At 48.8% G+C, this 60,536-nt stretch overlaps 1 protein-coding gene across 1 annotated transcript; it reads right to left on the bottom strand.

Annotated features, from left to right (window-relative positions):
- Positions 1–22,109: 22,109 nt before the first annotated feature.
- Positions 22,110–42,702, bottom strand: Smtnl2 (smoothelin like 2). The gene is made up of 8 exons (XM_038328147.1): positions 42,267–42,702; positions 34,958–35,045; positions 34,065–34,304; positions 33,828–33,903; positions 32,756–32,935; positions 31,743–31,860; positions 31,311–31,462; positions 22,110–23,144 (listed from the first exon to the last, which is right to left on the bottom strand). The coding sequence occupies exons 1-8, from the start codon at positions 42,654–42,656 to the stop codon at positions 23,018–23,020; spliced, it is 1,371 nt and encodes a 456-aa protein (XP_038184075.1). The 5' UTR covers positions 42,657–42,702; the 3' UTR covers positions 22,110–23,017.
- Positions 42,703–60,536: the final 17,834 nt, after the last annotated feature.

The following is a 60,536-nucleotide window of genomic DNA, read 5'->3' as shown; positions in this document are numbered from 1 at the left end:
CACAAGGCAATGGACAGTACTGAGGGCATTTCGGGAAGGCTGGACCAAGAGGACAGGCTGCCCAGTGGGTATTCTTCACCGGCCTGAGCCAGGGATGTTGTTTTTCTATTGGAAGAAAGTCCTTTCAGCCCTAGGAGTAGCCATATTGAATTCCGTTCAGAAATCAAAATGAGGAAAGACTAATAAGGCTTGAAGACCACACTGTTTAACTCTGCCAATTTATGGAGTAAAGTAAGGGCTGATGTACTACTGTGTTCACAGTCTCACAAGCAAGGTGGTCCTAAGACAGAAGACCTCACGTCTCCTGACGTTCAAGAAAGACTTCAAAGCAGTTGATTGCATGAATCTAGTGAGAAATACTGGGACAGCTATTGAGCAACATTTCAATGCTCTAAGTCCATGGAATGGCTGGGTCCCTCCCACTGAAGCCTATTGCTCTTACATTGCAGAGCATGTCTTCATCTTGTCTTCAGAAGATTAAGAAACATTCCCGGGCTGAGGAGATAGTTCCGTGGATAAAGTGCTTACCACACAAGCATGAAAACCGGAGTTCAGATCCCTAGAACCCACATAAAGACAAGGTGGGCAATTGAAGGGAACCTGTAATTCCAGCCCTCCAAAGGGGAAGATGGGATCGCCAGAGCAAACTGACTGGATAGACTAGCCCAGTCAGCAAGTTCTGGATTCAGCTGGGACTTTGCCTCCACAAAGAAAGAGACCAGATCTCAGCCCCAGGCCTCCACATGGACACATGTGCACTCTAGCGCGCGCGCAAACGCACACACACACACACACACACACACACACTCGTGTGTGTGGGGGGGGGTAATTCCGATTTTTCTTTCCTTCCACTCTAAGTTTGGTACACTTGAATTCCTAAGTGATCTTCTCAGTCAAAAGGAAAAATAAGAAATTGGGATGGTTTTCTTTGTAACTACTAGGAGAACTGAAGCAATCGCAAGTGTTCACTGGAATCTATGACAATATGCAACGCTTGCTTCCCATTCGCTCAGTTAAGTATTTCTCAACTGTTGGTTTTTGTACATTTTATAACTTGAGTCGGAAGTGTGGCAAGTGAAGGGGGCCTTTTCAAGTTTTCCCAGGAGACCCGTATTGGGCCTGCCCGTCAGCCCTTCAGAGAGCGGCATCTACCTTTGAGCTGAAGAGTAATCGTGGTTGTTTCGCATTCTTTCTTGAGCTTGGTTTCTGGGAAATCTTGTGCAAAAGACTTCAAGGTACCATGAGACTGAAGAAGCAGCAGACAGATCCAGGACGTGCACAGTCAAGCTCACGAGGGACTTGCTGACAGAGGGAGGGGGAAGGGTGGTGGCAAGATTGGTGGAAGTTAGAGTGAGGAGCAGGGTCAGAACAAAGTGACTTTCATCCGAGCTGCAATGTATGTGGTTTATCTTAAACTAAATCAAAACTGCTAAGCAGGTTCTTGGTGCCAGGGCCAGCCATAAAGTGCTACACACCATGCTGGTAGTTTTTGCTTGTGTTAGTCTCCTGAAAAAGCATACAGGAAAATGGGCCAGGAACACTCAGTGACAATGACCCAAGATGATTATTCACGCTCAGGCTGCAACCCTAAACTTAAAAGCAGTAAGAAAGAAAATTTTTCCAGGTGTGGTAGTGCATACCTTTAACAGAGGCAGGAGAATCTCTCTGTAAGTTTGAGGCTAGCCTGGTCTACATAGCAAGTTCCAGAACAGCCAGTACTGTTAAACAGAGAAATCCTGTCTTGAAAAACCAAGAAAAGGAAAAAAAAAAAAAAAAAAAAGCAAACGCTAGTGCTATTTCTTTGCTTGGTTTACTTTTTAATCAGTTTCTGCCTTTCAGTTCAAGTATTTGCAGTGTGCAAACGGGGTTTGAGTGTGGCAGAGTTGGGTAGGTAGCTCAGAAAGCAGTTCCTCCACTTGAAATCTCGGGAAGCCCGTCGTAAACTCTACACTTGCTCCCAGGTAGGGTATTAGCTATGAGAGCACTACGAATGTCATACTGGCCAGGAAACAACTTCAGCCCCTTCCATAACTGCTGGAGATAAACAAACAAGAATGCTATGGTTTATGTTCAGATTCTAATTAAGAAGGTTAGGAGTGGAAGGAAGAAACATGAAGGATCAGATCAACTTTGAAAAGCAAATAATTGGGGTGATAATGTAGCTGGGAGGGAAAGTTGGGGTACGGTTAGGGATCGCAGATTTGAGAGATTATTAAAACACAGAATTTATAATTAAGAAGTAAAAATAGGGGCTGGAGAGATGGCTCAGCAGTTAAGAGCACTGGCTGCTCTTCCAGAGGTCCTGAGTTCAATTCCCAGCAACCACATGGTGGCTCACAATCATCTGTAATGAGATTTGGCTCCTTCTTCCGGCCTGCAGGCATTCATGTAGACAGAACACTATATATGTAATAAACAAATAAATCTTTTTTTAAAAAGAAGTAAAAATAGAAGAGAATGAGAGAAAGAAAAGACACAGTAATAAGAAATACAGCTAGAAAAGTAGCTCAGCAATTAAGAGCACTGGCTATTCTTCCAGAGGACCCAGGTTCGATTGCCAGCACCCACGTGGTGGCTCACAACTGTCTGTAACTACAGTGGTAGGAGATCTGATGCTCTCCCTTGCCTCCACATGCACAAGTGGTGCACAGACATACATACATAAAGGCCAAACACCTATACACATAAAAGTTTTAAAAAGTTAAATAAGATGGGGGATATATGAGATGTGGTCCAGCACAGTGAAGATGCTCACAGTTAACTGTGTTAAAACGTATCAGTCCTAACACATGAGAAGTAAAAGCAAAACCATCATGATGCACACATACAAGTGTGGAAAATAATTACACAGAATCCTTACTGAACTGCTGCAATCTCACTGTGCTGAGAGGAAAGGCTGAGCTCCCTCTACCTCTAGCTAGCTCCGTGTGGTGCTGTCGAGAACCCCATCTTACTGAGACAGGGTCTCTCTCTGAGCCTGGAGCTCACTGACTCAGTAGACTGCCAACCAGTTACTGCCTCCCCAGCCCTACGACGCCCAGGTTTTTTTTGGTAGATACTGGGAAGACAAACTCAGATAGTTCCTCATGCTTATACCGCAGACACTTTACTCACTGAACCACATCCCCCATCCATTCCCCCACCCCCAACCCACACACTTTTCTTTCTTTCTTTTTTGGTGTTTCAAGATAGATTTCTCTGTGTAGCCTTGTCTGTACTGGAACTCAGTCTGTAGACCAGGCTGGCCTTAAACTCAGAGATCTTCCTGCCTCTGCCTCCTGAGTGCTGGAATTAAAGGTATGAGCCACCACCGCCTGCCCCTCCATTTTTAACAAATGTTTTTCTCTATGTCCTTCAAAATGAATAATTTCTATCGATCTATGTTTAGGCTCACTGTTTTGTTGTTGCTGTTATTTCCATTGTATTATGTCTACAAATGATTTGATATCAAATTTAGTTTGAAAACATTCAATTATTTTAAGTTTTTACTTCTGTGATAAAATTTCCTATTTGTTCATTTATTATAAACACATTTTCCATTATACGTAAACATTATCCCCTTAACAAAGACAAAGAAATATTTAAAATATTTTAGACTTATTATTGTATGTGTTTTTGCCTGTGTGTGTGTGTGTGTGTGTGTGTGTGTGTGTGTGTGTGTGTAAAATTTAATTTAAACATGCCTATTTTATGCCAGGTTTCTTCTCAGTGTCAGCCTAACAATGTCTCTAAGCCCACGTTCATTGAGCATAATATATTGAGTATATGTGGTATCATTCTCTATGACTAAAAGAAAGAAATAATTTCAGAAGGAATTTTTTTCTTTCTTCCTTCCTTCCTGAAAAGTTTTTACATCCCAACAAACCTCTCCACCGATGCAATAATCCAAATCAGACCAAATCAAACCGAATTAGAAGCCCAGGTATAATGGATGTCAGTGCTCCTAGGTAGCCTTCCAGGTCCTCAGAAAAGAGATGGGAAAGGAAGACCGGGAAAACCACAGAGAGGGGAAAGGAAGACTGGGAAGACCACGTGTTTGTTCACAATTTAAATACCCTGTGGGAGTGGTCTTGAGCCTTTCTGGGGAGGGGTCACCCTTTGGCAGGCTTTCTCAAAGGTGGAGTCTGGACTGTGGCAACTCTCAGGGGAGGGCACCTGAGGTGGAACTTTCCACTCAAACATATTTGGGGATTTTTTAAAGATGTTTTTATGTGCACATGTGTGTGCCTACCTGTTTATGTGCACCATATCTATGAAGGTACCCATGGAAGCCAGAAGAGGGCACCAGAGATCCCCTAGAACTAGAGTTACAGGCAGTTGTGGGCTGCTTGATGCGGGTCCTAGGAATGAAACCCAAGACCTCGCAAAAGCAGGAAGTGCTTTTAACCACTGAGCCATCTCTCCAGCCTATTTTTTATTTTTGAGATAAGATCTCATTATGCATCCCTGACTGGCCTAGTACTTGCTGTGTAGACCAGGATGGTCTTGAACTCACAGAGATCCATCTGCCTCTGCCTCTCAAGTACTAGAATTCCAGGTCTGTGTTCCCACACTCAGCTCAGGACTGCATTTATAATGGGGATACCTAAATCTTCCAGGAAAAGAAAATCTGTGAGCTTTTCTCCTCCTCGAAGAACTTTTTTTTTCACATAAAGTTTGTGCTTAACAGGTCTTAAGAAGAAGAATCCCACACTCGAAAGAGTGTCTGGAGGTGGAGTTGTCAGCATGCTTAGTGGACAAAATCCTCCTGCACATTGACTAGACCCCAGGGCCGGGTTTCCAGAAAGATCACGATGGTAATGAATCCTGGTACAGGCCAGGCTTTTCTCCAAAGGCTGAACCACAGTGTGGGCTCCAGAGCTGTGAAAGGTGTTTAAAATCAGAGTTCCACGGCCAAAGTTACAAACCGATTCCCGCTAATCGGAACTTTAATTACAGACTTACAGGCTGCACAAATCAGGACTGTTTGTCCATGTTCTATTTTAAAGTACAGCTCAGGATGTTGAACACATGCTCTTAGGAAATACTTGTCTCCTGGCACTCACATGAGTCAGGCAAAATCCGTGATCCAGACCATGGAAAATACGAATATGCATCTTCTTGTGCTATTTGGCATGGCCTCATGTCTCCTGACAGCGATGAAGGGGCTGCCATTGAACCTTGGCAGCATTTCTCTGGAAGGAGGCTGGCGATCTACATCACAGCTGCAGGCTGCTCAGGAAAGGGTGCACCCCAGACCCCCTGTACACCTTCCCAGTCAAGCTGCAGAACACGGGCTCACTCCCTCCTTCCGGTGGCCTTCCATCCCTTGGGTTTCACTTTTCAGCAGGAAACAGAACATGAGTCTAGGATTGTCTTTGCACTTGGACCCGTCTCCTTTGCTGATGGGATTCAAGAATGCCGTTTTGTGCTGTGACTGTGTGCCCGGTGAATAGGCCCCTTGTGTTCTAGAAGAAATGCGGTGTCTGGCTGCTCATCATTGCCGCTGGCCCTAGCAGCTCTGCGGGGAAACCAGCTTGGATTTCTGCCTTGGGGATTAACATCTCAGAGGCACATAAAGCTGCCTGAAGGTCAAGATGAGGCCTGGTAAAGAGGCACTGGGCTGCTGGTGTGGTTGGTTGATTTGTCTCTTGCCATTTGGGGGCACGGCAGCTGAGGCTGATGAAGTACACACAGCCAAGAGCAGAACCCACCGAGAGATGCTTTTTTTCCTGGACATGGAGGCCACTGCCTCTCTCAGGGTCAGCTCCACTGCCCTTCCACCTGCCCCTCTCAGGGTCAACTCTGCACATGGAATCGTGGAGAAGGAAGTTTATCTCCTCCCCTCTTATATGCAGTGCCTGGGGACCTGAAATTAAATTAGTAAAAGGAGAAAGCATACAATGTATTGCTATTAACATTAATATAATATTAACATGCCTGGAAGCTTCATACACACACACACACACACACACACACACACGTCAAAAGCTAGAATCTCAGCACTCAGAAGGCTGAGGCAGGAGAATCCTGACCACAAGGCCTGCATGGGCTACATAGTAAGCTACCATCCAATCTAAACTACCTACTGACACTTGTCTCAAAAAAAAATTTCCATTGACAAAGAACTAGCAAATAACAATTAGACTCGGGCCAAGGGTGGAGGGAGTTGTATATCTTTTGACAGAAGGCATTGTTATGAAGTGACTAGACACAGGGAAAGTGCCTGGGACACAGCCAGGGAAAGCAAGGACAAGAGCTCTGTCATTGGTTTATGCAGCCCCATCTCAGGATGACTTCCCTACACCAGTGGGAAGAGTCCTGCCTGGCTTGTCAGGTGACATCTTCCTGTTATCCCACAGAGAAGAAGAGGGACATAGGGGTTCCCTGTATTACAGCTGCTCCACAGTTTATGACTTAAAATAATCTGCCTTGGTAACTTATTGGGGTGAGGGTGTTCCCTGATTGTCGTCTGGATCATTAGCAAATCCAACCAGAGAGAGGCTGGACTGACCCACAAAGATGCTTGGGGGACATTTTTGTTTGTGCTAACTAACTCTTGGCGGGGGGCTGCTCCCTCTTTGCTCCCACCTACTGGTTCTAACTCACAGGGAAGCTTGAGAACCTACAGGAAACTGGAGTAATGGAGCCTACGGACCCACCAGACGGAAGAGCTAGTTCTGCAAGAACAGGCTATTGGTGAAACTCAGACCTCAGCTCAAATGGCTGAAAATGAGATCATTTGTAAAGATACGTAGCACAGCCATAGCTTCCAGTGAGTCCAATACTATAAACAGCAAATAATAAATGAGTCGTGGCCATTTACAAGCTTCCTCCTTAGTCTCCAGCAGTTCAGAGTGAAGATCGCAGCCTCTCCAAGGGCTACTGTTAGCACCAACAAAAATGCCCCAAACCGTCCTTTTAGGCCAAGCTTGCTTCTTTGCAGCCTGCTGTGTGATGGATCCAGGAGAGAATGAGGGGACGCCTCTCCCAGATGCAAGGCAATCACTACGGTTCACTAGAGGGCAGTATGGTGCCTAGCTTTTAATCCTTTTCAGGAACACAGCGCAAGGGAATTTGGGATCAGTATTTTTGTGGTGAGAGCCACTCTGAGAAAAACAAACATCAAACACCGTTTTACTATAACAGGTGTCTCAATGTGATGTGAAACCAGAGGTTTCCGGGCTGGTTCTTTAGTCTCGACGATATATTTTTAAAAAGCAAGCTGCCAGCCTTGGGAGGTGGGCCAGCTATATTCGGTTGTTGCTCTGTTGCTATGCAGTGTCATAGAAGCTACAAACAAAATCAAGATCACATTTCCTCTGCCTCAGCCGTTGGGAAAGCTTCCCACACGTAGGGAGCCTGTCTCCTGTGGTGCCTGGAGCGCTAAGGTTTGCAGGGCGGTTAAACTGGGAAAGAGGACAACCGCGGTGGTCAGCTTTCTTGAACTCTGTACAGGGCTGGTTACCTCCTCAAGCCTCAGGACAGCTCAGAGAGTTAAATGTTAGTGGTATCAATTTGACAGATGAGGAAACTGAGCCCTGGAGGACTTTTTGTCCACTGGACAGAGAGATCTTTGGTGGCAGGGCTGAGATTTAAACCCGGTCTGTTGAGTGCTGAATAAATGTCTCAGCAGTTAAGAGCACATACTATTCTTGTAAAATACCAGAATTCAGTTCCAAGCACCTTCGTCAAGCAGCTCGCAGCCTCCTGTAACCTCAGTCCCAGGAGATCTCCATGGGCACCCGCATAGTATGCACATAGCCACACACTGAATAACTTTTTAAAAAATAATTTGTTTAAAAAAGCAGAATGAGGCCAGGTGTAGTGGCAGGAGACAGAGGCAGGGGATCTCTGAGTTTGAGGCTAGCTGGTCTACCTAGTGAGTTCCAGGACAGCCAAAGCTACACAGAGAAACCCTGTCTAGGTGTGGGGAAGAGCTGACTGGATGGACTGCAGCAATTTCTAGGCAATTGTAACAAAGACTGGATAGGCCAGTTACCTTTGTTACAAGTTAGACAGGGATTTTAGCATCTAAAAGGACAGTCAGGACTAGTAGGAGAAAATTCTAGGGAGGGGAAAAATGGAAAGTCACTAAGTGATTCCCAAAGAGACAGGGTCATGTCAAAAAACAAGAACACTCCAGATGGAGCCAATAAGCAAGGGAATAAGCCAATTAGGAAGGGAAACAATGTAATAGCAGCCAGCACCCAGGGAGGATGGATCTTCTCCCTCATCAAGGAATTCTCAGAGCCTGGAGCATCAGTGATTGGTGGACTTCCCCAAAAAAAAAAAAAAAAAAAAAAAAAAAAAAAAAAAAAAAAAAAGTCCACAAAAGGCTGTCTCTGGCTTCAGGACCTGAGTCTAGGATATACAGAATTTTTGCCCCAGTCCCCAGAGTTCTTAAGTTCATCCCAGGATGTTAAGAATCATTATAATTACTGTCACTAGAACAGTCAGATGCCAGGTGCTATGCAAAGCATCTCACTGGGATTAGTTTACGACAACTCTGTGGGTGCAGTGCTCGCCCCCTGAGGATGCCATGGGTTGGCCTGTCTTCTGGGAGCATCACCATGGAAGCCATGTGCAAGCTTGAGTGGGAAGGTGCATCTTGCCCATTCTTTTTTTTTATTTTTTTATTTATTATGTATACAACATTCTGCCTCCATGTAGGCACTGCCCTCCGTGCATGTGTACTTGTGTGCGTGTATGCGTGCGTGCGTGTGTGTGCGTGCATTTACAAATGTGTGTATGTTTACAAATGAGTGTGTGTGTGTGTTGTATGCACACACATATGAGTCCTCCCCAGGGAAGATCACACCAATTGGTTACCCAATGCCAAGTGATCTTCCCTGAAATTATACATACAAATAGAATTATACCAATTGAGATGGTTCTATTTATTTATTTGGGAACACACATCTGTAAAAAACAAAGAAAAAGAGGCCATGATTTAAAATGAGAGGGGTTGGAGGCAAGAAAGGGGAGGGGGAAGTGATATAATTATATTTAATAAAAAACAAAACTGAAAAGCCAACTTTCTACCCAGAGTTTGGTTCCTAATCTTCCCCCAAAGGCCCATCTGTAAAGACTTGGTCTCTAATCTGTGGCACTGTTGAGAGGCATGGAGCCTTTAGGAGGTCGGACTTAACAGAAGAAAATAGGTCACCGAGGACATGCCCTTGAAGGTGATGTGAGAACCCCGGATCCTTCCTCTCTCTCCATGCACCTCCATGCGCCTCCACCACGCGCCACTGCCGTGATCTCTCTGAGAGGGGAGCCGCTGCAGTTGTGCGCAGAGCAGCGGCATGGCCAGATGTGTTGCGAGTGGGTAAGCTCCAAGAGGGCCTGCGGTGCGGCAGGATGCTGCACTCAGATGAAAGGTGATGATGCTGTCTCTGCTGGTTGATGGCAGCTTGGAAAAACTGCTAGCATTAGAGAGAGAGAGGACAATAGATTGCCAACTGGCGTTAAGGGCAGAACCCAAAGTATTTTTAGCATATGGACTGAGGGGAGAGTATGGACAGTAGAGAGCAATGAGGGAGCGTATGAAAGAGAAAACTCAAAATGGCGTGAGAGAAAAGGATGATGCCTCAAGCAAGAGAGATGGGGAGGCCGTGGCTGGAGCTGTTCTTCCTGTTACCTGTGGATGAAGCAATCTAAACTGAGTGGCATAAGAGGGAATATGTGAAGGCTGTTGGCTCCTATGGTCATGGCAAGTGCTGGGCAGCTGTCGGGGAAGTAGGACTGGGTCTTCTCAGAGCTGTTCTCATTCCCATATCTGGTGCCACCACCAGAGAGTCCGGGAGCTAAAGGCCGGCCAATGGGGCTCCTGGAGCATCTTTGTATCTCTTCATGTGATCTCCACTTATGACATCTCCAGTCTGATGGCTTCCAGGGAGCCAGACTTCTTCCCAGTGGCTCAGAACTGCAGACCAACCTTTTATGACCCGGTGTCCATCAGAGCTGTGTTATTTCAGTGACATTCTGTCCCTCAGAATCCAGTGGGCGTGTTGAAAAAGGAGGGGGCCAGATCCCTCCCCGCAGACAGAGAACAGGCACAGACCATGTGGACATGTTTTTGAAACAGCAGTAGCAGGTTTGGGGGAGAAGATAAGAGTTCAGTCGGGGGACATTTTGCAAACTCATAATAAAGCAAACGCTATCAAACGAACCAGTGCCAGTGTCCTGATAGGACCGTGGTGTGGGGAGCTAGGCGGAAGGAGGTGATGGGGTCACAGTGCAGGGAGTCAAGCTCTCATCCCCCACAGCAGGAAACCAATGGGCGTCTACATAGGAAAAAGTGAGAAACACAAATAAAATAACAAGAGTTAGACCCAGGATTAACTACAAAGGGAACTTAGAAAAGGTGAGGCCAGCTCTTTCTAGGACCCAGGTGCGGGAAGGAGAAGAAACTGGTATTTCTTAATGTCTTCTAACAGTATTTGACTTCATCTAATGTGCATTATGACTTTGACAAAAGAACTGTTTATTTTATGTGTATGGCTTTTATTTTTCTTCCTGCGTTGTGCATCCATGCACAATGTGTGTGCCTGGTGCCCAAGGGGGTCAGGTGGCAGTGCCAGAACCATCCCTGCCAACCAGAGTTACAGATAGTTGTGAGCTGTTGTATGGGTACTGGGAATTGAACCCTGGACTCTAGAAAAACAGCCAGTGCTCTTAACCAGTGAGCCATTTCTTCAGCCCCCAAATAATTAGTTTTTGAAAGGATGTAAGTTTTATGTCTGTGCACTGATACTCTAGACGGGAGAGAGTTCTGGGAATCCTTCACAGTGGTGGAGTGCTAGCCTAGCATTGTGAGGCCTTGGGCTTGATTTCCAGCGGGGTGGGGGAGAAAAAAATAAAAGGGAAAAAAGCGCCCCACCCACACAACAGGTGTAATTTTGGAAAACAGCCCAGCCTAATCTTTCCAACTCTATATTTTCTCTTTTGTATCTCTGGCCTAAACAAGGGCCCAGACCACAGGGAGCCCACCCTGCACACACCAGGGACCCGATTACTTTGTGGTCTCAGATGGAGGACTTTTGCCCTCCCAGGTCACTGAAGCATCTCACCAATGCCCTCCAGCCAGTCCCTAGAGGCTGATGAGGCTGAGGCTCGCCACAGACAAAAGGGAACCATGATTCCATGAATTTACACGCCCATTAGAAGCTAAGGTAGAGATTGGAAGCCTGGCCTCCTGGTTTCGGGTTTTATGGTTCTTCTACAACCAAAATGGTGGCTGCCATCACCAGTGGGACAGGTTGGGAGGATGGGGGAGGGATATGTTTTGGAAGGGAAATCTAGCCTTCTAATTTCAGGGCTCTGTTTCTCCTGAATAAAAACACACCTGTCATGAAATCGAGGGCACCAAAAAAGACACTTGATCCAGCAACGATGATGGCCCCTGGCTGAAAATACCCCATTTCCCTTAGTCACCCTCTCCAAGCAGTGTAAGCCGGATAAAGTAACAGACAGAGCCCAACAGATGGCCCATGGAATGAAACGCCTTGGCTAAGGGGGACTCTGGGGAGGGGCGGAGTGCAAGGGGGTGAGATCTGAGCAGAGCCTTTGCTTTTGCTCTCAGGGTGACACAGCTCTGGGGCCTAGAGAACCAGATGCTACTGGGGTAGTCTGGGAGGGCAACAGGGAAGCCTTGTGGCCGAGGCAAGAGTGTCCCAGTGCCTTTAACCCTTTGCAGACCAGGAACCACACCACTGAGCCAACTAACTCTTAATTTGTGGTTAGTTGTGCCCGAAATCCTGTTCCGGTTCTGACAAAGTCCATTTAAAGTGACTTCAGTGGCCTGTCAGATGGTGACTCACTGTTGTCTTGTCATAGGGTGGGGCGGTCTTACAGTCCATGAGACAACCATACTATATACAAGCCCCAGGATCCACAACCAGTTGCTCTGAACACGCTGTGTTCCAAGACCCCGGTGGGCAGACATGAGCAAAGTCATGCCCTTGCCACACACTGTGACTTTATAGAATGAGGCAGCATCCCCATGGCAACAGCAGCAGTCCCAGGAAGTACTGAGTCTGTCATGTAACTCAGCATGGGACCCTCTTGTCTACCCTGGCGAGGCAATGTTCTGCTCATGAGAAAATACTGGGGCTGGAGAGATGGCTCTGAGGTTAAGAGCACCTGGCTGCTCTTCCAAGAGGCACCAGGTTCAATTCCCAGCACCCACATGACAGTTCACAAACATCAGGAACTCCGGTCTCTGTGGATCTGGTGCCATTTTCTAGCCCCCTCGGACACTACAGGCAGGTGTTGTTGCACAATGTATTCAGGTACATACATTCAGGCAAACATTCACACATATAAAATTAAAATAAGGCCTCAAAAAATAAACGAAGGAAGGAAGGAAGGGAGGGAGGGAAGGAGGGAGGGAGGGAGGGAGGGAGGAAAGAAGGAAGGAAGGAAGGAAGGAAGGAAGGAAGGAAGGAAGGAAGGAAGGAAGGAAGGAGAAAACAAAGTGCTGTCCTTGTGAACATTCTGTCCTGCCTCCCCCTCCCTGGGGGCCAGGGGTCTGTTTCCTAGCAGACTATTGTAGCTTTCTGTAAGGTCTCTAGCCACCCTTCTGTTCTCAGCTGAGCTTGATTCTCATCCCCCCGCTCCAACCTCAGAAGAATGATTGATGGGCGCAGGACTGCTGGTTTCTGCAGTGACACTAATTGTGCCTCCTGTCCTCAGCCATGATGCTGCACTCTGGAGTTGAAATATGAACCGCTCAGCCAGTGGGGGCTCTGCTGGAGCACTCAGCAGCTAAGTCACAGCTCAGCCAGTGGGGGCTCTGCTGGAACACTCAGCAGCTAAGTCACAGCTACTCACCCTCAGCTCCACTCATGCTATTTCATGTGGGGACCATCACTCGGGTCCCAGGAGTCTCCTCTCCAGGAATGTGCTCTCATCTTTCAAAACTCCCTGGTGACTGGGAAGGAGGCAATATTGAACAAGACAGTCACACTGGAAAGAAACTAGGTGGCACCTGACTAATTCTGAAAATGAGCATTTAACTTTCAGAAACTCCAGCTGGGTCCTAAGACGGTCAGAACACCCCATTCATTCACCCCCCCTCCTGCTGTTGCCTGAAACCAGCAATCCATGGAGGGGAAAACGCTGGTCATCCATGACACAAGGTTTAGAGAACGAAGCAAGAAAAGGTGCTTGCCTGCTGACCTAAATTAGATCCCCAGGACCCACATGGTAGGAGGAAAGAACCAGCTCCAACAAGTTGTCCTCTGACCTCCACATGAGCAGGGGCTTACTCGCACATGTGAGTACACACACACACACACACACACACACAATGACATGCATGAAAAGTGCTTAAAAGGCCAGCAAGATGACTCAGTGGTGAAGGGGCTGCTGCTGAGCCTGATGACCCTAGATTCCTAGAACCCGCATGGTGGAAGGAGAGAACTGACTCCCTTGGGTTGCCCTCTGACCTCCACACATGCATTGTGGTACATAAACACAGGCACACACATGTGTAAACACAAATAATTAAATGTCATTTTTAAAAGGTGTCTCATTTTTTAAATGTATACATTCAATACATAGAATACATAAAATGTATTTATTTTATGTATATGGGTGTTTTGTCTGCATATATGTCTTGTACATGCCTGGCCAGAAGAAGGTGTCAGATCTCCTGGAACTGGAGTTACAGATGGTTGTGAGCCACCATGTGGGTGCTAGGAACTGAACCTCTAGAAGAACAGTCAGTGCTCTTAGCGGCTGAGCCATCTCTCCAGCTCCTTGTTTGCTTTGTTTTGTTAAGGCAGGGCCTCTCTATGCAGTCCTGCCTGCTCTGGAGCTCACTATGTAGACCAGGCTAACCTCAAAACTCACAGAGATCCTCCGGTCTCTGCCTCCCAGGTGTTGGGATTAAAGCGGTATACCACCATGTTTGGCCTAATTGTAATTTTTTCAAGTAAGTGTAATTTTTAAAATTTGGGGTGGGGGATGCTTAGAATTCCTTGTTAGATTTTGTAGAAAATAGCCTACACCCTGCCTTCATCAAGCTTGGGATGAAACAAAGCCACAGGGTGAACAAGCCCATGGCACCTGGAAGCAGCAATAGAGGAGAGTATCAACAAGTTTAGACTGAGCTCTGAAAACCAAGCAGGATTCAAGGAAAGGTGATGCTGAGAGTCGTGTCTGGAGACATCTGGCTTAGCCAGGGAACTTTCAACCCCCTGCTAAGGGGTTCCTTATCCCAGGAACAATGGACAGCCATCCAATGGAGGCAGGACACAAGATTAGCATTTTAAGATTATTCTTGGGGTTCCTGAGATGGATGAGCAAGTAGAAGAACCTGCCATCAAGCCTGACAACTGAAATTCAGTCCCAGGGACCCACGTAGCGGAAGGACACAACAGACTCCCACAAGTTGTCCTCTAACCTTCACACCCATGCTGTGGCATGAGCACCCACCCCAAATAAATGTTTAAAAATAGATGATAATAATAATAATAATAAAACCACCAGCTCTAACTGCAATTCAGACTGAGGGTTAAGGTCAAGCAAAGGACAGGAGACCAGGAGGAGATCATTGTTCTGGCCCATCTGAGAGGGGGTCAGAGCCAGATGAGTGACAGCCTGAGTCCTAGCTTGCTTTCTGTTGCTGTAATAAAACACTAACCACAGCAAGTTGAAGGAAAAAAGGGTTTATTCGGCTTACACGTTATCGTCCATCGTCTAGGAAAGGCAAGGCAGGAATTCAAGGTGGGCATGTGGAGGCCATACCTGAAGCAGAGACCGGGTGGGGGGGGGGGGGGGACACCGCTTACTAGCTTGCTTTCCATGCTCACACCTTCTTACACAGCCCAGGCCTATCTGCCTGGGGAAGTCACCACCCACAGTGGGTTGGGCCCTCCCACATCAACCAGCAGTCAGAAAAATGTCTCCATAGACATGCCCGATGGCCAGTCTGATAGAGGTAAATTCTTCACTTGAGAGTCCCTCTTCCCTGATGACTCCAGGTTTGTGTCAAGCAGACAGCTGAAGCTAACAAGGACAGGCAGCATGGAGGGAGGGAGCTGAGCTCAAGTATGGAACTCTCCAAATAGCAAAGAGCCTTAAAAATCAAAATAGTGAACAGAGGCAAAATGATTCATTTTAAAAACAAAGAAAGCAAAACAAAACAACCCCCACAAATAGCCCACATACATGAAAACACACATAGAAGAAATATAAATGACTAAGATGACTCCCCCATAAGCAGCAGGTTTGGGGTCACCCACCACAGAGAGAAGCACACTCTCCTATGGGAGGAATTTGACAATGTCTAACAAAACAATTTCGGAAGTTAAACCTGAAGGCTCTCCCACAGATGCACAGCAGCAAATGCACAAGGCTGCTCACCTCAGCTCTGCTGTTGGGTAAAACACTGGAAACGGGCTGGAGAGATGGCTCAGAGGTAAAGGGCGCTGGCTGCTCTTCCAGAGGATCCGGGTTTAATACCCAGCACCTACAGGGTGGCTCACAACTGTCTGGGGATCGGACACCTTCTTCTGGTCTCTGTAAGCACACACTTTGTACACAGATATAACATCTGTACACATTTTAAAAATTAAAAAAAAAAACCTTTGGAAACAACCAACCTAGAGACTTTCCACAGGGGGCTGAGTGGATAAACGACATGGTGGCCACACGACACAGCGCTCTATGAGTGTTGTCACTGGCGAAATAAAGGGAAGCTGCTGTGTTTGGATCCACATGTCCCTGAAGGACTGGTGCCCACGCCGTGACAATAATGGGAGATAACAGAACCTTTAAAAGATGTGGCCAAGCAGATCCTTCAGTCATTAGATTGTACCTCGACTGCAAGAGATGCTCTGGCTCTTGCAGTCTCTGAGAGGAGGGGCTCTTTTCTTCTCCAAGTCACCCCTGCCATGATATGCTGTCTCCCCACAGACCCAAAAGCAGTGAGGCCCACTGGCCAGGGGCATTAACCATGACCTAAATAAAACCTCCAAAACTGTGAGCCAAAAGAATTCCTTTCACCTTATAAATAGATTTATTCAGGTAACAAAAAGCTGACCAATACAGCTATAAGAATTCAGTTGTTACTGGGCAGTGGTGGTGCATGCCTTTAATCCCAGCACTCGGGAGGCAGGGGCATGCAGATCTCTGTGAGTTCAAGGCTAGCCTAGGTTCTAAATGAGTTCTAAGACAGCCAGAGCTCTTACACAGAGAAACTTTGTCTTGAAAAAACCAACCAGGGGCTGGAGAGATGGCTCAGTGGTTAAGAGCATTGCCTGTTCTTCCAAAGGTCCTGAGTTCAATTCCAGGCAACCACATGGTGGCTCACAACCATTTGTAATGAGGTCTGGTGCCCTCTTCTGGCCTGCAGACATACACACAGACAAAGTACTGTGTATATAATAAATAAATAAATAAATAAATAAATAAATAAATAGCAAAACCAAAAAACCAACCAAACAAACAAAAAGAATTCAGTTATCAGGGTTGGAGAGAAAGGCACAGGATAAATCAGAGGAAAAGCAGAGGTGGAAACAGATGGAGGAATGTGAACACCATGCACCTTCTGATAACACTTTGACTTTGGAGGTAGTAAATTTACACACACACACACAAAATAAATGAGAGAAGCATCAGTAGAATAAAGTGAACTTAACTGCATACCAAACTTAGGACTTCTAAGAGAAAGAAAAAGAATTTGAATCCACTATCCTGTGCACCCTTAGAGGAATAGTCTAAGGGACGGGAGAGAAAAAACGAAAACCCAAACCTCACAGAAGAGGTATGTTGTTAGCAGTCTGTGAGGTATGACATTAGCAGTCTATCTGTTTCAAGGTTCTGACACTAAACCAGGTGTGTTGGTGCAGGCCTATAATCTCAGAGACTGTGGAGACTCAGGCAGGAAGACCATGACTTCAAGTCTTGCCTGGGTTACCAAACAAGTTCAAAGCCAGTCTGGTCATTCATCAAGACCATATCTCAAGTTTGAAGACAACTGTAGACCGATGAGTTCAGAGCGTAAGGGTGCCTGCCGCCAAGCATGGCACCTGAGTTCAATCCTTAGAACCTAAGGAAGGAGAGAACCAACTCTTGGAAGTTGTCCTCTGACCTTCCACACATGCACTGTGGCTGGTGCATATGCACACACGTGCGCACACATGTGCGCTCAAACATGCACACACATAAATGCAAAAAATAGAAACGTTTCTAAAGGGCTGACTATGTGGCTCAGTGGGAGAGTACTTACCCAGCAAGTGCAAGGCCCTAGATTCCATAACCCAATACCACTAAATAAAAATTCTGATACCACTGTTCCATATTATAGCAGAAATTCATAAATACATTGAAATGGGGAAAACACAAAATTACTGTAGAAAAAGAACAGCAAACAAATAAAACACAGATGAGGTGTTGGGTTGCTACTGTTGGTCCACACACTTGCAGCCTCTCTGTAAAACATCTTAGCTCTGTTCTCCCAAGAGCACGAAACACAATGGGAATGAGCCCATCTAAGTCTTGGGTCTTAATCCCCAGCACAAGACACTAGTACTGTCTGACAAAATGGCTGGTTCCAGGGAGAGGCGAGGAAAAGGCCAGCTTGGAGTGTCTTAGAGGTGCTCATAGATCCAGAGGACATGGCAAAAGGCACAAGAGCTGTCTTCTCTCACTGGACAAACTTTGGACATGTTTGAGCATCAGAAAGAATGGACAATGGGAGATTACAATACAAAATGAAAAAATAATTCCAACAGGCCAGAAAAATGGCTCTCACGTGAAGAAAGGCCCTTTCTAGGTAAAGGCCTGATGATCTGACCAAGCCCAGGTAAGGACAGGAGAAAATCAACTCTACAAAGTTGACCTCTGACCTCCACATGTATGTCATGACACACAGAAACACCCTCACAATAATAAATAAAAATAACCCACTAGAAAAAGTACAAAATTTTAAAATCACAATTCTATCTATCTTTCTTTGTTTGCTTTCTCTGTGTAACAGCCCTGAAACTTGCTCTGTAGACCAGAGGCAGGTGGATCTCTGTGAGTTTGAGGCCAGCCTGGTCTACAGAGCAAGTTCCAGGACAGGCTCCACAGCTACAGAGAAACCCTGTCTCAAAAAACAAAACAAAACAAAAACAAAAAAACCAGAAGAATGTTTACTATTCTATCAAAGGACCCAAGTTCAGATCCCAGCACCCACATCAGTGGCTTAACACCAAGGAATCCCACACCCTCTTCTGGCCTCCAGAGGCACTATACACACATATCGCATATTCCCACACACATAACTAAAAATTAAACTATTTTAATTATAAAGAAACCTTAGTTTTTTTTTAAAAAAAAAAAAAAAAAAGAAAGAAAGAACAGATTGGCTGGAGAGATGGCTCAGAGGTTAAGATCACTGACGGCTCTTCCAGAGGTCCTGAGTTCAATCCCCAGAACCTACATGGCAGGTAACAACTGCCTGTAACTCCAGTTCCAGGGGACCCAACAACCATGACACAATACTAATGTACATAAAACAAAAATAAAATAAAATCTAAGGGTTGATTTGAAAAATTAAGCAAAAAAAAAAGAACAGATGTTCAGTTTCTTAAATTTAAGAATACACTGCTTGTATGAAGTGTGTTTGTGTACACGCGTGCGTGTGTGTTGCTAGGGATTAAAGTCAGGGCTTTGTATATGCAAGACAAACACTGTATCGTTGAGCTGTATCCCCACCCCTGAGAATGCTGATTAATTTGCCAACACAGCCAGAGGTGGCTTTTGTGATGTCTGTATTTTACTTCCAAACAGCTCAGTAAAAACATGTAAAACAACTGTATATTGAGAAACAACACCAATCAGCAGATGGTGAACTATGGGATAGAGACGTGTGTGACATGACTCAACCGTTCTGTAAATCAAAAATGTCACAATGAAGCCTTGAAAAATGTAGTTGGTTTGGATGCTTGAGGACTTCAGACACCCACTTCACAGTGCACAGAGGCTCACAGGTGAACTGTCTTGGAAGCAGGACCAAAACACCCAGTGGCAAGGAGCCTCCAAGGTTCCACCACAGACACCCAGGCAGTGATGCTGCTGCCACTGGCCTAAATGGGACCCCTTGAAGAAGCCAGGTTTTAGGTAAGGTGATGGGAAGAAAGAGGTTAAATGTTCAACTCAGACCTTAACAAACTCCGCAAAGTCCACACCAAGAATGGGTTATAAAGTCTTGATGTAAGAGAGGCACAAGCTTAGGTGGGCAGCAAGACAACTCAGTGGGCAAAGGTGCTTGCTGCCAAGCCTGAGTTTGATCCCTGGGACCCACATGGTGAAAGAAGAGGACTCCATGGTTGTCCTCTGACCCCCACCCCCACCCCTCAAACACAAACAAACACACACAGACGTAATATTTAAAAAAAAATCAGAGAGAGAGAGAGAGAAAAAAATGTACAAAACTCTGGGGTTTGCGAGAACTACAGATTTCACCTCTATCTATGAGGTAGTGCATAGCTAGGTCACCTTGTGGGGGGATGGACTATGAACTGCCTTGGGAGCAGGACCAAGATGCCCAGGTGACAAGGCATCTCCAAGACTCCAGCATGGACACCAAGGCAGTGACATGCCTGACATGTCTCGGTGCTGTGCACCTCAGCACTGGCCCCAGCAGTCCCCACTCTCTCTGCTTGGACCTCCCCTCAGATGCCCTGCGGAACGCAGACGGGAGCACTCTTGGGTTCTTTCTTCCCAGGTGCTCATTCCCAACTAGAGCTTTCCAGGGAGAAGGCAGGACTTAGAATTTTTAGAATGCTTTTTCAAAAAAGGTCAAGAGCCATCCGGTGTCCAAACACAAGAGATGAGCGATGAAAGGGCCACAAAGGCCAAGTCCAAACCCAACATTGAAAGCAGGAAAGATCAGACATGACCACATCAGAGACATCCATCACTGGGCAGACGCCCATCTCCTCGATATGAGAGTATGCGGCTGGGAAGGGGAAAGTGGGAATCAAGGGGCAGCCCAAACGGGTATGATGTCACCAGGACAAAGCTAGATTGTCACCACCTGGAGAGAGCCCACAGTGGGTTCTACGCCATCCGCAGATGCACCACCCTGAACAGACCTACCAAAGTCAGCATTTCCGCCCTTCTACCAAGCTGCTTTGCAGACACACCAGCAGATCATCATGGCAGAAATAAAGTGTTCTCTCACGCCGGTCTCCCTTGGTTAGAGTCTGACCGCTGCCAAGGGGAAAGCTGAGAACTTTTCATCATCGAACACATTTGCGAAACTCATTGGCTTTCACAAACTCTTCCCCCCACACACCTGGCCTGCGTGGTCTCCTCTGCCCAGAGCACGGTATATCATATCCAGAAAGTGCTTACAGACTCCCACTTGCAATGGAAAAACACCAGCAGCTGACAGAAAAGTGAAACCCCGTCTTGGCTCTGGAGAAATGGTCCCGCCAGGGAAGCGCGTAAGACTATTTGATCAGATTTAATAAGCTTTAACGCAATCCAGCTGAGGGGCTCTATCTGGAAAAAACAGATGACTCTCGTGAACAGCTCCAGGAAATCACCGGGGAAAGGAAAAAGGATGCAAAGAAGCCCTGTGTGTGTCACCACAGGAATAGGCAGCCAGGAGTCAGTCTCCACCGAGAATGTTTGTGTCATCCCATCTGAAGATGTCCATCTCAGGTGTTGTGTTTTCTCTCGTGTACAGTCACACTGGATTTTAGATAGTTACATAAAACCATGTATGTATGTATTAAATGAAGTAGAAGTGAAACTGCCTAGGGAATCGATGGGGCTGGGGGTAAAGGGAGGAGAAGGAAGAAGGAATATACTCAACACACAATATAGAAAAACAGAAATCTCAGAATGTCCCAAGGTTGAGAGGACTTTTTCCATTCCCTCCATGCCTTGAAGCTGCCTGCTTTGTCTTAGATGTAGTCAACTTTAAAATCTCCCTCCCCTTCTCTGAGACATGGTCTTACTAGGTCGCCCAAGCTGGAATGAAACCCGGAATCCCCTTTCTACATCTCCTGAATGCTGGGATTACAAGTGTGTACCTGGCACCACACCTGGCCCAAAACATTAGTTTACAACCCTACATACACAGAGACACACAAACGCACACACATACACACACACACACACTCTGCAAACAAGATCATCATTGAACCAACCCTAAATAAATCTAGTCTGTAATATTCTGAAGGTGGGACACAGTGACACCAGTCCTGAGAAGCAGTCCCTTGTCCCCGTAAGGCCTGCTGCATTTTTTGTGCAGAGGTACAAGGCCGTGTCTATCACTCAGGAGAGCCTGGTCTGCCACGCGTAAGTACTCAGTGACATATAGGCACACTGTTTATAGAGCCCTAGAGTGCCCTCGCTGGATTTAAGCCTGAAACCCTAAGCCCCAGTATGTGTCCCTGCTAAGAATAGGGCTCTCCAAGCCTGCGAATGCTGAGAGCCAGGAAGGGAATGGTTCCCACTGTGGGAAAACCCAAAAGGTGGCTCAAGGCTACAGCCTGAGCAAACAGATCCACTGGAAATACTGTTCAAGTCACCCACAAGTTCTGCCATAGAGTCCTAAATACCCAGCACCTGGGACACCCCACCCACAAAAGCGCACTAACACTTAGAGGGGGCTGCATGAAATGAAGGACTGTATTAGGTCCTTCAAGGGAGGTTTTAACAGTTGGTGGCTAAAATCCAATTCAATTATAAAATGAATCTTCAATCTTAGGGGAGAATAAGCTAAGGGCTGCAGCTTTGTGGAATCTAGTGGTTGTTTTTTTTTTTTTTTTAATTTAAATTCCACTGCCAAACATCTGTGAAATGAAACCAGCGCTCCTCGATGGGCTTGCACGAAAGGGACCACCCCTGGGGTGAGAGGAGAGGTGGGGCTCAGGGGTGAGAGCACACCTGCATAGTCAAGGACCTGGGTTCTACACCACCACCCCCGCTGGCCCTTCGCATGTAAAAAAAATAAAATAAAACAAAAGAAACACACAAAAACCAATGATCACTCAAAACCATCAACCCTGGGCCACTTTTTATCATAATATATTTGCCAGTATCTAAGGGACAGATCTGCGGGATAAATTGTCTGTTCACAATTCTTCAAAAAACACAGAGAGGGCTGAGGGACGAGCGCATTAGTAGACAGCAGATGTCATTTTTCAGCCTCCCAGGCAAGTGGTTTTAAATACATAAACAATTAAGGTATGATTTCAGTAGATCTTTGTTTAAATCTATGCAGTCTCTTATTGCCCAAGCCTCGTCCCCATCTCCCAAACAGAAATAACAAACCCAAGCGAAGTTTGACACATCTTTTATGTACAAACAGGCTAGTGGTACAGGTAAAAACGATTTTATAAATACCTGGAGCAAATGGGAACTCTCAGCTCGAAGGATCCTAGCCTTCCTCCCTGGTACTGCCCAGGTAACCTTCTCTTAACTGAACACTTGTGGGTTCTCCTGGGATGCCAGGAGCCCCTCTGGACCTAGGTAGGCACCCTGCCCCCTCCCCACAGAGGAGAGGTGATAGAACGGTCATCTGCCACCCAGGACGTGGGTGCGATTAAACTGTTTCTTCCCAAAAACTTGAGTCTGTTTCCTAGCAGTGGCCCAGAGGGAGGGGGAAAAGGATCCCAAAACAGTATGAGGAAGTAAAAAACTCCGGGTATGTTGATTTTAAAAAAAAAGAAGAAGAAGAAGAAAATAAGAAGAAGAAAACTTGATAATCAGTAGAACCCTGTCAAGCCAATGTATCAAATTCACCAGAGGGAAACATTAGCGCCCCCTGCAGGAAGGTCATTGCTTAGCACCAATTTCTCTGACTCTAGAGTTTTTCCTTTGAGCCCTTGGCTGTGAGAGGCTGTGGGGCTCAGTTTAGCCTCATCAATACTTTTAATCAGGAACTGGGTGTGAGGGGCGAGTGGTCACACACCATAGAACCAACAGCAGCTCACACCAGAGGCCCCCGGAGGTTATGCTGCCTTGGGGACCATGAGTGACCCCACAGTCGTTTCTTCCTGGCCTCTCCAGGCTGCCAGCTTCACTCAAAGCGACGCAGATGGTTGTAGAGGGACTGCACGTAGGTGAAGACGCACATGGGGTCCGGCTTGCGGCCCATCACCATCATATCCTCCACTTCGATGAGGCGCTCACAGTTGGCCAGGTTCCTGAAACACAGAAGCCCCATCAGGGCACGGTCCCAGAGAACAACCAGCCCCCACACTGGGCTACTGTCACTGTCCCCAAACAGAATTCGCCAGGAGCCTGTGGTGTTCAAGTGCAAACCAAAAGAGAATGGGAACGCTCCAGAGAGCCTTGGGAGCTGCTGAGCTCTTGTCTCATTCCCAGCCTCCCACAGCCACAAACCACCTATGTAGGTCACACGGAAGCAGAGATAGTACACACACACCACATGGCAAGTCAGCAAGAACGGGAAAGCAGATGTAAGATTAAAGAAAAATGATAAATTCACCCATAGGCTTCCTCAAACAGTATGCATTTATGTATTGTTAGTTAGTTGGTTGGTTAATTAATTAGTTTTGGTGTTTGGAGATGGGAGCTTGCTGTGTAGCCCAACCTACTCCTAAACTCATGATCCTCCTGTCTCAGCCTCCTAAATGAGGGGATTATGATCATGTGCCTTCATGCCCAGCTCTGAAGTAGTCTTTTAAACTTAAAAAAAAAAATGACCCAGGGGATGGAGAGATGGCTCAGGGGTTAAGAACACTTGTTCTTCCAGAGGACCTGAGCTCAGTTCCCAGTGCCCACATCAAATGACTCAAAACTATCTGTAACTCCAGGGAATCTGGTCTCCGGGGCACCTGCACTCATGGGCACATAACCACATGCAGACATACAGACCAACTTGATCCAGTCAGGCATTGTAGCCCACAACTTTAATCCTAGCACTTGGAAGGCTGACACAAATGGATCTCTAAGTATGAGGTCACGCTGGTCGACATAGTGAGTTCTAGGCCATCCAGAGTTACACAATGAGGCTCTATCTTAAAAACAAAACAAATATGACTCATGGGGCTGGAGAGAGAGCTCTTTCGGTGCTTGCCTTGCAAACACAAGGACCTGATGAAATTCCCAAAACCCACGTTTTTGTTTTTTTTTAAAAAAAAAAAACTAAACTAAAACTAAAACAAAAACAAAAAACAGGCATGGTGGCGCATACTTGGAATCCCAGCACAGGGGGGAGGGGGAGGGGGGAGCAGTTAGAGACAAACAAATCCCTGGGGCTCACTGGCCAACCTAGCCTGCTTGATGAGCTCCAGGCACCCGAGGAATGACACCTAAGTTGTCCTTTGGCCTACACATGTGCGTGCACACACGCACACACATGAGCCACAGTAAGGAGGGTGATTTTTAACCAGGATTCAGCAAACACATAATGCTGTTGACTCTCTATAACCACAGATTCCGCATTCAAGGATTCAACATACACCTTATAACAAAAACACTGAAGACCGAATGCCCTTCGGTCACCTTTGGGTAACTTGCATACATATGGACATGTACACACAGACACATACATACGCATAAATAAAAATAAAATAAATCTTAAATACATATCTTAAAGAAAAAAAGTATATCGGTACCAAAAACGTAAACCCACTGGAATAGCTCCTGGGAAGATGGCTCTGAGGGCAGCAGTCTTTCCTATGAAAGCATGAAGCCCTGAGTTCAAATCCCCAGCAACCACATAAAAAGCTGAGCATGGCTACCCATGCCTTTAATCCCAGCACTGCAGGAGCAAAGCCAGGCAAATCCCAGGAGTTCATTGGCTAACCAGCCTAGCTGAAACAGTGAGCTGCCAGTTCAGTGAGAGAACCCGTCTCGAGTCACTAAGGAGAAAAACACCATCATCTACCTCGGGCATCAGCATGCACATACATGGGCACACACAAGCATACATTCATGTGTATACCTCCCCCTCCTCTCTCTCTCTCCACTCTGCAGAGCAGATAATGGGAAAAAGAGGCCTGATTGTGAACTATAAACTGCTAGCTCAGATGCCAGTGCCAGCATTCCTTCCACCCGTCAATGTTCATTTCCTGGGCAGTCAGTCAGGATCCACCTCTGCTCACCCAACTCCAGCAGGCTGGTTAGAAGGCTTATGTACCTTGCTCCCCAGAGCCCAGCCAGATGGGAGACCCCAGCAGACAATCAGGGATCCTCAGACCCATCCCAGAACTTGCAGCCAGCTCAACACAATTCATGCAACACTTTTACAGGCTGGCTCCCTGAGTTACGTGCCACCCAGACAAAGACTGTAACATTAGCACGGCTGAGCTCTGCTCTAGAGAGCTGGCCAGAGACCAAATGTCAAGGCGAAATGGAGACGTCTGTTCCGGATCCTGTCCCCGCCTCTTGCCTCCCCCTGGGGCTACAGATGGTGACCTGTATGGGAACCCAGAAGTTACATGGAGGTGACAAGTGAGTTTGGCACCCTTTCTCCCCAAAACAGACAAAGGCTGGGCTTGGTGTCAGAGATGGAAGCATGCAAGGGTGCTCCGTGGCCAAGAATTGAAACTTCTTGAGTTCTTCAGAGGCTGAGGACCTGAGTTCATCTTCCAGTGCTATTACTTGTCATCTGACACCCCACCCCCACATTGCCAGGGGAACCCCAGTTTCCCACATACTCTCTCTCTAAAGCCTGCTACTCAGAAACCCCCAGGTGAATCCAAACCAGCCCCACATGCATCTATAGGATCATCTCTGTCGGTGGGAGCTTCGATGGTCACTTCAATGGTCACTTTGATGGTCTCTAGTTGTAAGTAACAACAGCCCTAGAAGGACCTCCGCTTTGGAAAAGAACTCACACATCACCTTATCCCCATGAAGGCTCTCCTTCCACGTGTTCCCCCTCCCCTAAGTCCAGGACTGTTCTGACCCCTCTGCAGGAGGCTGTGGTCACCAGGAACTTGGCCCTAAGGCACAAATGCTCCTTCGCTTCCTTGTACATTTTATCTCTTATTCCCACAAGATTGTCCTCGGCTAACTTTTCCCCACCACAAGAAAGCCCTTCACATTTTCGAATAGAACTTTTGTACCTGTGTCTTTCCCTAATCTGAAATTTGTTTCCTTAATTTTCCCTCCCAGGGCACGGAGGAAACTCTGAGTCCCTTCCGACGCCTCTCCGGCCCATTTCATGGTTATTAAGAGTTGCTGGCTTGTTCCAGATGTTCCTGACCTGTGCAAAAGACATCAAACAAACCCCTCCTTCTTCTAGAGGCTTCGAACACGCTCCAGCCAACACCCCATACCCTGCCCAGGAAGCAAGTCTTCCAAATAAGGGTAGCTACAAATATGGAAGGGAAGGCCTCACCCTGGTGTCACCCTCTACTGCCCTGATGGCAAGTCATGGACAAGATGCTGGTCTTCCCTGCAGGCAAACAGAGACCCAGTCCCCACCCCATCCCACTGCTGTTTCTAAGTTGAGCAGATGCGGGTGGATGCAGTGTCTAAGAAAGATTCTCAGCATGCAACATGCAGCCACCAACTTTCAGCTCTCTCTCCTAGCCCACCTCTGCCTTCACTCACTTCCTACATGAGGAACTCCAAATCCTCCAGCTTCCAGGTCCAACACCTTGTCTTTGATGCCATTGTCCGGCCCTCAGCTGACCCTCAGGGACACTTCCCTTTCACTCTAACTTGCCCCTGCTGATAGAACATGCTCCTTCAGAGACCCTGTGGTACCAGCTACAATGGCAACAATACTCCTCCAACTGCCAAATAGGAAAGTACAGGACACCTGCTTGAGTGTGTGGCAGCCAGCCAGCCATCTCTCAGGAGACGGAATACAAGACAGTGACAGCTACTGCTGACTTTTATTTTTTATCAAAAGATAAAAGTCTCAAAGTCATAGAGGCCCCAATTGGCGTTTACATTTTATTTTTTTTAAAGGTGCTTTTGTTAAAATGGTCCATGCTTATTTTAAATAATCCAAACTACATGGAGAAATCCACAGAGCTCAGGTGACTTCAAATGTCACCCCGCAGCCTGAAGCAAGGATGACGCTGGCTTACTAATATGCACCTTGCAGGGATTCTTTTACTCTTTACTGCATCTTCAGCTACCCCAGGCCACAGAGGAGGGGCTAGGGGTGATTTTTGAGACTGTCCTAAATGCAGACCAGAGGTGGGACTGCTGCCTCTTGTCTTGTTTTAGACGGAGACACATGGGCACTACAAATAGCGCTCAAGCCCCTTCTGCTGGGTGTAACTGGAGAGCAGGCGCATTCCACGCAGGGCAAGTGGGAAGCCCTGGGCTGGGAGCGCTGCGGCTTCCTGTGCTACGGGCAGGGGTGGGAAGGAAAGGTGCAGAAGGGTCAGCCACCCGTCCTGCTTTGCCCCTTCCATAAAAGGTGCTGGTCTGCCCCTGTTCCAGGCCCTGAACACCTGTCAGACAAGGGATGCTATTGCTGTCAGCAAGGAATCACTCACACAGATTAGGATTCAAGGAACCGCTGGGCCCAGAAACTATGGAGGGGAGGGGCGGGCAGCATTTTGTGCCCTAAAGATACTTGCTCATGGGTTCTGGAAGCACCTCCTTTCCTAGATGAATAGTCGGAGAACATGATCAGGTCTTTTCTCTTTTTGGGGGTGGGAGGGGGTATCAAGGCAGGGCCTAGCTGTCCTGGAACTTGCTCTGTAGAACAGGCTGGCCTTGAACTCACAGAGATCCACCTGCCTCTGCCTCCTGATGGTATCCACCACTACACCCAGCCCAGTCCTTTCTCTTCTAAAGGTCATGCCTTGGTTGGACACCAGGCTCCTCTCAGCTCAGGCTGCCTGCTCCCTAAACAGTCTTTTTGAGCCATCCTCTGCATTAGTGGCTCCTGATAACTTTCAAGGGTACCATGTATTCACTGAGATGTTGCTGGCTAACCTACGATGCTGACGTTGGCTCCAATAATCTCAGGCAGGTGTCCCATGCAGCTTTTCCAGTCAGCTATTGTCCAAGAAACTAGGGATCCAAGCAGCTGCCTTCCCAGGAGGCCCTGGGGAGCAAGACCACTTCCACAGACTCTCTCTCTCCCTTATACCTGAGAGATAATCTCACAGATGATTCATAAAGGGAGGTCCCTTCTAAGCTCCCCACACAGACCTGCCTCTGATGGCCCTCCCCACTCTTTGCAGTCAGAAAAAAAACAAAACAAAACAGAATTCACCTCAGAGGTCCCATCACCCCCTGATCCCCTCCCCAACTGGGAGCAGACTCAGGCCACAGGGAGGCAGGGCCAAGGTCCTATCCTGCAGTTTGCTTGGGGAGAGAAGGGAGCCAAAGCCTGGCCCAGCCACCACCCTCCCCCCAGGTTGAGAATAGAAGAAACATCTGTGTGGAGTCTGGAGACAGTGCTCACAAAACTCCTGCTGAGAAACAAGTCCTGGAGGCAGTCTGCCCTAACTGCCCAGGGAAGCTGTGTTCCTTAGAACCTGGGGCACAGGGGCACCACACATTGCTCAAGACTGTCCCCCTCCCTACCACAAGCCAGTTGGATCCTTGGATACAGGTGACCAAGGGTGGCCAGGGCATGCTGGCATTGCTTAGCCTTCTAAACTCTGACCGGGGTTGAGTTTTGGGTTACCTATGAGGAGCCCTGATCCCACACATTCTCGTCTGATTTTTGACAGCCGCCATTCCTGAGTTTCAAGCAGCTGGGCCTCTTCCTATGAACTACCCCTCCCAGCATCATGCCGCGACACTTGGCTTAAATCCACCATCGTCTGGATCCAGTTGCATAACACACTCGCCCAAGCTGTTTCTGCTATTAGGATGACAGCTAATCCCAAGCAGCCAAGAAAGGGAAGGCTTTGAAAGTACACAAGGCGTTCCTCTGACCCCAAAGGGACCTAGAATCCAAGTCAACACAGCAGGCATGGGCCCCTATCCCCAAGCCTCAGGTTGAGGAGCTCCAAGCCATGGCTCCCATTCTGCCCCTATAGTGAGCATTTCTACCCTAGAGAGGGACAGGAGCTGTGGCTCCAGGCAAGCTTCCAGTACCAAGCATGGTATTGTCCAGGCTCAGGTCCTAGTTTGGAGGACCAGGACTAAGTGCTTGGGCTGGAAACAGAGTGAAGATAGCAAGGAAAACCTGAGCTGGAGCCTCCTTCAACCCCATCACTTGAGGACAAATGAAGATGGGGAACCTGAGGGCTCAACCAGGACAAACGTGGCCCCTCAGAGGCTGCAACATGAGGCACAAAGGCATAATGAACAGTAACTCTGGAGCTGCCCTTCCTTCTCTCCACTCCTCAGAAAGCGACAGGGCGCCCTGAGGATTACTGTCTGTGTTCTCAGGAGCCTGTGATGACGCCCTGGGGCACGGACAGAGTTTCTCTGAGCAGGCCCCTCACAGCGAGGTCATAGTGAGCTGAATGCATCCTCACGTCCACAGTTTTTAGATGGTCTCAGGCAGCCTCAACACCAGCAGCAGCGGGCCCAGGGTTTATAGCACTCTCCCCCAATTTAACCCCCAGAGTACTACACAGAAGACAGATACCAGGGTTTGAATATGGTTGGTGTTCACCCGAACTCACCCCAAACTGTGCTGAGGCACAGTCCTTAACGCAATGGTGTCGAGAGATAGATAATGCGGCTTTGGAGAGGGTGCTGCCCCACCGCACCTGCCCCCGTCTCCTATTCCTGCCCCCACCCTCAGAGTCTTTTTAATAAGCACACCCCATGACTGTTCTCTGTTGTGAATTTGACTGGATTTAGAGTCCCCACGGCAGCACACCTCTGGGTGTGTCTGCGAGAGTGTTTCCACAGAGATGTAACCAAGAAGGGAAGAACCCATCCTGACTGTGGGTGGCTCGGCCTTACGGGCTGGGGGTCCCCAGACCAAGTAAAATGCAGCAAATGCATGGAGCACCAGAATCCATCTCTCTCTTTCTCTCCCCCCCATCCCAACTGCTTGCTGCCTGTGGACATGTGACCAGCTGCCTCATACCCCTGTTGCCTTGCCTCCCTCAAACTGCGAACCAATAAATAAATAAATAATTTTTAAAGAAGAAAACATTCCCTTAAAACCTTCTTTCCTTGGATGTCTTCATCAGATATTTTGTCATTGCAATAAAAAAAAAGTAACTAATACACACCCTGCCCACCTGGAATACACGCCCTACCCAGCTGGAATACACGCCTGTGTCCCACAGGGTCCTGACAACTCTCATGAGCTGAGGGTTGCTCTTAGCCAAAAACCAGATCCCAAACGGGTTTTCCAAGCACATCCTGATTCCAGAATTGCACTGCCTTCCCCCAGGTCCTCTCCTATGAGTGGGACATACAAGACAAGTGTCATGGTTTGAATATGGCTTTCACCCACCCAACACATGTTGAGGCCTGATCCCCGCTCTGATGGTGTTGAAAGGTAGTGGGGCCCTTCAGAGTCATTAAATCATCAGGAATCCACCCTTATGCAGGGATTAATGTGGTTCTCACAAGTGGGTTAGTTATCTCAAGAAGAGGTTGTTACAAAGTGCCATGTGCCCTTTGTCCCCTCCTGTCTGGCACAGGTGACAACTGGCCTTTGGCTTTCCATCAGGAGCTGAAGGAGCATGAAACCTTCACAGAAGCCGAGCAGACCCAAGCACCATGATCCTGAATGTCCAGTCTACAGCTAGGCACCAAAATAACCCTCATCTAGCTTCTAATGTTCTGTTACAAGAACCAAAAACAAGAGGTAATTTCACAGTCCGTGCTATGACAGTATTTAGGGAAATACTGTCTACTTTTTGGTTTTTTTTTTTTTTTTTTTTTTTTTTTTTTCGAGACAGGGTTTCCCTGTAGTTTCTAGAGCCTGTCCTGGAACTAACTCTTGTAGACCAAGCTGGCCTCGAACTCAGAGATCCGCCTGCCTCTGCCTCCCGAGTGCTGGGATTAAAGGCGTGCGCCACCACCGCCCGGCTTTGTCTACTTTTAAATATAATAATATTTAATATAAAAATAATCTACTTTTAAAATATACCAGGCAATCCCAGTTTCCTGCTGAGGACCTTCCCAACACCAGCCTGAGAGGATGTACACACTGCCCCTCAAGCTTTGTCTGTGGCTGGTTTTGCAAACTGTACAGCAGAAGTTAAACACCCAGCAAGGAGACAGGAACAGCAGAAACAGTTCCAGCACCTAGTAATGTGTGAGCCTGGACACATCCTTCACCAACCTGTCTTCCCATTCATCTAAGAGACAGACAGACTGGATGGCCTCAAGGTCCCTCAGTTCACTGTAAAGTGCTGTCCTGTGTGTCCTGACCTTACCCAGGGCAGAAGTTGTGCTCGGGGTCTGGGCTGGGACCAACAGCCAGCGGGACCGGCCATACTTACTCAGCCATGGTGAAAGCCAGTTCAAAGTTCTTCTGCCGTTGGGTGGGGCTCAGCGCATTATAGTCAAAGGCATCAGGGAAGAACGAGTGCACCAGGGCACAAAAGGCCATGCCATCGCTCCAGCTGGAGGAGAAGTTCTGCAGGTCCACATGCTGCAAGCAGAGAGAGTGGAGGTCAGCACCCCATTCAACTCTGAGCACATTCTCCAGCCTCAGCCCACTGAGCAACAAACAGTTGCTGCTGCATTCACCCTTGAAGGTGCGCTGCACCCGTCTGCTCAGGCAGAATTCCTAAGCATGTGTTGCGGGTGGCTTGGGTACCGCTCAGAATGCATGAGTTCTCCGTCTCGCATCCCTCCCCAGCCTGGTAGGATCCTGCCCCGCCGGCAAGTCAAGAGCAGGCGAGATGCCTGGCTTGCCTTGGCCCACTCACCTGGTAGCCCACGGTCTTGCTACGGCACCACTCTAGCAGGATCTGCTTGATGCTGCTGGCACTGGCCACACCGAAACTCTGTGACCGCTTTAGTTTGGCCCTGGTCTCACCTTTGCCCCTGTGGAGAGAGCGCAAGCGTGCTGTGGGAGCCAACAGAGAGAACATTCCTATACCTTCTGGTCAGGACTCAATCCACATGCTACAGCTGTGTCCACAGCACAGTGCCGCACACCAGCCATGCAGACTCCTAGCCGCACCCAGCTTTTTAGGACCCCTGTGAACAGTCCCACATGAAGCAGGGATCCCTGGGTAATCCTGAGACAGGATTTGAATGGCGTGGACCTACCACCCTCTTCCTGAACACCCTTTCCATCCTGCCTTCCTTCTAGGCTTCTGTAGTACCCAAAGGCAGGATGCTGGGGCAGCGGGAGCTTCCTGGATCAGATTCTTTACTAGAGCATCACAGAAGCACGGGCAGCGACCGGCACTCAGCGGGCATCAATACTGACAAGAGCACTAAATAAACATGCAAAGGAGGTGTGGTCTAAGGGCCTCATCTCTAATAAGGAGCGAATGGCAAGGGCCTGGGTCCCTCGGTGTCATCTCCTCAGTCCTTAAGCAAAGCCAGCCCTGCAGCTAGGCCTCCCCTGTCAGGCTCCCAGGTCATGCCCAGAAAAGGAAAAAGCAACAATTCAAGGGCAAGGATGGCCTAGGAACACAGAGGGACCAGAAGACTGGGCTGTCTGCAAATGGAAGGGAGCATCTCTCCCTAACCTGGCCTGGTCCCAAGCCCACAGCCCTCTTCTCCCTACAAAAGGAACTCCTCAACCTCAGGCACCTCTACAAAACAGCCCTGACCTTGAGTTCTGCCTGAGAAACCTGATCTCGGGAACACCCCACCAGGAAATAGCCAGAGCCCAGCAAGACTCTCTATGCCATGCCTGCGTGACCACGGCTGTGGCTGGGCCCACTCTGAAAGCCCATCAAGCTAGTTTGGGAATAAGTATCCATACTTGCTTGCTGTATCCTGCTCCCACTTCTCAAACAACGCCTTCCGAGCCTGTGCCCCTGAGGTACGAGGCAGTGTCTGCGACCTCACCAATTCCCTGCGACGCTCTCCCTGGCGAGGGGCCTGAGTCATCGCTGGAGGCTGCGAGGATGGGGGTGACTGTGGTGGGGTCACCAGTGGAGGGCTGCGGAGAGAATCATGAAGTCAGGAACACAGAACTGGCCCTCACTAGGCCCTCCGCTGGGCCCCAGGTGGAATACATATACCGAGTGTCCGTCAGACAGTGAGGCAGACCTATGACAGACCCCTAGACCTCGGAGGGGCAGTGTGGGAAGTGGGTCCCACCTGCTCAGGTCCTAACTCGTTTTGCAGGTTTTCTGAACTGAGCTGCAATTGGTGGCATACATGGCCAGCGGGCCCAACTAGGGAGATAGAGTGGGCCCCTCTCAAGGCACAAGAGCTACCCCTTGGTGTCAATATGCCTGGGGAGGGCAAGGGGTATACTCAGAGTCAGAGTCAGGCCCCCTCCTCCACCACATTTAGATAGGACCCTCTTTGTTCTCACCCTGGAACAATCTGCCAGGAAGTCTCAATTCTCCTTTTATTATTTAAAAAAAAAAAAAAAAACATCTTGTTTGCTACCCCGCCCCCATTCTCACGTCCAGTAAGTCAACTGAAGTTAGGCTTACACCAAGGAAGACCCTGCTCTTCCTATGGCAGAAAGTACCTCATTCAGAGCCCCCAGCCAGAATGGAGAACAGGAAGTCAAATGTCCTCCTGCCCACCTCCCAGAGAAGCTGAGACCCCGCCACACACACACACACACACACACACACACACACACACACGCACGCACGTGCACACACACGCCTGCAACTTTTTAATGGATTTGCTTTGCAGACCAGAGAAGCTGACCCATCTGCAACTGAGCCTATGCCTACTGACCTTGGTCACCTCCCTCCCAGCTGCAATCCCACCTGCCAGCCCACTGCTCTAGTTCTGCAAAGTGAGCCCAGAGAGAGCCCCGCAGCTCGGTCCTAGGCAGAGCAGAACAACCCGGGCAGCCACACACTCACCTGTCCTTGTGATTGCCTGCTGTCACCGCTCCATACCCAGAGCCAGACAAGGACCGCATGAGAGAGGAATTTTTCTCTATAGGGCCAAAGAAAGACAGAAACAGGGAATGTGGTGGCAGAGGTGGACTGGGGTCTGACCTGAGTATCCCAAGTCTCCTGCCAACCCCCACCCGGGCACTGTCCTCTCTCACCCACCCTGCGGTGGGATTTGGTCCCCAAACCACTCTCCCTTCATACCAGTTGGACTAGGAGTCCAGGGGCTGATGGCCTCGCTAGGGCTGGGGCTGAAGGCCCCCTGAATGGCAGCAGATGTGGGTGACAGAGCTGAAGCTGAGGTTTCCCCAGAGAATTTCTCAGAGACTCGGGTGACAGCTGTGACCGGCTGGTGGGGCAGCCGCAAGGAGAGGCTCACAGGACGCGGCCTAGGGGGCTCCGGGGCTGAGGAGGTTTGGACCTCTGGGGATCCATTGGCTGAACCTGTAACACGTGACCAACCAGGATAAGTCAGCTATGGCAGCCACAAGAGCCTCAGATTCCCCCACTTTCAGGCCAGGAAGGATTTTGGCTCCCTGAGTCTTCCTCCCAGCGCCTTCAGGAAGCCTCCGACTCCTCCAGCCTAGCTCACCTCCATTACCATGTAAGTCTTACAGAGCCACTCAGACCTGATTCTCGTCAACTTCCCCAGATGCTAGCTCAGTAAATCTAAATTGCCTGTCAGTCCACCCACTTCTAAGAATGGACGACTTCTCAGCCTCTGCTTGTTTTCTTCCAGAAATAGGGAAGCTCGCTCCCTTGAACTCCCGTTTCTCTGTATATTTTATTTACTTTGTTTTGTTTTGTTTTTTGAGACAGGGTCTCACTAGGTAGCCCCGCCTGTCTAGGAACTCAACTCTGTAGACCAGGCTGGCTTCAAGCTCAGAGATCCGCCTGCCTCTGCCTCCTGAGTGCTGGGATTAGAGGTGTGTGCCACTGTGCCTAGTAGCACTCTTTATTTTAAAAGTTTCCCTTGCAGTCTCTCTGCCGGGTGGGATTCAGTCTCAAGCACCTGCCCCCATAAGTAAGAGATGACGGGCACAGACGCCGGAACCGCAAATCTAGCCAGCCACCTCCCTTCTGCCGTAGGGTCCTACCTGCACCCAGCTGGTGTCCATTCTCCATGGTGCATGAGTTCGAAGTTCGTCTCACCTCGAGATCACCGGCTTCATCCTGTTCCACGCTCTGTAGAGGCACCAACACCACAACCCATCAGTGGGAGCCAGCTGCCCATCCCAAAGCCCCATCAATTGCCCACCCTAAAGGTACTTCCCAAAACCCCTTCTGGCTCAGTGGTGAAAACCTCCTTCATTTGGGGAAGAAAGGATCCCCCAGAAGGTACAATGGTGAGCAATGGTTCAGAGAAAAAAAGATGACTCCATCTAGTTCCAGAAACTCCTACAACCTGAGAGGCTCATCTCAGAGCCCAAGAAGACTGAGGATAAAGGCTGCAAATTCAGAAGCAGTGTGTTAGGCATACATGCGCACACACCCACACACCAGATGATTAGCGGGAGGCACAGGCCTCTGTACCCCTCAGCTAGGACTATCCACAAGGAAGAAGCATATATGGTAAGGTGCAAGGTCCTTTGGGGCCAAAGATGGACAAGGAGCCAAATAAGGTTCTCCGAGGCTTTTCTGCTAGGCACAGAAACACACGAATTCCCCCAGACATACAGAGTGTGTAGATCTGGTTGGCTCTACACACCCTCCAGCCTCCCAGGGCTTCAGCAGGGCTGGGATACAGGAACAAACACCAAGAGAAGGGTGTCACAGGAAATCCTGGGATCTTGGCATAGCCCATCTTCTCTGGGTCTTAGATCAAGAGCAGGCACAGACTATACAAGTGGCATTTGGGATTTGGGCATCTAACAAACATCAGTCCCATTTTACAGATGCTACTACCCTCAGGGTTCAGAGAAAGGTACCCACTGCCTATGGAAGTTATTGGGGTGGTGGGCAGCCAGAAAGTGTAGCCAGAGGAGAATGCCTCCACCTCTTTCCAGCAAAGGTGTGACAGGCTTAGCATGTCTAGGGACCTGAGGTTAGGACAATCAGCCCAGCAAGGGGGACAGAAGCTGTCCCTAACCTGGAGTTCTGCTAAAATCTCATACTGGGTAACTTGAGTGGTTAGCTAGCTGGGCCTCTCCAATCCTTCCAGGCTATTCCTCTGATCCACAAGCTTCCCAGACAACAGTTTATCCCTGACTCCAGAGGAATCAAGTCCTCCTCTAGCCAGTGTTGGAGGTGTCCACCCATCCAAGTGGGGAACTGGGCAAGCAGGTACACAGACGGTACTGAGTCAGCTTGGGATACCTAAGGCAGTCTGCCTCCCAGAGAAAAAGAGGGTTTTCTGAGGCAATGTACCCAAAGCAAGTCCTCAGGGAGCTAGGTACTAATGACAGAAGCTATTCCCAGGAGAATGATTGGTGGCACAAAAGCAGGGAGGCATAGAGGCCCCAGTGTTGGGATCCTGCATGATTCTGCAGCTCAAACTACTTGTCTGGGGTCTTTGGACTTAAACAAGGAGCCTGCGGTGTGATTTAGGAACACACGTCAGAAGCCAGCAAAGGTGGCATTAAAGAAGATGGAAAACATGTCGATCCCACAGTCCCTGAAGAGGAACTGGGGGCAAAGGTGTGAGAAAACCAAGGGCAATGCTTTGGAGAAAAGGGAACCTGGCTGGCAGAGTGAGCCGATGTGAAGGGAGGCAGGGCACCAAACCTCTCCCGAGTTTAGGCTCAGGCCTAAGTGATGATGAGGTCTGCTGAAGACTATTGGAGAGCAGTGGGCAAGGATTTCGACTCTGGGCAAGATGGCGTAAGGGGCACCTGAGACATTAGGTAGCATATCTGAGACCAAGTGGAAAACAAAGGAAGGATGGGTGATAAGGAAGCAGTTATGGCTTCCACCAACTCCTGGGAGCCTTGCAGAAAAGCACCTGCATGTCAGGGAGCAGAGAAGGCTGTCAGCCAGGAAAAGAGAGAGCACAGCCAGGAGGTGGGAAGAAACCCAGTAGGAGGCTGAGAGAGCCAGGGAAGGAAGCAGTTCCAAAGGGAGCCTGAGGTCAAGAAAAGGAAAGTCAAGCTGAGAGAAGGTGCCCATTGTGTTTAGCTAAGGAGAGGTCACTGGTGATGGCAGAAACTGAATCAGAGGTGTGGAGGGCAGGGGAAAAGACAGGTTGGGGAGAAGCTGAGGGAGGGATCCACGACCCTCTGCTGCATATACTCCCCCAATGGTAAGTCCTGATCACGTGAGAAGCTAGGGAAGGGGACCCCAGTTTTCCCAGGGTGGAGAGGCAAGGTCACACTGACAGGCAAACAGACTCTGGTAAAGTGGGGTAACCACTGTACCACTGTAGGGTAGAGTCCTGGGGAGGCAACAGAGGATGGGACCCAGTACCCCGGGATCTAAGAAGGGAGAGGCAAGCCCACCCTCAGGATCACAGGATAGGATAGCCGGTGTCTCTTGCACTCCAGAACTTGTGGGGAGGGGCACCCCTAGAAGCCTGGTGCTAAGTCAGCAGTGGGAAGAGAACCAGCCATTCCAGCTGGAAACCCAGCCTCCAGTCACCAAGGCCAAGCAAGCAGCAGCTCTGGGGTCTCTGTATCCCCCACCCCTACCCACCCACTCTTGTCCAACAGGTTCTGCAGGTCTAGACAGGGGCCTAAAAGGACAGACTGGTGGTGAAATCATTTTCCCAGGAATGCAAGTATCTACAACCCCCCAAAAAGACACCTGTCACTGTACACTGCAGGTCCCCACCCCCACGGTACCCCAGAGGATTGGACAGAAGTGACTTATCCATCTCAGTATTGGCCAGTCTTGCTAAGGAGTCTCTACAAAGAGGTGGGTGGGGTATAGGGCTAAGCCAGGACTCCCAGGTTCCCCTGCTTCTGACTCCCCTAGTCCCAAACTGCAACCACGTCTGGCCTGAGAAAGGGCTTTGCTATACTTCAGGCCAAAGGGCTATTGTAATACAACTTCTAACCCATCACCACACAGGGAACCCAGCCTGGTGTAGTAGAAAGAGGCTCTCAATCTCACACAGAGGCTGGAGGCAGTGATCAGATTAACATTTGAGGTCAGGGGTCTCTTCCTGCCAACCAGGGCTCTGTCCACAAAGCACCCTGGCCTTGCAGAGGGTAACTCGTGACAAGTGTTATATCCCAGGGGATAAGCCCCACTGGAGGCATCTCAGCCAGATGGGCAGGAAGAAAAAGGCACAAAGCCAGAGATGAACACCCAGTGGGACTTTCACAGATGGCAGAGCCAGAAAAGGAAAGGACTGAGCCCAGCTGGGCTGAAGAAAGCTGTTCTCCCAAGCCCATGCCACCCTGAGGCTGCTAATCTGTTTCCCAGGTAGCCACTGCCTTCCTCTGAGGCAGCCTGGCCCAGTAGCTGCTGCAGGAAACCTCTGTGTGCTTACGCCAGAGCAGAAATCCCAGTAGAGCCCCAGGGCTGGGGATGGGTCCTGTAGAGCTGGCCTCCTACTCCCACAGTCTCAGCTCCGTTTTAGGGAAGGGGAGGTGCCCGGTGAGGGAGCCCAGGCCTGGGAATTTGGCGGGGGAGGTGGAGGATGAGATAAATGTGGCTTCAGGGGCCGAGAGATGGGACCCTCTTGTTGTAAAGCTGTTGACATTTCTTTTCGAGGGGAAGAAATAGCATTGCAAGAGGGAGCCCCAGGGACACAGGAACTCACATGTGGGCTCAGCACAGCCCATATAGGGCAGAACCCCTCTCTAGGATGGATAAAACTTCTGCCCCAGCCCATCTCCACTCACGCCACAGCTTTTGAGGACTCCATCCAAAGTCTCCCCAAAGCATTAAGCCCCCTTATCACACTGGCTCTGGGAAAGGCAGGCAGATAAGGGGAGTCTGCTTTCTCTCACCACCAGGCCTCTGACACCCGGCTCTTGGCAGTTATTACCGAAGGACTGTATTGCTTTGACCATAGGGACCCAGAGGCTCCAGCGTAGCCGAGGATGACATCTCCAGGGAACAATTCACTGCCAGCCTCCTGGGCCTACGTCTGACCTCGGGTTGCAGCCATCTACCTCGGCCTTCTTGGGTCCCTCCTCTCAGACGAACAACAGCAATGGCTGTTAACCAGATCAGCTAGCCGGTTCACTGCACTGGGCCAATAGGCTAGGCCAATTCCCCTTGGTTTATTATTTTACTTTTGATTATATGTACGGGGCGGGGCGGGTGCCGGTGCCTGCCGAGGACAGAGGCATTGGATGCCCCTGGAGCTCGAGTTACAAGCAATTGTGAGCTGCCTGGTGTGGGTGCTGGAAATGGAAGTCAGGTCCTTTGCATGAATACCATGTACTCTTTTTGTTTGTTTTTGGTTTTTTTTTTTTTTTTTTTTCTGAGACAGGGCTTCTCCGTGTAACATCCCTGGCTGTCCTGGATCTCACTCTGTAAACCAGGCTGGCCTCGAACTCACAGAGATCCACCTCCCTCGGCCTCCTGAGTGCTGGGATTAAAGGCATGTGCCACCACCACCCACCCGGCTCACACCTTGGTTTAAACACAGGGAAACTGAGGACCAGCTGAGAGCAAATGTCTCGAAGTCTCTCCTGTCAGCTCTAAGCAAAGTGCTTGTCTCTCAAACTTCCAAACTTCCTGCAGAATCCCCCCCCCCCTGGTTGTTTCACCAGAGTGCCCTGTCCTCTCCCTCCTCTAAGGCTTCCTTGATCCTCTCACTGGTGGTCTTAGTCACATGCTGGCCATTAAGGTTGTGTGTTCAAAAGTGGATGAACTGATCAACCCCTTCAGCATATTTCCACGCTGAGTACAACCCGCCTCTTGTCCCATTGCTTCCTCGAGAGGGAGGATAGAATATCTGCCTCCACAAGGTCTGGCCACAAACCAAGAGGGGCAGCCACCATTGCCGTGTAGTTACTGGATGAGACCCTCACACCAAGGCCCCTACCACAGACATGGAAGATAAGAAACTACACAGCCCTTCTTCAAGCACCCACTGGGGACTCTTCATCATCCTTGTTCATGACCAATCCGTACTGTCTACCACCAACTAGCTCAGAGCCTATGTGGGGCTCCTGTAAGGGTGGACAGTCATAGTCCATCTGGGGGTCAGACAAAGGGAAGTAGCCTCCGGCCCAAAGAGCTAGTGACCAAGGTCTGTGCAGCCTCTAGGGCCATCCTCCTCTCAGGATGCTCAGTTATACTTGCTGCTCGCTGTCCCAGGGCCTTTCTCGGGTCCTCAAACTATTCTGCAGCTCCTGGGTTTTTGTCCTCCATCCCAACAGGCTGGCGCATCCTTCCAGACCCCAGCCTCTTCCGAAGTCTCCCCAACACAAGTCTGCCTCTGTTTCATGCCTGCTGACTCCAACTCTGGGACTCCCGTCCCAGACAGCTCACCCACACCGCACAGCCTCGACTCAGACTCATCCTCTCTGCTTAGACCATCGCAGTTGTCCGTGGGGACTTATTTCCTAGAACTGAGACATTCTCTCTTAGAGGGAAGGGGAAAGCTCATAAAATTTGGAAAAGTCTCTGAACATAGGAGGCTTGGAAGCTAAGAGAGTTAAAAGACGCACCAGGTCCTTCCCTGAGGTTATATGCACAGTAAACAACTGAAGAGGAAAGAAGAGTCTCTGGTGGAGCCGCAGCCCCATGGATGCAGCTTTCATGAGTCATCACCCTTGCTAGTGTGGGCTTTTGATGTTACAGCTGCCTTTGAGTCAGCCATGCTCCATGCTCCTGTAAATAACCCCAATAAACTAATTGGTCCGCAAGCCAGTCTTGGGTACTCTCTTTTGAGACAAGAGATGTTGTTCACGCTTCCTGGGGAAAAGTCACAGACTCATCTCTGTTCACCCTCCAGCCCTCCATCCGTCCCTGAGGGAGGGTACTAGGTCCAGGAGGACCCTGTTCCTCCCCACCCAGCTCCCCCGCTGCCCAACCTGATGGATAAAGGCAAATTCCCATTTTAAAAAGCCATAGCTGGAGAAACACACACGAGCGTTCTTGCACACGCACTCACATGGGACTCGGATTATTTTTCTTAGAACTTGAACAGCTGCCTCTGCAAGTTACAAATGAGTGTTAACACTTCGGAAGCAAATGACGACGCAGTGTAGCGGGCACATGTGAACTCAGAGTGGCAGTTTTACTCTAGGGACATGTGACTCATCCCACTCAGAGGACAGATTTCTAGACACTTGGCCTGAAACACTGGGACACCAGCGCTGCCCCCACGCAGCCTATCTCCTCTGCCTAACACCAAGGGCTTTCAGGACTCAGGCCTCCCTTACACACCTGAAGGCTCCGCTCTGGCTTGTGAGCACTCTTGGCCACTCTGAGGCAACATGCACAGAGCCCATTTGCAGCAGGACAGCAACACCAGAGCCTCCATCATCAGGCCCTCCGCAATACACATTGCAAAAGGACCAGAGTCTGGACCAAAGCAGCTCCGCTCACACTATTGCCACTGCTCAGTCTGGGGCCACCTCCACCCAGGCTGAGACCTCCAAGGGCAAGGACTTATCTAGTCTCCTCCTGACCAAAACCCACACAGATCTGAGGACCAATGAGAATGCACTAAGGCAAGAGACAGGCGCAGGGTACCGAGACCCAGGCCCTAGAAATCCACCCCCAGAGCACATACCGGGTCAAGATGGAAAATCCCACCTAAGGGTCACTGTACACACTATGGAAACATTCTAATCAGGCCCCGCCACTCCAGGAGGCCGTGCCCAAAGTAGTAAGACTGGTTCACGCTGGCCTCTGCCCAGTCACTGACCCCAGAAATCTAGACACAGCTAAAGGCCAGTTCCCCCCTCTCTGTTCCCAGTAAAGGATCTCCCCCCTGCAATGTGAGTTTTCCAAACACAGTTGCTGAGCAGCCTGGACCAGACTGCACCCTGCATACCCACACACACGGGCAACTCAATCGGGGTTAATCTACAACCTGAGCGGTCAGGCCTCAGTGAAGCAGCAACACCCGGACGCGTGAATAGAGCCGATGTAGGGGGCAGGTAAGGGGTGCTAATCATTCCAACTAGCAGGTGAGGGCCCAGGCGACTGTGAACCATCAAGGTCCAAACCTTGGTGTCCAAACTCTTAAAGTCATGGGACAGAGGGATGAGGGCAGATTTCAAGGCAAACACCACCTGGCTCCAAAGAAGGGGGCGGTGCAAGACAGGTGCAGAAGGCCGACTAAAACAATGTTTCTCCTGTTCTTTCCAGCTTCGGGGAGCTGCTGTAACCCCAAGTTACCAAGACCCAGCGGCAGGTGGAGGCATAGCTCTCAGACCAGAGGACGCTCGCGAGCGCACGCACTCGTAGACGAGGGGCGGCCCTAACCTACCCCATCCCACTCCCCCCAGGCACGCTCCCGTACGCTCACACCCAGCGCCCTGAGCCCAGGAAGATCACCTGGCTGCGACCGGACAGCGAGAAGGTGGCGTGGCTGGAGAAGCGAGCGGTGCCCAGGCGGGGCGCCCGGTCTGTAACTGCGGCCGCAGGAGGGGGACTGGGCGTGCCGGGTGCAGGGGACACACCAGTCGCCAAGCCCAGAGCCTCCACCTGGCGCGTCAAGCGTTCGAGCTGCGCCTGCAGCCGCTGGTTGTCCCGCTGCAGTTCGGCCACGGTGCGAGCCAAGGGGCCGGCCAGGCGCAGCGCCTCGGCCACACGCCGCTCCACGCCGCGCTGCAGCCCCTGCATGTCCTCGTGCAGCGCACGCACCGCACCCTCCAGCGCCGCCTCGTAGCGGCCCAGCGCCTCGCGCACCGTGTGCGCCTCCTCGGCGTCGGGGTTTGACTCCATGGCCGAGAGGCGCGCACCGATCCGACAGCCGGCAGGACGTGAGAGAGGACCAGCGATCAGCAGCTCCTTACGGCGACTGGCGGGCCGTGGCTGGCGGCTCCTGAGGGGCGGCCAGAGGGGCGGGAGCAGGGCGGGGCAGACCCCAAGAGCCCCGGGACTGGGCGCCGCGTGGGGAGGCGGGGCCGAGGGGCGGGAAAGCCCGCTCCCGGACACCCCGCCCCTAGGGACTCGCCCCGCTGGTGAGAGATGGCTGGCCCTGGAGGCACCCGTGGCGAGCTCACTATCTCTTTTGCTGGAGTGCAGATCCACGGAGGAGTAAGGATTTCCATGCATACCGCCTTTGACCCAATAGGAGTGGTGTGCGACCCGGGGAAAGAGCTGGGACCCAAAGGAAGAAGGCCGTCAAATGGACGTTGCTTTAAGAACCACAACCAAGAGAACTAAGCATTCCCTCTAGGTTCTCATCTGCAGGACATGGATTCTGTTTTGGTTGGTACCTTTCCCCCTGTTCAAGGAACCGCAGCAAATGCGCACACACACATAAACACATATTCCCGGTAAAACCGCTCGGACTTGGGGCTGGAGAGATGGCTCAGTGGTTAAGAGCATTGCCTGCTCTTCCAAAGGTCCTGAGTTCAATTTCCAGCAACCACATGGTGGCTCACAACCATCTGAGATGAGGTCTGGTACCCTCTTCTGACCTGCAGACATACACACAGACAGAATATTGTATACATTATAAATAAATAAATAAATAAATAAATAAAACCGCTCGGACTCACCTTTGTATGCATCTCCAGTGGCCTACCCGGTACCATTCGGTTTGCAAATACCTGTGAGAAGTTCATTTTGTTTTTTGTTTTTTTAACAGTATTTTTTTTATTTAACTTATTTTATGTGCATTGATGTGAAGGTGTCAGATCCCCTGGAACTGAAGTTACAGACATTTGTGAGCTGTCATGTGGGTCCTGGGAATTGAACCAGGGTCCTCTGGAAGAGTAACCAATGCTCTTAACAGCTGAGCCATCTCTCCAGCCCCAGGTTGTTGTTGTTGTTGTTGTTGTTGTTGTTGTGTGTGTGTGTGTGTTAATTTTTATTTTATGTGTATGAGTGTTTTGCCTGGTTGCATTTGTGCCTAGTGCCCACAGAAAGCACAAGAAGGTGTTGGGATCCTCTAGAACCCAAGTTTCCAATAGTTGTTAACCACCATGTGTGTCTTGGAAGCCAAGCTCTGGGGATTCTCCATAAGAGCAACTAGTGTTCTTAACTACTGGTGAGCCATCACTTCAGCCCCTCACCTGTGAGACTTTCGCCTGCAATTTTTTGCACCAATTCTGAGATCTCAGGGAGAGGAAGGTAGATGGTGAAGTGCCCTCCCATTTTTCCAGGACTTGTGTGTGTGTGTGTGTGTGTGTGTGTGTGTGTGTGTATGTGTGTGCACAGGTGTGTGCTCCTCAGTAGCCAGTAAGATTCAGGGTGACAAAGGTTCCCTGTTAAAGAATACGGGAGAGGTTGAGGATAAACAGGGAGACGCTTAGGACCAAATTTCCAAAATCTTTCTATGAGGAGATCAAAACCTAATCTGTGCCCCACCACCACCATGGAAGCCAGAGAAGTCAGTCAGGGACCTCTACCCAAGTGCCAAACTTCAACCTTTTTTTCTCCAACATTCTTCTTATCCCTGATTCCAGAGATTCCCGTTCCTACAAACCCCAAACGCCACCAAAGGAAGGAAGACTGGAGGCGACTGTTGCTTAGGACAACAGTATGACAGATGCTGTAAACATTTAAAATAAAAACAAGAACATCTCATTCTTTGTGCAAAAAGGCTTCCCTAATTAGCTTTCTCTGGGCCTGGGCTGGGGAAGGAGGCCCAAAGCCTGGACAGGCTTAGTGAGCCGGTCCACAGGAAGAAACTGGAAGGCTTGTTCCCATAATCATGTTCTGCTTCCAAGGGCGACTGGGAGCCTCCAGACCCTCCTGAACCAGCCTCCTCCTCCCCCTTAGGAGCTGGGTCAGCCTACCAGATGCTAAGGGCTGGTCCCCTCCCCCGAGCAGGGACAGGAAGGAACACTGGGTTACCTAATCCAAGGAGCTTTCCAGCAATTATTTCATGGGAAAGTCAAGTGCCAAGAGGCGAGCATGTTGCATGTCTGTGTGTGTGTTCCAGGCAGCCGTCTGGACAGGGTGAGCCAAACCGCTCCTTGCATTCTTTCTCTGGGTGGAATCTTTGATAGAGACCTGGAGAGGGGCCACTACAACAACTTATGCCCCAGATAGAGCCACCCACCCTACAGCCCTGGAGTCAGAGAAGTTCAGCCTTTCCTTTGCAGATCCCAGGCAGGAAAGGATGTCCCAGAAGGACCAGGACAGGTTAGTCCCTGACCTCCTGGACATGCCTGGGGCAGAAGATGATCAGGGGTCCAGCCTTCTCTCCGATCTCCCAGGAGAAAGTGAATGGGTCTCTGCGGTGGAAACCCAATAAAGAGTAGGTCAAAGATGCAGAGATCTGCCGAGGACGCAGGCATACTCTCCGACCTCAGCTAAGTTATCTGGCCCCTCCGAGACATTGTGAGTTGGTTGGGCAGGAGGGCAGAGCAGGACTTCTCCTGGGGCCAGAAGTCTGGACTCCGTCAAAGGCAGAAATTAGGGCTCCCTGTAGGTTAAAGGGTACGGGACTCAAACCATCGCTCCCACCCCCCAGTCTTGTCCCTCAGTAGTCAAACTATCATCAATAGTAATTAGAGATAAACCTGGGATGTTAATGGGGTGAAGAAGAGATGGGGGAAGGGGGGAGGAGGAGGGAGGGAAAAGTGAATCTTGAGCCTGGACAGAGGACCAACAGCACCCTGGAGCCTGGCTCCAACATGGATGGGTGAAGCAAAGTTTGGCTCCCAGCCCTAGGCTCCTCTCAATCCCTCCTTGGAAGCCCCTATCTCACCCTCCCCTGGACAGCTCCTGGCCTGTACCAGGCTGTGCAGGAGGTGAGGGCAGACCTATCTGACTGAGCTCCTCTGCATTCACCAGCCCTGATGTCAGAGCAAGTGGGGGCCGACCTCCCAGGGAGTGCTCTGGCACCTGCCCTCCAGCTCCCCTCACTGACCCCACAGCCTGCTATTCCCTCCCTCAGCTCGGGTTCTAGGCTGCATTGGAGTTCCTCATGTCAGTTGCCTCGCAAAATCAAATCCGTGCCAGGCCCAAACCACAAAGTTAGAGAAGTTAGAGTCATGAACCTGATATGGGAAACTGGGGCCAGGAGATGGGCAGGAGCTGGCTCAAGGCCATTCGGCAAGACGTGCAAAAACACAGTAGAACTAAGGAGAGCTCCGGCCTAATTGGAGAACTTTGCCCTCACCTCTCAGGGCATAGTCAGACTCAGTGCGTTCTAAGCATCCTTTCTCTCCTCTCTAGTTGGCTAGACGCGCAAATCCCCCACAGTTGCTCCTCTTATGTTTCCCAGACTCTGCCCACCTGGTGGCATGCCTCCACCCCTAGCTTCTGTAGGAATGGGTGCACGCGTATGTTCCTGGGGCATCAAGTCACACTGCATAGAAATAGGTCATCCAACATTTCCTCTGCCTCCACACCTGGCGTGACAACTACCATAAATAAATGCTTTAAAAGCATTGGGAGCAGGGCAGTGGTGGCGCACGCCTTTAATCCCAGCACTTGTGAGGCAGAAGCAGGAGGATCTCAGTGAGTTCGAGGTCAGCCTGGTTTACCAAGCAAGTTCCAGGACAGCCAGGACTGTTACACATAAAAACCTCGTCTCGGGAAAAAAAAAAAAAAAAAAAAAAAAAAAAAGAAAGAAAGCATTGGATGATGGTATGTCTGGGAAGAGGGGACTGAGCAGGACTGTTGGATGGGTGACAGTGGGGGTGATAAGAAAGGACAGAAAGCAAGGGCAGTTTCCAAATTCTGCCTTTGATGAAATAGGGCCATCAGTCACTAAAATGAGTCCCAGCAAAAGTGCATTCCAGGGAACTGTGGAGGCCAGCAAGTCAATCTCCAAGGTCACACTCAGCCTTAGCACAGGGTCAGAGGAGGCTGTACATCTCCCTGGAGCTCTCCGAAGCCCCACTGCTAGGGAAGACTCTGGAGGATCATGGGCCAGGCTAGACCTGTTATGTCCCACATAACAGCTAGGGAGCAGGCTTCACACCTGGGAGGTACACGCTGTCAGCCAGACCCCACTCCTCACAACCTGTCGCTACATAAGGACAAAGCGTAAAAGGGGCTAACTCCAAGGCTAAGCCCATCACTCCTGGCAAACATACAGCCCCCACTCCTCATGAATTCCCAGAGTCATCCTCTGTCCCTGGAACCTGGTCCTTGTCATGTGATCCATACTGATGGGGAGGTGGGAATTACATTTATCTTTTCCTGCCAGGCTGCTGGGTTCAGGAGCCAAGTGGAGGGAGATAAGGAGGGAGGTGAGCTGTGGTGGAACCCAAGTAGCGGAGGCCTCCTCCTGGGAAAAGCCTTGGAGTCTCAGGGTCTTATCACCCTCGGGGAGAACCCAGGCAGCAGCCAGGAAAGAGACGCATGAATCTCTGCTCTCTTCCCCTCAGCTCTCCCTACCTAACACAGAGCCTTGGAGACTGAGTCCAGAGCCCATAGACCTCTACCTGGGCAACTGAGAAGAGACCCCCGCATGCTAGCAAACCCCTCTCCTCACCAAACCTGCTAAATCTTCACCCCTCCCTCCCGAGGAATACTCTGCTGCACAGTAAGGGACACTTTTTAATATTTATTTTGATCTTCAATTGTGTTTCTCTCTCTCTCTCTCTCTCTCTCTCTCTCTCTCTCTCTCTCTCTCTCTCTCTCACACACACACACACACACACACATGCACTGGTTTGTGCACATGAGTATAGCCTATAGAGATCAGAAAATGGCATCAGCTCTCCTAGAGCTGAAGTTAGGGGCTGCCTGACAGGAGTTCAGGGCACTGAACTGACTCTCTGTGGAGCCCTGCCTGTCCTGAAACGCATTATGTGGTATGTGGGTGTTGTACACATTTGTAAGAATACATATTTGTAGGAGAATTATTTTTTCTCCCCCCCCCCCTTTTTTTTTCTTTTTGAGACAGGTCCTCTTGTAGTCCAAGCTGTCCTCAAATGCTCTACACAGCTGAAGACAACCTTGAACTCCTGATCTTTGTTTCCTAAATGCTGGGATTACAATCAAATTCCACACTGCCCATCATTGTAGGAGAAATTTGTTCATAGGTGGTCAGTATGATACGCACACATATGTAGGTAGGTCAACAGTATATAAGCATCAGACGTGAGGACACATATGGCCTATATTGTCCATGTGTTCGGACATATGTGAGATATGTGTGTGTGTGTGCATTATATATCCATAGATTTACATAAATTACATGCTTGCTTGCGTGTCATTGAATGAGCCTGCATTTAGACATACATACCACATATCCTCTTTCTGGCTGACTCTAGCCAGATCTAGAAGTGTCACTGGAAGGTTCAGATTCTGAGTTCTATGGGACCTGCTCTAAAGAGCTTCTGGCATGTCAAATTCTGAGGGAAAACCTGGTTTGGAGGGGGGGGGAGAGCGAACTGAACTTCCCTTCTCTCCTGAACCAGCACGGGGCTTCTTTGCCCAAAGGAGGACGATTTACCTACAGGCCTCTCCTGAAGTCCTGGTTACACTGCGGACAAACACCGCCCATTTCAGCCTGAAGTGTGAGAATTGCAGTATGTGCCACCCCCCCAACACACACACACACACACACACACACACACACAGAGGAAGGGGCTGCGCAGGGTGTGGAGACAGCTGCTTCCAGCCCAGATAAGACTGTTGGGCTCACATTTTCCACTTCCAAGATCCTCTACTTGGTCCCAAGCGCTGGTCCTGGCCCCCTGGGCTGGGGAGGTCCCGGTACTGATTTACCTCACTTCCTCACCCCCACCGCCCTGAGAACACCAGAGCCAGGAACGGAAACTGAGGTGCAAGGACAGGATGGGGCAGGCACCTATTGAAAGTCACCCTGAGCCTCTGAGGACTGGGAAAGGGGTCTCTAGAGCAGGCCAAGCCTGGCTTAAGAGGACCCACAGCTCAAATTGGGACTCTTGGGCTTCTGGAAAGCTGCCCAGAGGTGGGATGAGACTCAGCCCTTCTCTCACACCGGTAATTCCTGAGTGTACACACTGCCTGCCCACCCAGCCTGACTGCCTCAGCCAAGAGGCCCCTGAAACCAAGGGCCAAGTGGTCATTGGTTGAGATCAGAACCAAACCTCAGACTCTAGGCTCCGGTTGCCCCTCAGCCTTGTCCTACCTCCTCCACAACGTCCTACAAAGAGCCTGGTCCCTCTAGCCCCGCATTAGCCTGCTTCCCCTCCCCCTTCCCAAGGAAAGGGCCGGGGGAGGGGTTATTTATAGGGCCTGGCTCAGTAACCTCCAAGACAAGAGGAGCCAGGCTGCAGGGCTACAGCTCAGCAGGCCTTCCCTAGGGGCCCAGCAGGACGGCCAGTGTCTGCTTTCAGCCCAGCAAAAGGCCGTGTCAGTCAGAATGGGCAGTGGGGGTGGGGAGGCAAAAGTAGGGGGCTGGGCTTCAGCATGGCAGGGTAACTCAGAGCCCTTTACAGGGAGTAGACAAGTTGGTCGTGCTTGAATGTTTTGGGGAAACTCACTGGAGCTGGGAAGTGGTAGTTAGGAAGAAAAGTCCAGAGGACACAGGTCCCTCCTCAAAAAAGCCTGTATGTGCTATTATACAGTCAGCCACCTCCTCCACAAACCATCTAAGGACCTCTCCTCCTGACCCATGATTTTTTCTGGTTACATGGGCCTCAGGAATCCACTTAAGGCTCTTTCTGACCAGCCCCAAGTGCCCCTCCCTCAGCTGCCCACATGGAACTCTGCCATAGTTCTGTGCCTATCTCTCAGCTGGTCGGTCCCCCACCGTGCTTAGAAGCAACCCTTCTGCTTGTCACGCTGTCTGACAAATTGCTGCCTGTCTCTCAGGGTCCCAGAGCCTCTCACTTAACTGCTTCTAACTTCCACCCTCGCCCCCTCCTGTCTCCCTACTCTGTACTCCTCGTTATTCTCTCTAGCTGCTGTCTGTTTCAGATGTGGTTGGATGCTTCCCCACCAGGATGTCCCTAAAGATCATAACTCTGTCTCACTTGTACCTCTGTCTCTATCACTTAAGAGAAGCCACCCTTAGACCCCAACAGTGCTTGTTGAATGCATGAAAAGGGAAGGAAGGGAGGAGTGAATGAGTGACTTTGAGAACAAGGGGGTTTGTGGGAAAGTAAGAAAGCCCCCTGCTGGCCCCAACCCACGGCAATTGCTTGGTGTCCCACGAGTGGAAAGGTAACAGGGGCAGCCCAGGCCAGGTCTCAGCGACACGGCTGGGCCTTGGGCAGCAGCCAGATCGGTCACTCTCATTCTTTCCAGATCAAAGTTCCCCCAGGGAACTGCCCGGAACCTGACACTGGCATGGGGGTAGCGGGGGAGCTGGCCTTACACAGAGGAAGGCAGAGAGAGACTGGGCACCTGTCCTCTGCCACAAGGATACTAGCAGACACGTTCACATTCACATCCAGCCCCAACTCCCTAAAGGAGCCATACAATGGATATCGGATCCTCCACTCAAGGCCTGAGCCAGACTCCTGGAGGTCTCCAAGCCTCTGGTATCCCCAAGGGCTCATACCTTGTACTGGAGGTCTCCTGTATGAACCTTGATGCCTCCTAACCGTGTATCCTGGCTGATTTGCTACCAAGTCATCCTCTAGACACCTTTCTGTGTTTCTCGAACCCTGAGTCTCTCTGTGCTTTTTATTTCTGCGTATTCATCTTTCCTCTCTAGATCCTTGTGTCCCATGTTTGTTTCTCTGAGCACTGATACGTGTGTTGTTGTTTGCACTTTGGGTTTTGGTTTAGGGCCTTGTTGTAGGGGTGGGACTTAGTGCTGTGGAGGGCCTTGTGCAAACACTGTAGGCAAATACACTACCTCAAAGCTACCCCCCCCCCACCCCACACATGATTGTGTTTCTCTGAGGAAGAAACTATGTGCACACTCCCCCTCCTTTCCAGCCCTGGTATCCTCGTGTATGCAAGGATGTTTTTAGATGGTAGGGCATGTACAAGAGAAAATGGAGAGGGCAGACCCAAGGCCTCAGCTGCAGCCAGGCCTCCTTTATAACCTCTAGTAGACAGGTAGGATGCCAGCAAGGCTGGGAGTCAGAGCCTGGTACCACTTGGTGAGTTCCCTGATTTTGCCACCCTCTATCCTTCACCAACCCAGTCCTTGGTGCAGAACAACACCCCACAGTCAGAGCTTGCTTCCTTTGTGCTCTTTTGTTGCTGTAGTTTGGGGTTTTTGTTTGTTATGGTTTTGTTTTGAGACAAGGTCTCACTATGTAGCCCTGCGGGCCTGGAATTCACTATGTATGGTGCGGGAGAATTGTCTGTATTCTGTCAATCATGTTTTAAATAAATGCTGATTGGCCAGGCAGGAAGGATAGGCAGGTCAACCAGACAGGAAGTAGAGGTGGGGCGATGAGAACAGGAGTATTCTGGGAAGAAGGAAGCTCCTTCCCCAGTCCTGCTCAGATCACGGAAGAAGCAGGATGTGACCTGCCCCGCTGAAAAAGGTACCGAGCCATGTGGCTAACATAGATAAGAATAATGGGTTAATATAAGCTACAAGAGCTGATAAGAAGCCTGAGCTAATGGGCCAATCAGTTTATAACCAAATGCAGACTCTCTGTATGATTTTTCTTTGGGGTTTCCCAGCTGTGAGAACTGGGCAGGACGGAAACCCCAACTAGCAGGCCCTCATGTTACATATGTGGACAAGGCTAGCCTCAAACTCACAGACATCCACCTGTCACCACTTCCCAAGTGCTGGAACTAAAGGCATGTGCTGCTACTCCTGGCCCAGAGCTCAATTCCACATTGGTCCCCACATGTGAGCCAGCACATGTGCACGAACAGGACACATGCCACTCAGAGAAATAGAGAAGGCCTCTGGACTCATATCTTAGTAAAGTGGAGAGCATGAGGACAATATCCGGAGCTCAGACTGCAAGGTTAAATGACTCCACGCTGTGAGTCCCTTACAAAGGCCCTGCTCTGGCACATGCTGATCATATGTGACAGTTCCCCCTCATCCGTGATTCTGCTTTCCAAGGTTTCAGCTACCCACTGCCAACAAGAAGACTGGGGTGTAGTGGCACTGAACTGTAATTCTAGCACCAGGATACTGAGGCAGGAGGGTCATGAGTTCAAGACCAGCCTAGGCTCCATCATGAGGCACCGTCTCTAAGAAGTGTTACTGTCTAGGGGTCTTGATCCTGCTCGTTTTCTCTGCTGGCTAAAGAAAAGGCAGGAACAGGTAGCAGCAGGGAGCTCTCAGGCACAACAGTCTGGGAAAGAAAGGCTTTTATTGTGGGTAAAAACACACACACAGCAAGGCTCGCAGAGAAGGAAGACCCTCTGAAGGGCTCAGGCAAAGGATGAGGAAGAGGAGAAAGAGAAGGAAACAAAAAGAGCAGACACAGTATCACATTTTGAGAGACCATGTTCATATAAAATTTATTACTTTATTTTTGTTCTATTTTATGACTAACTGTTCTTATTAATCTGTAACCGTGTCTAACATAAGATTTATTTCATTATAGAGAAATAGGATATAGAGGCTGGGGAAATGGCTCATGTGTAAAATGCTTGCCATGTGAACAAGAGGACCTAAGTTTGGATCCCAAGCACCCATGAAAAGCTAGCGCTTGGAGCTGGGTGGTGGTGGCACATGCCTTTTATCCCAGTACTCTGGAGACAGAGGCAGGCAGATCTCTGTGAGTTCAAAGCCAGCCAGGTCTACAAGAGCTAGTCCCAGGACAGGCTCTAAAACTACAGCGAAACCATGGCTCGAAAAACAAAACAAAAAAAAGAAAAAGAAAAAAGAAAGAAAAGCTAGCACTTGGGGTAAGGAGGCAGAGACAGGCAGATCCTGGGGTTTTGCTAACCAGTAAATCTAGCCCAAATGGTTCAGTGAAAGACTGTCTAAAAAACAATAGTGATAGAAAATACCCAAACATTGACCTCCAGCTTACACTCACATGTGGACACATGCATGACACACAAAAAGAAAAAAGAAACAATATAGTTTCGGTGTGGTAGCTCATACCTGTCATATTGGCACCTAGGAACCCAAGGCAGGATGACTGCCACATGTTTAAGGCCAGCTTACTCTACGTTACATAGTGAGACCCTGTCTTAAAAAGAAAAGCAAACCAGGCCAGGCAGTAGTGACACAGGCCTTTAATCCCAGCACTCGGGAAGCAGAGGCAGGCGGATCTCTGTGAGTTCAAGACCAGCCTGGTCTATAAGAGCTAGTTCCAGGATAGGCTCCAAAGCTACAGAGAAACCCTGTCCCATTCAGGACAATCCATGCATTTTGAAGCACCCGCCGACAAGACAACCATTACAGATGAAAAGGGGACTTCCATATACGTATGAAATGGGGACAGAGTGTAACTCAGTAGGACAACCTCCCTTGTGCACTTGAGGCCCAGGATCTAGCCCCTTGCACCACTAAAAGCAGAGGTCCTATTGCCTGGGCTACGCTGGACCCTAGTCAACAGCAGGTCTAAGCAGTCTTGAGGTGAGTATTGTAAAGACAAAATTTCGCAGGGGTGACATCAGCCTGAGGATTGGCTGAAGTTGAATTACACTGATTCTGGTCAAAGATGATTGAAGCCACCTCCTGCTTCAAACACATAGACATGAGATTGCAAGAATTAATAATGACACGAATGTGATCCAGAGAGGGGCACATTTGCATCCCTATACACACAAATAAATAAATAAACAAATGAATAAATGCAATAAAGTTTGTAAAGGGCTGATGAGATGGCTCAAGAGGTCAAGGTGCTTGCCACCAAGTCAGAAAAAGTTCAATCCCTGGAGGCCATGGTAGAAGGAGGAACCCAAACTCCACAAGTTCTCTGACCTTCGCACACACCCCTGGCATGTGCGTGTGGACATACACGTGCAAAAAGACACAACTGAATGTGAAAAAAACAATAAAGAAACGAGTGTATATAAGAAGTGGAGATTTCTGGTTTTGCTATACAGCCCAGGTAGACCTCACATTTGGAGAAATCCTCCTGTCTCAGCTTTCCAGTTGCTAGGATTAAAGGGGGTTGCTACCACATCTGGAAAGAGATGTCTTAAAAGGAGGCAGAAGCCCTCAGGAGAGGTCAGAAGGTCAGAGACAGGCAACCCCTGGGCTGGAACTAGAAGAAGGCTGAAAACACCTGTGTATGGGCCATGCTACAAATGGGAAGCAGGCCTGAGGCCTCAGCCTGCCGAGCATGGGGACCTGTGCTCTCTCTTGGGGAACATAAACCAGAGAAGCCCACAAGTTCACCACAAAAACTAAGCCATGCACCTGTGGTTGGAGCCTCCACTAAGCCACCACCCTCACGGGAACTGTCCCAGAACTGGATCACTCAAGAAGGTGGAGAACATAGTAGACACTTCTGAGAAAACCCTAGTCTGTTCAGTTGAATAGAGACCAAGCCAAGGACACTAGCAGGCAGTCTTGAGTTTTATGGACTCTATAGAAAATTTTAAAAGGAGGAACCAGGGTCAGCAAGATGACTCAGCAGGTGATGGTGCTGCCACAAGCTCTTCGGCCTGAGTTCAATCCCCAGGATTCGTATGGAAGGAGAGAACTGTCACAGTTTGTCTTCTGACCTCCACATGTGCACTGTGACATGCACACACCTATATACACGTGCATCGTGCACGCGTGCACACACACACGCATACACAAATCAATTCAAAGGTTTTGTTTGTTTGTTTTAATTAAAAAATAAGACCAAGGGCTAGAGAGATGGCTCAGCATTTAGGTCTGGGAGTTGGAGAGATGGTTCAGCAGGAAAGAGCACTGGCTGCTCTTCCAGAGAACCCTGGTTCAAGTCCCAAGCACCCACATGGTGGTCCATAACTGTCTAACTCCAGTTCCAAGATTTGGTGCCCTCTTCTAGCTTCTTCTGGCACCAGGAATGCATGTGATACAGAGACAAACATGCAGGCAAAGCACCCAGACATATATAAAGAAAAGAAAAAAAAAAGGATTGTTTATTTTAATCCCAGCACTCACAGGCAGAGGCAGGTGTAAGTTCAAAGCCAGCCTGGTCTACAGAGAGAGTTCCAGAACATCCAAGGCTGTGAGAGATTCTGTCTCAAAAACAAACAAATGGAAAAAAAAAAAGTAAGGGAAAAATCATGTACCCAGCTGTAAGCCTTTCTTTCCTTTAAAAAATGTTTTAAGGGGCTGGAGAGATGGCTCAGAGGTTAAGAGCACTGGCTGCTCTTCCAGAGGTCCTGAGTTCAATTCCCAGCAACTACATGGTGGCTCACAACCATCTGTACTGAGATCTGGCGCCCTCCTCTGGCGTGCGGGCATACATGGAGGCAGAATGTTGTATACATAATAAATAAATAAATAAATCTTAAAAAAAAAACTGCCTTTCAAAAAAAAACTTTTAAAGATTTCTTTATTTTTATGTGTATTAGTGTTTCGCCTGCATGTGTGTGTACCACATGCATACAGTACCCAGAGAGGCCAGAAGAAGGCATCAGATTTCCTAGAGTTGGAGATGAAGATGGTTGTGAGCACGTTATGGATTCTGGAAACTGAATTCAAAAGCAGCAAATGTTCAACCTCTCCAGCTCTTTCTGAGCCAGTGCATCTGTCATTGCCATCCATCACTGACATGAGACTCCAGTCTCTTCAGCCTCCACATAGGCTCACTACGGGAACTCTCCAGGCAGGTTCCAGGCTTTTAGCAATGGCAGGGATTTCTGAGCTTCCTAGATCCAGCAGCTACGTGCTTCTTGCCACTCTAGAGTAGGGGTGGACATTGTTGCATTATCCAGCCCTTATCAGATAAGACAACATAAAAATAATTTATAATATACATATACAAATTCTGTTGCTTATATTCCTCTAAAGAACCCTTCCTAGCCAGGCGGTGATGGCGCATGCCTTTAATACCAGCACTCAGGAGGCAGAGACAAGCGGATCTCTGAGAGCTCGAGGCTAGCCTGGTCTACAAGAGCTAGTTCCAACACAGGCTCCAAAGCTACAGAGAAACCCTGTCTTGAAAAACAAAACAAAACAAAGCAAAACAAAACAAAACAAAAAGAACCCTTCCTAATATAAACATAGGGGCAACCATGAAATAAGAAATAAAAATCATGAGATAAAAACAGGACAAATGACAAACACCACTAAAAATCTGCAGAAATAATATAGTAAACAAACAAACAAACAAACAAAAAACCTCAGGGCTGGAGAGGTGGCTCAGTGGTTAGGAGCACTGGCTGCTCTTCCAGAAGTCTTGAATTCAATTCCTAGCATCCACCTGGCAGTCAAAAACCATCCATAGCTGCAGCCTCATGGAATCTGGTGCCATTTTCTGGTATTCAGGCATACATGCAGGCAGAGCACTTACACATGAAAATAAATAAATAAATAAATAAGCCATAAATATTTAAAAAAGAGACAAATACCAGCATCCAGGAGGCAAAGGCAAGAGGATCAGTTGGAGGCTGGTGATGGAGAAGCTTTGTTAAATAATTATCTTTAAGAGGTGGGACCAAGTTAGGGTGTGGCTTTTTGGGACCTGAGAAAATCAGGCTCATGGCCCAGTTGCTCTCTCTGTGTGGTTCTCTTGCAGCACAGCTGAGCTTGGACTTCTCATTCCTGTTTTGTGAGTTTTTCCCTTATAATAAATAAATATATAATTGTTTTATCTTTTAGCTAGCCTGGTTATTTCCCAAATTAAGCTAACTTCTACAGTTGGCGCCCGAATCGTGGGGCTCAGGTCTCCAGTGGCTCTAGCCAGCTGCCGTCAGGCTCCACGTCATTCATTTGGGTATAGAATTCCCACTCAGTGGCCCTGAGTAGCCGTGGTCCTTCATATTTCTCATTGAATACCTCAGAGCCATTCCAAGTCCTCAGGCACCTTGGCCCTCTGCGACTGCATGGCTGGCTTCTGGTGTGATTTACACTAAATAACTGTTTTTAATCTGAGCATATCTTTTAGCAACTATACTCTATACTAGACAGTAATCTTGAAACTTAACCATCACTTTACTTTTGCAGGATCCCATAAAGACAACATTGCCCCCATGACAGCAGGAAGCAATTCTAGAGGACGATGTCCCCTCTCCCAAAAATGCTTGTCCTCAGGGTTGGGAACACCGTTTAGGGGTTGTTGATTATTACTCGTATAAGGTAGAGGTTGGGTGGAAACTATGTAGGTTCATAGATTTTACAAAAAGGGATAATAATAGTGGGTAATAGAGTGGATACTTGTTGAGCTATTATTTATGGATAATTTACATTGGTATAGTTTTGTATATTAATGCAAGTTCAAATTATATTTGTTATTTCTGTTTACAATATTTCTACACTTATGCAAAGTTATTTTGTCAGACTGTATATATGCATGTTTCTACCTCTGTTAGGACATTTTGTATATTGATACAACTTTAAGGATATATTTTCATATTGGATTATATATTATTCTTACCTCTGATCAAGATACTTATATATTATTTATATTTTGAGGTCATTGTCTTGATTTGCTGCACATTTGTTTACAGATTATTTAATATTCTGACATGAAGTCTTAGTCTTTAAGTTATACAGATATTAAATATTATAGGTCAATAGTTGTTTATGTTTGTTATACATATAGTCAGATTAATTAGGTTCTTTAGATACATAGAGATTGTATTCGGTCTAGATAGCTAATCCTTGACCACTTCAAGGAGCTGTAGAACAAGTCATTTAAATAACTTAGGGTTCTGTTGACATGAGACATGATTGCTTCTGACAGCACCAATCTATTCCCGAGAGAATGTTGAGCACCGAAGACACTCCACTTGGAGTTTGTTTTCTTCTTGGCACAATTGGCCTTTGGACAAGGAACTGCCCATGCCTCAACCACTGACGAAGTACATGGTATCCAGACTGGATAAGCAGGACACAAGGAGAAGGACTGCCAACCCTTGCCAAGACAGGGTAAGATGGTTCTAAAAATTCCCTGCCTCTGAAAATGGTCTGTCAGTTATGCCAGGCCTTAGCCAAAGTTGGTTGCTTCAACGTTGCAAATGAGACTTTGGGTGATTGCTCAGGTAGCCAATTGTCTCCATCATAAACTGCCTGCTTTAAGAAGCTGCTTGATTGCACTTCCTGCCTACTCAAGTAATATTATCTCCCTTCTCAGGCCTTTGATGGGGTTGAAGATTAGATAGTCGTAGTTACCTTCCTCTTATGATTTAGCCAAGCTTATTTCCGATGCAAGACTTAGACTCTTTGGAATAGAATGTTTATTAAAACATTTGTCATGTGTTCCTTGCTTAATATTGTTTATGTTGGTTGTAATTTTATACTTGATATCTGTTCCCATTGTATATAGTTTTGTATTGGGTTTGGATCACTCTTGTTTAGACAAAAGGGGGAGGTGATGGGGAAGCCTTGTTAACCAATTATCTTTAAGAGATGGAACCAAGTTAGGGTGTGGCTTTCTGGAACACAAAGGAAAAACGGGTGCATGACCCAGGTGCTCGCTCTCTGTGGTTCCCTCACAGCACAGCTGAGCTGGGACTTCTCATTCCTGTTTTGTGAGTTTTCCCTTATAATAAATAAAAATATAATTATTTTATCTTTTATCTAGCCTGGTTATTTCCCGAATAGAGCTACCTTTTACAGGCAGTCTTGATCTACCTGGCAATTTCAGTGCAGATGATGGTATACACAAGGCTATGGGTTTGATCCCCTATGCTGTAAAAAGGGAAAAACGTCACTCCTGCTTCATATTTTAGTGAAACTTTAGAACAGAAAGGAGCAAGGGGGCGATTAAAATTATAGCATCAGAGGCAGGGATGGGGTGGGTAAATTATATTAAAGGCAAAAGACAAAATCTAACATCTGAATCTTTACCAGCAATATTGGAAGAACAGAAAATAATATTTACAGAGCTAAAGGAAAACAAACTCACACTTAGAGTTGTAGACACAGCTGTATGCTCCAGGAGCAAATGACAAATTAAAGACATTCTCAGTCACCACCGAGAAGAGAAGAATCTAGAAGGAAGCAAGGCACTGCAAAAGCAACGGTGACTGAGAACCTCCGTTGAACACATCGGTGAGGCTCAGTTTCTGCCAACTGTGATACTGATTTGGGGGTTAGTCTGCTGACACTGAAACCACAATACGTGGGAGTTGGGAGGCAGTCAAGGTCCCTGCCCAGAAGAAGCTGCAGGAGCCCTAACTCAGGGCGTCAGTTTCGCCCTGATTTCAGCCAACAGACGTGGAGAGCAATGCTCTCACTTTCTGCTCCAGGATTTTGGATAAGGCCTCAGCTGATAGAGGGGTGTGACTACTCGAGCTGCCCCATGGAAAGGAATTGTGTAATATTTGTGGTTTCGTGACTGTCTTACTTGATTTAGAGTAATATTCCCAGCCTTCACCCTCATTGCCTCAATGGACAGGGTGTCTTTCCTATTTAAACCTGAGCGACCTGCCACACTGTTTATCTATTATCAGTCAATGGGCACTTGGGTCACATCTGGCCCTTGGTTGTTGTTAAAGCACTGCTATGACCATGGGTGTGCTTGAACATATTAATTAGTTAGTCACCAATCATTTACAGAACCCTTCTTGTCTTCTAGGGACTGTAGCAAGGTGTGGGAAAATGGCAATAAATAAGACAAACACCCTGGCTTTGAGGAGTTTGTATTCCAATGCAGACAGGCTGTGTTCATACAAGTCACTATCCTCTGACAGCAGGTGCCAGGTAGTGACATGTCAAGGTCAGGCCAGGGTATGTGGTTCATAGTAACAGGAAAGGGTAGACCCGCTTTATCCAGGGTGGTCTGAGCATGGATGTCCATAGATGGACATAACTGGGAGAATCAACATAAGGGATGAAAGGTTTATGGTTCATGGTTGCATGGGATTTCAATTCTGCATAGCAGGGAAGGCACGGCTGTACATGGCAGCAGGTGCATGAGGTAGAAGCATTAGATCAGAGTGGATCATGGTGAGCTATGACCTTCAAAGACTGGCCCCTATTAAGCTAATTCTGCCATGTAGAACCCACTTTCTAATGGCTCCAGAACCTCCCAAAGCAGTACCATCAGCTGTAGAACAAGTGCTCAAAACATGAGTCTGTTGGAGACATGTCACATTCAAATCATAGAGCACGGGACATTTCCCCCACTTCCCAAGTGGTCCGTTATGTTGCCGGGCCAGATATGGGCACAACACAGACAAGGTTTCAGGTGGTCTCTACCACCTCTAGACCAAGTGGGAAGGAAAGGTGCAGTCGTCCAGCTCTTCCTCTTCCCACCCAGGTGGGACAGCCCATCCGGCAACCAATGAGGGTCTCCGCAGTTGTAACTCACACAGCCAGAATGAATGTGGCATCTGCTGCTTAGAAGGATGGTGACTTTATGAATGGGCTAGCCTTGTATTCCCTTTTCCCATCCATCCCATCATTAGCCAGTGCCCTAGATGTCTCTCTCCTTACAGCCAGGTGCTCCCCTTCCTCCTAGTCCCGCCCATGCTCTCAGTGGGACTTCCCAGCTTCTCCTCCACCCTTGGGCCACTCCTCCTGCCTTCCTTCCTACACCTTCACAAAGGACAAGGACATCATGCCTTAAACTTTCTTCTACACAAAAGGAAATACAGAATAGAGGTGACCAGTGACTTAATGGGCAAGAGAGAATCCTTATTTGGTGCTTACGAAACTCAGATACTAGTGCTGGCTCATGTCTGAAAAACCTATTGAATGACTTCCATGTCTGCCTTTGAAGAATTAAC

This window comes from Arvicola amphibius, chromosome 4, assembly GCF_903992535.2.
Source record: "Arvicola amphibius chromosome 4, mArvAmp1.2, whole genome shotgun sequence".
NCBI lineage: Eukaryota > Metazoa > Chordata > Mammalia > Rodentia > Cricetidae > Arvicola > Arvicola amphibius.
This window is presented reverse-complemented; position numbering and strand designations above follow the sequence as displayed.

Bases quoted from the DNA above. Each gene is read 5' to 3' on its own strand.
- Smtnl2 (XM_038328147.1), bottom strand. From the start codon at position 42,656: ATGGAGTCAAACCCCGACGCCGAGGAGGCGCACACGGTGCGCGAGGCG. The intron at 31,861-32,755 runs GTATGGATACTT...CTCTCTCCACAG, and splicing joins GAGCAGGATACAGCAAGCAA to GGGCAAAGGTGAGACCAGGG. The intron at 31,463-31,742 runs GTGAGTGGGCCA...CTCTGCTTGCAG, and splicing joins GCAAGACCGTGGGCTACCAG to CATGTGGACCTGCAGAACTT.